Source organism: Gossypium raimondii, chromosome 11, assembly GCF_025698545.1.
Source record: "Gossypium raimondii isolate GPD5lz chromosome 11, ASM2569854v1, whole genome shotgun sequence".
Classification (NCBI taxonomy): Eukaryota; Viridiplantae; Streptophyta; class Magnoliopsida; order Malvales; family Malvaceae; genus Gossypium; species Gossypium raimondii.
In genome coordinates, this window is record NC_068575.1 from 55,139,605 (window position 1) to 55,204,334 (window position 64,730).

Below are 64,730 nucleotides of genomic sequence, written 5' to 3' on the forward strand. Positions count from 1 at the left end.
TTAGATTGTATTTTATTTTATTTATTCGAAAAATGAGTAAGCTAGTCCTAGTACATTAGATTAAAGGGCAAATTGATCTTTTTGTTAAAAATTCCATCCATTTATATCGTTAAAAAGTGGTGTGGTTGATGAAATAACCGGAAAATGATATGTGATGAACCACTTGTTAACAACAAAAATCAATAAAATTTTTAATAGGACCAGTTAGTTCTTTGATTAACGTACAAGGACTAACTTGTCTATTTTTTAGTAGAGGGATACAATGCAATCTAAGACCTCCATGTAGAGTTGTCTATGGGTCAGGTTGGGCCCTAACCAAATTCTAGGCCTGATTGATAGGCTCGGGTTGGGCCTAAAATGAGCATAAATTTTTGCCTGAGCCCGACTTGGATAAAATGCTAAAATTCGGGCCCAGCCCGCTCGTATTAAAATTTTTTATTTTAATTTTTTACATAAAATTTTTTTAAAAATATAATACATCAAAAATACTAAAAATATTAAAATAAATGTTTCTCAACCAATTGAAAATAAATTAGAAAATATTTATACTTAAATAACATTAAGATAGATACAATTTAATAAGCAAATGCCTCAAAAATAGTAACAAAATTAACAATAAAACAAGAGTTATACAATATCCAAACAATAATAATAAAATAGTAGTAACATAATAGTGAAATGATAACAAAATAGTAAGAAAACAAAAGTTTTTTTTTTAACAATTCGGGCTAGGCTCAGGCCAAAAAACCTTATTTGAGGTTTGACCCGTTTTCTAAAAATAATTCTTTTTTACCTAGGCGCATTTTTCAAACCTATATTTTTACTCAAATCCTCAAATCTTTTACCCTTTTATAAGATAAAATGATGCATTAAATATGAGAAAATGGACAAAGTATCATGTGGATTGTGGATCCATAAACGCCAGTTAAGATCTGTTATAAACATATAATAATATAATAATAGAGTTGAAAGTGAAACCTGAGAATTCTGGGGCAGGTGCTGTAATGGGGTGGCCATATGAACTACAAATTGACAACCTTCAATTGCTGCTCGAAACTCACTGGGATTGTATATATCAGCTTCATACAATCTTAACCTGGTTTCTGCATTTGGGAGGCTTTTAAGAAGCCCTACCTTATAAGCATCTCCTGCAATTCGCACCATACAACTTAGATACCAAGAACAGACAGATGAACAAAAGACAGCAGAGAGAGAAGAAAAAGTAACCCAAATTCCTCGTAGTTGCGTGAACGATGTGTCCCTTTTCCAGGAGCCTCTTGACAAGTGAAGAACCTAGGTAGCCGGTAGCACCAGTCACGCACACCTTACTCTCCATCCCATGCAGAGCTCTCCGTGGCCTTCTGGGATCTTAAATGGATAAGAACAAATATGGGGAAAATGTAATATGTTAATAAGAGGGGAAGATGCCTTGTAGGCTACGGCTGAAGCGATTTAGTCCCCGTTCTATAGAATAAATTGCACCTTACACCCCTAAATTATGACCCTTATTCTAAATTAGTTCCCAAACCACAAAACGTTCTATTACATCTCCAAACTATCAATGTTATATCAATCAGGTCTTTCAATTATTGAAACAGTTAATTTAACCATTGAATGACACCTAAAATCTTATATGATATATTTTAAAATGAAAATTTTAAAGAAATGTAAAATGTTGCCGCATAAGTTTTAAAACTAAAATGAAGTAAAACAAAAAGACACATAAGATTTGACATATCTTTTAACAGTTAAATCAATAATTTTAATAAGGAAAAGACATTATTAATATAACATCGATAATTTGAGGATGTAATTAGAATATTTTAAAATTTAAAAATTAATTTAAAATAAGGATTATAATTTAGAAATAGTTGATACAATTCTCTCTTAAATAGCAAATCACTACCCCACACGCAGACGCATGCACCACTAACACAAAATTCCTGCAACATTGTCTCGTAGCGCACCAAAGTTAAGAGTTTTTATTAATATTTAATTAATTTTTCCTGCATGTAACTTTTTTAAATCTTCAAATAGAGACATTTTCTTTGAACAAATAAAGAAAAACATTAAATTTAACATCTAAATTTATATTCTTACAAATTTTATTTTACAATTAATATCTAATAGGTTTCGTATCGAAATATTATTGTTGTATTAAAGATATCATAACTCATTTTTTTGTAACTGAAGCAGTTTTAAACAAATTGTTGGAACCTTTAATTGTTCCATGGTGTGTTCAAACAAGCTTTGAAACTTAATTATCTTCAATTATCTCATGAACGGATAAAATTTATGTTAAAATGATTAAACTTCTTTTAGATTGACAAAAAAGTCATAAAACCAACAACGTCCTAAATGTGGGGAAAGCTTGTTTTCTTGTTGCTATGAATGGTTGGTTCATGTTTTCTTTAGATTATTCTTCAAAGTTTGTTTTTTGATAATTTTATCTTGGTGGACAGTTTTTTAGTGCCTTTAGCATTTATATTTTTCTTTTTCTTTTTTTGGGTATTAGTGATACGTTTTTAGACTTTTTTTTTTTTTAGAGTTTAATTGATTATAAGTGAGGGTTATTTTGGGAGATTAATTTGGAACAATTTGGCTTCAATATTGGATTGCAAATATTAGTTGGTGTCAGGGTAATTTTTGCTTCAACCAATAGTTATTCAGATGAATTATTGAATAAAATCAATCTCTAAATAAAGCTTCGAGAGTGGGATCGAATTAATAAATATTACGTTGTACCTTGCTTTATTACCATTAAAACATTTATAATTCCTATTCAAATATGATATATTTTTAATATTTATAATTTTTATTTATGATTAATATGTACTTGAGGATCAAATAGATAGGACTAAATGTGCGATTATACCAGTTAGAAAAATACCATGTGATTATTTCTGTTATTAACAGCGGGTGACTTATGGTTAAGTGTTGAAAATAAGGGGGTAATACTGAGTACCGAGAAACGACTGGGCCTTTTATCCATAAAAGGAAAACCCAACACTTCACCAAATAGGCCAACAGCCTGGGCCTTTTACGATCATCTATAACAGTGAAGTTTAGCTTTATCTGGACTAATTGAAGAAAAACCCCAAATTTAGGCCATATAGGATTTTTTGTTGGACTTAGAGTTGGCTCCACTGAAGTATTTAAATCAATTTCATTGGTTAACATTATTTTCCAACAGTTTCAATCTTGTTTTCGCTTAGGGCCTTTTATTTTTAGTTTGGTGCGTTTTAAATTTTTTTTTGTCTCATGTTATATTGCTATTATAAAATTTAATCTTATCGTTATCATTATTTTTTTACTAAACACGAATAAACACATCACTTGAATTAGTACTTGATGCAAGTACAATTAAAAACAATTATATCTTTAATGTAATACAAATACTGTATTTATAAACAACTAAATTTCACCTTCGAGAGTGTTAGATTACCTAACAAGTAAGGAAATGATTGTGAACAAATGTGAGATATCTTCTTAAAGGAAATGATGGGTTTTAGCTCTCCAATCATTATCAAAGGATAATGATTGCAGTAACTTTGATTTTGTGACTTCTTAATGGTGGCCTATCTTTTCTCTGCTAATTCTCTGAAATACCAATCAATTACACCATTCTATCCAAGGGTTTAGTTTAGAGTTACATTAATTCATTTTTAAATTATACATAATATATTTTAATTTATTCATTTTTAGTAGGCTTAATCTTTACAATTTTGCCTCAATTTTTAATGTGTTTTCATTTTAATCACTTAACCGTTAAATCTCTAATGCCGGTTAACTATATACGCCATATCATATTCTCATTTTCATTTTGGTCACTCAACTTTTAGATTACTTTCATTTTTGTCATCCAAAAAAATATATTTTTTAAAGTAATGGTTGGAGTAAAAAAATTAAGAATTAAAGTGAAAAAGCAAGAACAACTAACAGTAAAAAAATCCTACCATCTTAATCGGCTTCCTAAAGAAAGTTTAGAAACTAAATTTTGTTTGCTAAACGGGTCCCAACTATATACATCTTTATACTGTTTTGCCCAACTGATTGATACCTTAATAATTTCCATCCAACTCCAAGATGATCCTTGGAAAATAAAAAAGTTTCTATTCTTCCTAAAGCGCCATGCAATCAATCCAAAAATAGTTGACCAAGGCACTTCTATCTGCAATCACCACTCGTTATTCTCTAGATTTGCCATAACCCAATTTAACAGATTTCCAGAAAAGAATTGATGTCGGCTATTTCTTGGAAAAAAAAAAACTCTAGATTTCTTTAGCGTTTGGACAATCCCCTAGGACATGTAGAATACCTTCTGTTTCGTGATGGCAGACTGGGCTTGCCATATTTTGACCAAGACTTCTTCGTACACGTTCAAGGTTAGTGAATAAACGTTGTTTATAAACGAGCCAAAGAAAAAATCGAACACGACGCGGTCCTTGATACTTCCAAACGCCTTTCTACCCAATGTCTCGTGTGTTCCACGTAGTTTCTTTGATCATTTGATGTGCACTTTTAACCGAAAATCTCCCATTTTGAGTATATGACATTCTATTATAAAGGTCTTATGAGGTAGAATATAAAACTGTTAGAGTTATGTGACCCAAATTCCAAGAGATTACTTGTAAGTCAAGTTAAACAAAATATATCTTCTTTCTAGAAGATTTAGTATTTATGAGTATAATATATTTAGCATTTATTAGCATAATATATTTGACTTTAATTAGAATTAGGTTTTTTCAACCTATAAATAGATGTAATCAAAACTCCTCTTGTAATCATTTGAATTTGACATAGTGAATTTTATTCTCCTCTGCCCGTGGTTTTTTTTCCGAAAGGGTTTCCACGTAAAAATCTGTGTGCTCTTTATTTCTCTTTTCTTAGCGATATATTATCATTATCAACGTTTTATTTCTACGAACACTTAACAGTGTTTAAAGAAATTCTCTCAAACTTGGAGGCTATGGAGGTTCAGTATGATAAGGAAGATTTAGGGTTGATTCTACTTTGTTCATTGCCCCCGTCTTATTCAACCTTTAGAGACACGATTTTATATAGCCGCGAGTCTCTCACAATTGATGAGGTTTATGATTATTTGACCTCGTATGATAAGATGAAACATCTTGTGATTAAACCCGACTCTAAGGGAGAGAGTCTCATTGTTCGTGGGAGATAAGAACACAATGCTAATGATGATCATAGAAGGACACAGGAACAGAATCCTCGCGGTAAATCTAATGGTAAATCGTAGTCTTCAAACAGAGGTAAAACTTGTAACTCCTGAAAGAAGAAAGGACACATTAAATCTGAGTGCTATAAGCTACAGAAGAAGATCAAAAGGGAGGCTGCGAATCAAAAGGGAAAACAACTATAAAATTTTAGTGAAGCTAATGTTGGTGAAGACTACAACGATGGTGAACTTTTATTCGCTTTTGTCAATAATTTTAAAGTGAGCGATGAGTGGATCCTTAATTCGGGTTGCACCTTCCACAAGAGTCCCAATCGGGATTGGTTTACAACTTACGAAATAGTGTCTGAAGGTGTTGTTTTGATGGGAAATAATGCTTCATTTAAAATTGCAGGTGTTGGAACGATTAAAGTTAAGATGTTTGACGGAGTTGTCATAACACTTAGTGACGTGCGACATGTTCCAGAATTGAAGATAAATTTAATTTCGTTGAGTACTCTTGATTCAAAAGGGTAAAAAGATACAGCTGAAAGTGAGGTTTTGAAGATTTCCAAAGGTTCCCTCGTTGTGATGAAAGGGCAGAGAAACACTACCAAGTTATATGTTTTGCAGGGTTCTACTGTTACTAGTGATGCAGCTGTCGCTTCTTCTTCCTTGTCAAATGATAATATTACTAAGCTTTGGCATATACTCCTAGGGCATATAAGTAAGAATGGCATGACAGAATTGAGCAAAAGAGGACTTCTTGATGTGCAAGGAATTTGCAAACTAAAGTTTTGTGAGCACTGCGTTTTTGGGAAGCAAAAGAGAGTTCGATTCACTAGAGGAATTCATAACATGAAAGGAACATTGGAGTATATTCATTCTGATCTGTGGGGGCCATCCAGAGTGCATTCGAGAGGTGGAACTAATTATATGCTAACTTTTATTGATGATTTTTCCAGAAAAGTTTGGGTGTTCTTTCTAAAGCAGAAAAGCGATGTGTTTTTCGCATTTAAGTTTTGGAAAACTATGATTGAAAAACAAAAAACAAAACAAATAAAATACCTCCGCACAGACAATGGCTTAGAGTTCTGTTCTGATGAGTTTAATAAACTGTGCAAGTCAGAAGGGATCGTGAGACACTTAACAGTTCGTCATACTCCATAGCAAAACGGCATTGCAAAACGAATGAACAGAACGATCATGGAGAAGGTTCGATGTATGTTGTCAAATGCCAACTTACCAAAGTCGTTTTGGGCCGAAGCAGCCTCTGTTGTATATTTTTTGATCAATCAATCTCCATCCATTGCCATTGAGAAAAAGACTCCACAAGAAGTATAGTCTGGTAATCTGTCTGACTATTCTAATTTAAAGATCTTTGGATGTCTTGTGTATGCTCATGTTGATAATAGAAAATTAGAATCGAGATCCATTAAATGTGTTTTTCTTGGTTATAAAGCTGGTGTAAAAGGGTATAAGTTATGGTGTCCTGAAAATAAAAAAGTTGTGATTAACAAAGATGTTGTTTTTGATGAAACTGCTATGCTACCTAATTTATTTCTTAAAAACTCTTCCAACAAAGAAAATCAAAAGTAGGTGGAGCATCAGATTAATCTAGAATCTACAACAAAATCGACTCCTCAAGCTAGTACAAAAATTTAGAATAGAGTTATTTTTTTACCACAATACTCGATCGCCAAAAATAGAACTAGAAGAGAAATTAAACCTCCAAAGAAATATGCCGAGGCTGATCTACTTGCTTATACTTTAAATGTGACTGAAGATATAGATGCAAACCAAGAGTCATCTAATTATTTTGAGGCGATTAGCTGTGAAGACTCAGAAAAGTAGATGTTTGCTATGCAAGAGGATATGGAATCACTCCACAAAAACAGAACATAGAATCTTATGAAACTTCTTAAAGGTAAAAAGGTTGGTCGTTGTAAATGGGTGTTTAAAAAAAAAGAAGGGAATCTAGGAGTTAAAGAACTCAGATATAAAGCAAGGTTTGTTGCAAAGGGTTACAGTCAAATTCCAAAAGTGGAATTCACAGATGTGTTCTCCCTAATTGTGAAGCATAGTTCGATTCGAGCTTTGCTTAGTATTGTGGCCATGCATGATTTTGAGCTTGAGCAGTTAGATGTAAAAACTGTATTTTTGCATAGAGAACTTGAGGAGGATATTTACATGCAACAACTAGAGGGTTTTACAGTCTCAGGAAAAAAAGACTACTTTTACATGCTGAAAAGTTCGTTTACGTTTTGAAACAGTCACCAAGACAGTGTTACAAGAGGTTTGATTCCTTTATAACTTCTCATGATTTCAAAAGAACTAGTTTTGACAGTTGTGTTTACTTTAAGAAAAATAGTGGTGATTCTTTTGTGTATCTACTTTTTGTTGATGACATGTTGATAGTAATAAAAGATAAATGAGAGATACGAAAGGTTAAAGCCCAACTAAGTGAAGAATTTGAGATGAAAGATTTGGGACCAACAAAGAATATACTTGGTATGGAGATTCTTAGAGATAAAAAAACAAGTAAATTGTACCTAAGTCAAAAGGGGTGCATTGGGAAAGTTCTTTGCAGGTTTAATATGTAGAGTGATAAGCCTATTAGTACTCTTTTAGCAGCCTATTTTAGACTTTCATCGGTTTTGTCTCCATAATCAGATGATGAGGTTGAGTACATGTCACATGTTCCATACTCTAGTGCAGCGGGATCTCTCATGTATACTATAGTTTGTTCACATCCAGATTTATCATATGCTGTCAGTGCAGTTAGCAAATACATGATGAATCCCAGTAAAGAAAATTGGAAAGCAGTTTTGTAGATTTTAAGATACTTACGAGGTACTACTAATGTTTGCTTACAGTTTGGAAGAACTAGAGATAGAGTTATTGGGTATGTTGATGCTGATTTTGCTGGAGACCTTGATAGAAGAATATCTTTCACAGGTTATGTCTTTACAATCGGAGGTTGTGCAATAAGTTGGAAAGCCACTTTGCAAACTACAGTTGCTTTGTCTACTATTGAAGCTGAGTACATGGCGATTACTGAGGCTTGTAAAGAAGCTATTTGGTTGAAGGGACTCTTTAATGAACTCAATGAAGACCTTCAAATCAGTACAGTATTTTGTGACAGCCAGAGTGTCATCTTCTTTACAAAAGATCAAATGTTTTATGAGAGAACAAAACACATTAATGTTCGGTATCATTTTGTTCGTGATATTATTGCTCGTGGTGATATTGTTGTAAGCAAAATTAGTACTCATGAAAATCCTACAGATATGATGACTAAGTCACTTCCTATAACCAAGTTTGAGCATTACTTAGACTTGGTTAGTGTTCATTGTTGAAGTTAAACCCTTAAGGGGTTTTATGGAAGAGGTGAAAAACTTGTTTCGTTGAGAATTCGTGTCAAGGTGGAGATTATTAGAGTTGTGTGACCCAAATTCTAAGAGATTGCTTGCAAGTCAAGTTAAACAAAATGTATCTTCTTTCTAGAAGATTTAGTATGTATGAGTATAATATATTTAGCATTTATTAGCATAATATATTTGACTTTGATTAGAATTAGGTTTTTTCAACCTATAAATAGATGTAATCGAAACTCCTCTTGTAATAATTTGAATTTGACATGGTGAATTTTCTTCTCCTCTACCTATGATTTTTTCCCCGAAAGGGTTTCCACGTGAAAATCTGTGTGTTCTTTATTTCTCTTTTCTTTGCGATATATTGTCATAACCGACGTTCTATTTTTGCAAAAATCATAATTTTATGATTCAAATCTCCACATTTTCTAATAGAGAATATGTCTCAAAGTTTTCAAAAATCTATTTTTTCGAATAGATGGTAATTACTCATTGCTATGGTATATTTAAATTAATAAAAATAATATTAAAAAAATAAATAAAATTTGACTTATACGCACTCGTTAAGCTGAGTTTAGCATTGAATATAGAGAGAGAGAGAGAGTTAAATTTCGGAAAGAAGGAATACTGCCAAAATGCAAAACAAAAAAGGTCTTATGAGCTCGTCTTTTTCTGGACCATATATTGGAAAGAAAACCATTGGATTGCATATTATGGTTGGAGCTAGTAGAATGGGCAGGTTAGGTGATTGGTCACAATCTATTCTAACTTTAAACCCAAAAGGAAAGGAAAAGATAAACTCATTAGATGCTGAACCCCTCAACAACGTGTCACTAGTTGTCCACTGTTTTATTTAGGTAGGTTAATTATTATAACGGTAAAAGTAAATATAGTAAAATAGACTAAAATCAATAGTGAGATATGTGTTTATTAATTTATATGTATGTATTTTTAAATAATATGGATAATGCGAATGCCAAACAAGAAAGATGGATAATAGTAACTACCATCTAATTCTACTTAATTGCGTATGAATGACTCCTCGATTCCTGTTTGGGTCTCTTTGTTATATAAATTGACAGCCATAATATATGAGAAAACCATATTTTTTGCTAGAATACATTAACCCCTCTAAATATACAATATAGCAATATAGCTTATGAGGGTTAACCTTTAGTGTAGGGTCGGTTTTGTAGTCGTCCAGCGTTCAAGGTTAGAAGAGGCTCAAAAAAAATATTTTTCCTGTTTTTCATGTGGGAAAACTTTTTTTAACTAAAATTAATTAATTAAATGTTTAAAGTTTTCAAATTTTCACAGTAAGTACTTTATCTCCTAAGGTCTCAAAACTTTTTTAATTTTTATTGTATTATATTTTATAATTTTTTTAAATAAATTTAATTTATTATTTTGCCTAACCCGCAAAAACTGACCGGCCTGCTTTAGTGAAAATGAAAATCGTGGGTATTTTGAAGGGAATAAAATAGCTTTGAATTCAGACCACATAATGTTGGAGTCAGGACGAGGAAATTGAAACCTTTGTCTTTCCATTGTATATTTGTTTGGACTTTTGCCAACCCCTAAAAAATAATATCTCAACAAAATCTTAAATTATCAAAACTGATGGTATTTGTTAAATGGGTAAACTATTAAATTAGTCATTTTATTTGTCTTAGGTTATATTTTAGTTATTTATGTTTAAAATATTACGTTTTACTTACTTATGTTATTGTGTTATAACATTTTAGTCACCGAGTGTTAATTGCTGTTAAAGGTGTAATGGTAAGCTGACGTGGCACGTTAAATCATCATTTTAAACGAAAATTTTAGGTTAAATTATACAATTGATCCTTATATTTTTTTTTTGTTTTGAGTAATTTAATTTTTTCTTTTACGTAGATGGAGAAGGGAAGAAAATAAAGGGAGAAGCAAAAGAGAATAGAAAATAAAGGGAAAAAAAAAGAAAGTTAAAAAAACATAAAAGAAAAAAATTAAATTAATCAAAATAAAAAAAATATAGGGATCAATTGTATGATTTAACCTAAAATTTTTGTTTGATATGATGATTTGATGTGCCACTTTAGCTTACTGTTACACTGTTAACGACAATTAATGGCTTAGTGACTAAAATGTTACAACACGATAAGGTAAGTGACTAAATCGTAACATTTCAAACATAAATGACTAAAATGTAACCTGAGACAAACAAAAGTAGCTATTTCAGTAGTTTACCCCAGGTATAAATTTCAAAAATATTAATTTTTATAAATGGATATAAAGAAATTACTCGACTTTAAAAAAAACAAGAAAATGACTGCTTGGGTAAGCAAGCATTGCCCGGCATTGCATTTGCACATATGCCATTGTTTGTAGACTTCTCGTTGCTTACAAAGTGACTGGGCTTGTCTCCAATCCATTCGAGCAGCAGATACCACAAATGAAATCGATGTTGACACTTCAGTCGTCCAGAAGAGACAATTATTGATAATGTTTTGTGTACGAAATTTTTTAGGTTGCCAGTGGCAGACGGTAATGTTGGATTGGATGAAACGGAAGTAGAATCAAAGGAAAATATCCCGCTTTTGATTACATCGCAATAAAAAGACATGAAGCTACTTAATTGAGGTCATAAATGTTATACTCATCTATTCTAGAAGAAATTGATACTGAAATTTTACCCTGCAATGTCCTTTTCACCATGTCTCCTTTCTTTAGATTGGTATACGCCCAGTATGTTGCCAAAGATGATGTATTCACAAAAACTATAATCAGCATATTACAAACACTAATAATTAAAATATATTCGGAGTTAAATTAAAAATCTTTTAGAGAGAACCCAAACATAATGATTAAATTTTCGTGTCCGTTTTACTATCTATGTTTAGAATTTGTGGCTGTTTTACCATTTACACTCAACACTTATTGGTGATAAGCTTTATTTTTAAAATATTATTCATGTCCACCGTCCATGAAAACTAATTTTTTGAGGGTTACAGTTATCTTCCTAACAATATCGTCTCCAAGCTTTGATTCTTTTTATCCGAAGAGAGCAACGTGAAAGTACTTCAAGTTAAAAAGGGGAAGTGAATACTCATAGGTTTATATGGAAAGTGTAGTGAAGAATTTGACAATGGATGAATCCGATGAGAAGCCTGAGGTTGGGCTAATGGTTATGCCTGGCTTTTGGATTGGTGGCAGTGTCATCGAGAGCCGAGTTTATCTTTCCGGAATGAAGGTTAACGAGTAAATTACCAGCACTATGCAAATCTATCTAGAGTTTAATGAGTAATACACGTACGGACTAATATAGTGTGCTGTTTGTCTATGTGGTTTGTTGTTATTGCTGTAGTAATTGTATCACGACATGGGAGCTCACTGTTTGTTGACAAAGTTCCTTTGTCTTTGTGTGCTTCAGCTGTTCTTCTGGGTTTGATTGCCTGCTGCAAGAATGCAGCAGACAGTCTATGCTTTTGCATTGGGACCTTAGATTACTGAAGAGCAGATGTAAGAAAGAGTTTATGGCTATCAAAACGTTGTTGTTCATCTCAAAAACGGTGTTTGATCATCAATGTTTCCGGTTTTTTATCAGAAGTCTAGTGCAAATCATAGTTTTAGTTTATTATTTGATGTTAGGAAAATTTTAGGTTTAGAAAAAATGTGTTTGAACAGTGTGATGAAAAAAAAAGTTATTTTGGTGTTTTGGGCATGTAGATAAAAAGTTGGGTAAGAAATTAAAATCTCAAAAGTATATGTTTAAAATAATTAAAATCTAAAAATTCAAAAAACCAACGTAAGTGAAGGTATTTTTAAAAAAAAGTATTTATAATTTTTTAATCCTTTGATAAATGAGAAACTTTATACTTTTATGCCTTGTAAAATTTATTATTTAATTTAATTTCTTTTAAAAATAATTTAACTTTAATACCTCAAAAATTTATAATTTTATGTCCCTTCTACTAAAATTTCTGAGTTCGTTAATATAAAAAAAATGTTAATATATATTTTGTATTTAATTGGCACCCGAACTTATATTCCATCAACCAAGTTGGTATCTCCCCATTAACCCCATTAATTTGTGTTGGCATGGCACTACAAGTCAATCCGATGGTACCACGTGGCTGTCTTAGTATACCACATGTTGAACATAACTTTAAAAAGTTAAAAAAATATTTAAGAATATATAAAAAAAATTCACATCAAGAATAAACCTAGACAAATGGTTGTCCAGATTCATTTCATATGGAATTTTAGTAATGTTATATTTTATTTTATTTATAAAATATGAGTTTTAGGTTATTTTATTTTAAAATATATAAAATAATAAATTTATAAAAATATAGACAATTAAAATGTATAAAAAGCCTATAATATTTTGAAAATATATAAAATAATTTATAAATTTATAAAAAATAAAATATATAAATATATAAAAGACTAAAAGACTAAAATTTATAAAAAAGATATAAATACATAAAAGAACTAAAATCATAACTAAAATGAATCTGGACAAATAGTTTTTCAGATACATTTGAATTTGGACAACCATCTGTTTAGGTTCATTATTGGTATAAAATTATTCAATATTTTTATTTCACAATAATATATATAAAAAACCTAATATTTTGTAAAAAATGAAATATATAAAATTACTAAAAACATATTTAAAACAACCAGTTATTCGAGTTTATTCTTGACGTGAAACATTTTATTGTTTCAATGTGATATATTGAGAGACTGCCACGTGACACTACTGGATTGACTAACAGTACCACATCAGCGCAATTAACGATATTAATATAAAAGTACGAACTTAATTGATAAAATATAAATTGAAGTATGAACTAAATAAAAAAATAGATACAAAAAATTAAAACATATAGCAACCCTAAAAAATGTAAAATTTAAAGGTCTATTGCAGACATTCTTCCATTTAAAAAAAAGAATATCCCGTGAATGAAGTGTAGAATTGACGAGACAGGTAATATATGGTTTCTTTGGTATTTTTTGACGGATAAGATAGATTATACTTGAAGAGTATAAAATCTATTTTTTTTAAAACAATCTAAATATGAATTGTAAAAATGAATTAATTTCATGTCAATGCCACTCCACCTACTTTCAATCAATGCTAGGCCATCACTAAGATGTGTTGCAACAAGTTTTTTTTTCTTTGGTCGTTGGGCCCACCCCTTTGGCATGATTGGATGCCCATTCAAACTTCCAACTCTACAATGCAACACTTCACTGTGGCCATTGGCCACCCACTTCATAAAATAAGGGAAACAGTTAAAAAAGGAGATGAAAGAACTTAAAACCAGAAACTCCCAAGAAACTCCAACATTTAAACATATAGGCTAAGCTAAGCTGTAGTTACAAACAGATGGCCTGGACCATTTACAGGAGAAGTGAAAATAAATTTATATATAAAACATATATTAAACATAAAAATCTAGATGGCTGTACGGTTCCTCCACCTAGTAGCCACCTCGGAAAGTGCCTTGGTGGAAGACCCATTTTCAGAAAGTGCCTTTGCCGCAGCTTCCTTGAGGTCCTTCATTCTATTTCGAACACCTTTCCCTTCTTCACCTTCCATTAGACCCTTAACAGCCTTTGCAATCTCGTCTCTGCAAACTAAACCGTTTTCGTTGGGTTCTGTTCGCAGTGCCACTTTAATATCTTGGGTTAGCATCGCGGCATTCATTTTTTGCTCAGCGTAGAGCGGCCAGGCGATCAAAGGCACCCCGTTAACGATACTTTCCAGAGTAGAATTCCACCCGCAGTGGGTCAAAAACCCTCCGGTAGAGCTGTGGCTCAGCACTTGAGCCTGTGGTGCCCACGATGGCACCACTAGACCCCGCCCTTTTGTCCTCTCCAGAAACCCCTTTGGTAGAAAATCGAAAGGGTCCTTCTGGCTCTCCGCACTGAAAAAAGTGGCGTTAGCAACCTTATCGTTTGGGCTTCTTACAACCCACAAGAATCGGTGCTCACTCATCTCCAACCCCACCGCCAACTCGTTTAGCTGGTTGGAAGACAGGGTCCCACCGCTCCCAAAAGACACATACAAAACCGAGCCATGTGGCTGCTCATCTAGCCACTTCAGGCAATCCGTCCCATCAGCTTTGCCTTTGTTACTCGCATCAACGTTAACAAGTGGACCAACCGGGTAAACTGGGGGCTTATCGGGTTCTTTCTCTTGCAACGCCTTCGTTGCTCCTGCTTCCAACTCCACGAAACTGTTCACCATTATGCCTTCAGCCAATCTATACCTCTTTGCATGATGAAGCAGCCATTTGTAAGCGTCGTTTTTCCTGTCTTGAGCCGGGTCCAGCATTTCTTTGCCGCGAATAGGTATGCAGCCTGGAATCCTCACTTCAGGCAACTCCCTGTACTCGCACGAAACCATTTGGTCAAGCTTCGGCAGGTAATGAAACAGAGACAAGGCCATGGCCGTGGAGGGGAAAAATATGTACGGCGAGAGGTTGAATTCTCCGGTGACATCAAATGCGTCTGTCCCAAAAAGATCAACCACCAAACCGACGAGTTTTGTCTTTGCGGCCAGCGACTTCAAAGCATCCCGAAGGAACGACAGAGAGCGAGCCACCGTTAAAGAAATCACGGTTTCAATCTTTGCGTCTTGAGGGAGGTCACTCAAGTCAACAGGAGGAAGAAAAACATAATCTATAGAGCTGGGAAGGGAATCCAGGGTTGATATTTGAGCTTTAGAAGGAGAATCAGCGGTGGGGATAACAAAAGTAACAGTGAAATTGTGTTGCTGTACAAATCGCTTAGCGAACTCAACGAGTGGAATAAGGTGACCCATCCCAGGACTAGGCAGAATCGCTATATGGGGTGTTTGCGTTTTCGCCATGGCAGTGAAAACAGAACCAAAAGAAGAAGAAAAAGAAAGTACTCTTTCTCTGTTTTTCTCGTGAAGCGTTTGGTATGAAGGAAAAAGAAGATGAAAGATGAGGTTTAAATAGATGGGTGGAGTGATATTGTGGAATTAGTTGTTTGTTTTTGGTGGTAGAAATGAATTTGTAGAACAATACAAGGTTGGGTTGATTAATGGAGTATATCTACTTAAAAACCTATAATTTCTCCTTGATTGTTAAAAGAAAATGTGGGGGAATAGTGATGACAGATGAGAAGAGGAATAGAATTTCTAGACTCTTTTAATTACAAATGGAATATTATGGAGAGTGGACCTAGTGATGTCAGTTCGGACGTAAGGCTTATGTTATATAGAAACTTTTTCTTTGCATTTCTTTATTTTATGTTTTGAGTTTTTTTTCTTTTGGGTCCTTTCCCGAGCTGTTATGGTGAAAAAGTGAAGCTTTTAACTCAAATCATTGTTAGATGGATTGAACTCGGCCCGCAAACACAAATAATAATTGCTTGGTTTCAGCTTTCGAGCTAGGCATTAGATTTTTATTTTAATTTTAATTCCTAAAGGTAATTTTAATTATTATTCATAGTGATATTCTTATTTAAAAGTGTAAAAATAACGGAAAATGTTTAGCTATTGTGTTTAAAATTTTATAGAAAATTAGAATCTGAACATTAATATCAATAATTTTTTTAGTCAATTATTTCATACTCCTCGGACCCAACAATAAAAGCTGTAGACATTTTGGCAAAAAAAAAAGAAAAGGTAGTTGACTTTAAATTTATTGTAAATTTTGGATGACATGCTACGAATTAGACAAGAAGCCAGAATGTTGGGTAGGGGGTTAAGAAAAAAATTACAATTTTTTGTGAAATAAAAATTTAAACTAAATAATTAATTTTAGGACAGATAAATATACATAAAGGACTAAAAGAGTGAAATTGATTATTAATTTTTAAAAGGGACTAAAAGTGAAATTTACCCATTACCCTAACATGAAGCCGTACTTGAGATCTTATCTCAAATTGCGCAAAGATTGACGATTTTTAATTAATTAAGGATAGAAAAAAATAATAGGTCTTCAATCATTTTGTAAACAATTTCCAAGGTAATAAAATAATAAACGTTATGTCCATGCAGTCGCAAACAAACCTGTCATGACGGTACGGTGATGAAAAGATGATGCAAAAATAAGCAATTTATGTGCCCCCACTTCTTAATTATTGCTAATAAAAACGACCACATTCCCTGATGTCTGCTAATTTCGCTAAACCCTAGCTGTTAATTAACTAATAATTTATATGAGAGAAAGAACGTAGTACGTATCAATTATTTATTACTTCTAAATTTTATCCATTTTCCTATCATTTTGGACCCTTTTTTAAAAAAAAAAACAGTAGTTCAGGTTGCTAGACGCTTCGAAGTGGAGCAACTTGGTCTGAATTGAGAAGGAGCAGGTAGTATTGCACACGTGTGATCCGGACCCTTCTTTTTTAAGGTCAATAATGGAGATGGGAATCAAATTTGAACCAATATGTAATGGTCAATAGTCTTTATTCGTTTGAGAACATTTTTAATTTCCTTCATTATATTTAATTTATTATAAAATCTAAATTCCGAAAATTTTTAATTATTACATAAGTATTAAAAATATTTTGTCATGATATAAAACTAAATAATACAAAAAAAAATCTTTTCATGACAAGTATAAAAGTTTCTTTCATTTTGTTGCAAACAAAAATACTTGAGTGGCTAAAAATTACAATATGCTTGCATAGTACTCCCACGAAATACATGTGTATTTTAGAAAGAACAAATTTAATTTTAGTATAAAAAGCTAAATTAAATTTACTGTGTAGTTTAGGTATAATGACTTATTTGGTCTTCTTGCAAAAATAAAGTTATTTTACTCATCCATTTAATTTTTTATCTCTTTTAGCTATTGAACTTGCCCTATTTGCCAAATCTACCCAAAATAAATGAAAAAACTAATGCCTGTTAACATTGATAATATGACATGCACATTAATTAATTTTAAAATTTTAAAAATATTAAATACATTATTAACATTATTAAAATGGTGTAAATATATATATATATATTTAAAAAAATTAATTTTAAAAATTACTTAGTTGTTAATGTGGTATACACGACATATCAACAAAGTTGACAAATGTTAATTCTTTCATCTATTTTGGGTGATTTGACAAACAATACAAGTGTAAAGTGAGAAAGAGATGAAAAATTAAATGATGAACTAAAATAATTTTTTTAAATTGAAGGGCCAAATAAATTATTATATTTAAAAAAAGTAATTGAATAAACTATTATGAGTTGAATAGAGTAAATAAGATAATAATAATAATTTTACTAATTTTACTTTTGGTACTTACAATTTGGAGAAGGAAAATGCATTAACAGTATTTAACTTAGCTTAGATAATAATTTTTTATTCAAACCTGTTTGATTAGATTAAAGGAGTAAAAAGTTGTGACTGAATTTTTACATGTAAACTCAAAAGAAAATTGAAAAATTAATGATAGAGTAACAAACGGATTAAGATCCATTCCATTATTTTTTCATTCATTAATATTCAATAATCATCATCATTTAATTGTGTAGGACTGGATCCATCTATTCAATGTAAATATTAATTTATAAATGATGATTAAACGTGCATTCAATATTAATAGATGGGAAAAAATGAAGTGGATCCAAACCCATAGCGGACGATGTAAAAAAGTAAATTAATATAAATCCCAGCATGAAATACGTGAAGCTACTTTTCAGCTGTCCTGGTATTGCATGTAAAAAAGAAAAAGAAATCAGCGAATATGTATGATGAATTTATTAAATTTATCTTTTCTGTAATCATGAATTTCCCTATTTCTGGACAGGCTTTTAGTTAATAGATATCAAAATGGTGTCATGTAACGTTTGACTTATGCCTTACCACTTCATGATGACAAGCATAACTAAAAGATGGATTGGATAGATTATAGATATAAACCATTAAGTTATTGGAGCAATAATGTGAAGTAGAGATTGGATCGGCATGCAACGCAACAAACTTAAAATAAGGCAACCCTATTCTTAATAACCTTAAACATTCATCCAATCCAAGCACCATTAGAGTTATAGTGGCGCACAGCTTATATTATACGCGCACAATCACTTACCACCAATCTTTTCTTTAGAATAATTGAATAGATATACAGGCCTCACAATTTTCCATCTTTACCAAAAACAATCACTTTTGGAGACTAAAAAATGGCTATTTGGATTTTGCTTTGTATCAATAATTTGGGATTGAAAAGCTGAGATTCGAGAGGTTTAATTTGCCACTTAACTTTACACAATATTGCAATCATTGAAATGTTAAAGCACTTTCAAACTTGGTAAATATAAGATGATGGAAAGGAAAATTGGACTTCATATCATATGTTGTTATCTTCCTTCCATTTGACCACTAATTGGGACAGTGCTTTCGTTGATGACCCACTTTTACTCACAGCCTTGGCAGCAGCGTCCTTGTACTTGCTCATTTCTTCACGAATGATCAACCCTTGATCTCCCTTCATCAAACACTTTGTGACCCTTGCTATTTCTTCTCGTTCCACAACACCCTTTTGGTTAACTGTTGGCCTCAATGCAACGTTTATGCCCTGAGTCAAAAGAACCGCATTCATTCTTTGCTCTGCATATAGTGGCCAGGCAATCATAGGTACACCATTGGCTATGCTCTCAAGGACCGAATTCCACCCACAACGGGTCAGGAACCCACCAGTTGAACCATGACCCAGAATCTCCATTTGTGGAGCCCAAGATGGCACCACTAGACCCTTTTCTTCGGTTCTATCCAGAAACCCTTGTGGCAAAAAGCTCAAAGGTTCTTTGTTGTTTTGTGAATCATAATAGGAGCCCATAGCAGATATTTCATTCGGTGGTCTTACAACCCATAAAAATCTTTGCTCACTCATTTCTAAGCCCGAGGCTAATTGTTGAGTTGATCCAAGGAGAGAGTACCCCCGCTGCCAAACGAAACAAACAACACAGAGCCGCTCGGCTGATTATCTAACCATTTACCACACTCAGATTCATCAATCCCACCACTCGAACCGGTTTGTAAGCGTGGCCCAATAGCGTATACAGCAGGCTTATCGGGTTCCTCCAGTTGTAAAGCCTCGATGGTTCCTGGTTCCAAGTCCTTGAAGCTATTCAATATCATACCCTTAGCTATACGGTATCGCTTCGCCTCGTTAAGCAACCACTTGTATTCATCTTTCCTCTGCTGGAAAATCTCTACCATGAACCGGGACGGACCCTGGTAATTTCATCAGTTCCGGAAGGTCCTTGAACTCACAGGAGACAGTCTCGTCTAACGTTGGCAAGTCAAACATAAGAGCCAAAGACAAAGCCGAGGAAGGAAAGTATACATAGGATGGAATGTTAAATTCCATGGCAACGTCCAAGACATCAGTGGAAAGAAGATCAACGACCAATGCCCTGGGCCTGTTACTATCAACCAATGACTTGAACAAATGGCGGATGGAAGACATGGATCGAGTGATTGCGAAGAAGGCATTCATTTCAGGTTGGTAGCTAACTGGAGGAACAAGTATGGGTTTTATGGTTCCAGGGAGAGCATGAAGGAGGTCCTTTTGTGCGTTTGTTGGTGGCCCAATTGTGAGAACGATGAGTGTGATAGCTAAGTCGTGGGAGTGAACGAGGTCTTTGGCGAATCCGATTAGTGGAATGAGATGTCCCATGCCTGGAGTCGGTAACATGACTATGCGGGGTTTCTCTGCCATGGTCGATCTGCGAAAGCAATGGTGTAAACTTGAATATGCCATCGGATGGCACAAACGTACGACAGAGTGTTCCATAATATATTTCGTGCAAAATCGAATCTTTGGTAGTTTGGTAGTTAGGTTCAGCCCCTATTCCAACGGTTCTCTAATGCGACGCCTTTGGTGTCTCTTTATTTAATCATCTACTTTGATTTTTAAGGACTCTATTTTCTACTATTGTCCAAGGAAAAAGCCCTAATCAAATACCGGATGGGGTCTATGAGATATTTATAAAATGGGATCACTTAGAACACGAATATCCTTAGCAGCCTTTGTTTTGTTCTTTGCATACACGATGCACTTAACACCGACTAGATTACTAAAACGATATCTTTATGGGAGTTCAGATGCTATTAGATAGTTAAATTTTTTGTAATTTTGAAACATGTCACCCAACTATGCTTGATTTTCGGACCATCAAATATAGACAGTGTCAAATGGCTTTACTTACAAATTATTCCACGAAAAAAAATTAGCAATTCATTATTAAATGAATCAATTTAATCTCTGTACTATTAAAAAATTAAATAAATCTAATTTATAACAAAATTTACATCTATTGTCTAAAAAAATAATTATATATCATGTCAATTCTAAATGAAACAAAAGTTTTCGGAAGCATTAAAATATTTACTTTGCAGTAAATGATTTTTTAAACTTAATTTTATTCCATTTTAGTTTTATTTTAATAGTAAAGGGGTTAATTCGAGTTTATTAAGAATGTGATAATCAGGAGCTTTGAGAAACATGTAGAGGGCATGAGAATGCGAAATATGATTCATCTATTTCACTAGAGTAAGTGGGAGACTATTGGATCTAATGCTCTAAGTGTAATTTTCGTAATGGTATGTAATCAAAGAGAGCTCAATCATGATATTATAGTAAAATGACTTTGTGACTTAACAAGTATATAATTAATAGGCGAAAACCTGAAACTTAATTATAAAATTTCGAGCCCTAATTATATATTTCCATTCGATCCCTCCACTAGCTCATTGAAACCATAAATGAATTGCATGTAGAACCAAATAAACATAAATGAATGAAAATGATGAAGTTAGAGAAATGGGTTGCATTAATAAATGGATATGTTTTCTCACCGAGTATAGGAATGACTTAAAGATAAGGCTTAAGGGCCTAAAAAGCCCTCAAACTTAAAAAAAACTTTTTTTTTACACTCAATTAAGCACTTGAACTTTCAAAATGTATCAAAAAGGCTGTCAAACTTCTTCAAAAAAAAAAGTAATTAAGCCGCTGTTTTTTTTCACTCAATTGGTTTCTTAGACTTTCAAAATGCATCAAAAAGACCCTCAAAATTTTTCAAAAAAGCAATTAAGCCCCTGCTGTTATTAAAAATTAGAAAAAAATGATAACAATAATAAATTTTAGAAAATTATTAAATTTTAATAAAATATAAAATTTTAAAATTTATTAAAAATTAAATTTTTATAATAATCATAAAAAATAAAAAATTGTAAAATTTTATAAAAATCATAAAAAATTAATGACCCTAGTTTTTTCAATTAAAGTCATCATGTGTCACAACACAACGTGACATGTGGTGAAAAATGATAAAAATAGAAACCAATAAAAGTTATAGAAAAATTATAAAATATTTTTTTGGTACGATAATTTTTATAATTTTTTACTGAAGTTTATATGTCTTTACATTTTGTATAATTTTCTTACGACTTTATAAAATTTTATATTTCTATATATTTTATAATTTTTTCTATTTTATAAAATTTTACAATTTTTCATATTTTTTCGATTATTATATTTTTTCTAATTTTTAATAAATGTAGGGGTTAATTGCTTTTTTCAAAAAGTTTGAGGGTCTTTTTGATGCATTTTGAAAGTTCAAGTACCCAATTGAATGCAAAAAAAAAGGTAAAGGCTTAATTACTTTTTTTGAAAAGGTTTGAGGGCCTTTTTGATGCATTTTAAAAGTTCAAGTATCCAAATGAGTGAAAAAAAACAATGGTTTAATTACTTTTTGAAAAAGTTTGAATTTCTTTTGCACCTTTAAGCCTAAAAATAATGAAAACTTATAAATATTATAAACATATAAAAATATAAAATTTATAATTTATAAAAATTTATAAAATTAATAAAAAATATTTAAAATTCTATAAAAAATTATAAAAATTCTTGAAAGATCATAACAAATTATTGAAAATTATAAATTTTATTAAATTTGGTATAAACTTATAAAAATTATTAAAAAAATCATAAAACATGATTTGGACTGAATCAACCAGTCGAACCAGTTAAACCAAAATTGACCTAGTTACCATTCTGAGGAAAGCCATTAAATTGGTTAACTTGGGACAGAGTGGTTGAACCAATTTTTTTATTTTGATTTTTAATGTTTTATTTAAATAAACTGGACGGATTAGTCGAATTGACAAACCAGTGAATTGATCGTTTCAACCATCATTTTGGTTCTGAAAACCTTGGCCCAAATATTTCAAACTGACATATACTAATACTAGGATAATGAAAATTTATAAAATTAATAAAAACAAATTCAAAAAATTAAGTGTTTTTGGTATAGTTAGACTAGTGGTCGAGTCGGTCAAGCTATCAATTTGCTAAATCGACCGATTAATCTAGTTTAATTAAACAAAATGTTTAAAAAATAAAATAAAAAAAATCAGTTCAACCGCCCTGCTCTCAGGTCAACCAATCTAATTGTTTTTCTCCAGATTGGTACCCTTGTTGATTTCAGTCTAATTGATCCGAACGACTAATCTGACCTAGTTTAAGTTTTTATGATTCTTTGCAATTTTTATAATTTTATATAAATGTAATATTTTTAATGATATTTATGTTTTGTATAAGTTTATAATAATTTTTATACATTTTTATAAAATTTTAAATATTTTTTTAATTTATTAAATTTATTAGAGTTTTTATTATAATATATTTAACTTTATATTAGTTTTAATAATTTTTCTGATTTATATATTTTTTATGGGAAAAATATTAGATTAAATCAAAAGCTACCATGTGTAACCTTATGATTGGTGCATTAGTTTTTTAGCGATTAACATGGTCAATGAAAAAACCGTTAATGGAAAGGATTAATTTATTTTTTTATTAACACTAAGATTTTAATTGGGTGCGAATTTAATACATAAGTTTAATTAACTTTTTTCGTATTTTCTTAAGGACTTTTTTGACTATAAACCTTTAAACTTTTATGGAAAATATAAAATTGGGCCTATTATTGGAAACCACAATGGAAGGGCCTCTAAATTAAGGGCCAGAGTTGAGCTCAAGTCAACCAATTGGTTAAAGAAATAAAAAACTCAAGAAAAGAAAGCCATAGTTTGGGCCAAGCAGGCACTTCCCCAACTGGCCTGCTCTCTTTCTTTAAATGCTGCCGAGGTGCTTTTCTATTGCAAATTTGGAGATCTGACGAAAAAGGAAGGCGGAAACTTATCGAAGGAGCGGAAATAAAAGATGATTCACCGGAAATGGAGTTTGCTAACAGGCCCAGTTGTCATCCTCGGCGGCGTTGTGGGAGCCACCGTCGTCGCTCACTTTCTCTTTGTTGACGTAATTTCTATTGCCCTTTCCCTTTTAGTTTTAAACCTAGTTGCACTTATAAATCGTAGATTAGGAATAATGTTTTTTGTTTTGGGGAATTTTCATTGATTTCGCCAAACATAAAGTTTCAAATTTTAATGAACTGAAAGGAGGGCCAGTTTTCTTAATATTATGTTAGTTTACCTTTTTTTTTTTGTTTGAATCGAGATAGATGGAACATCTCTAATTTAAGGAACATAAAGATTTAAATGACTTTTTTTAGTTTTTTTTTTTATGTTAGTTTATTTTATATTTGGACTTTGAACTATAGTTGAATTGCACGAAACTTTAAAATGAAGAGAGTGCAATGTGATAAAGAGAATCAAAACATGGAATTCCATTGGAAATTGAAAAGGGTCATGATTAATGTGCATATGATGTGTTTTACTTTCTCCTCATTGTTTTTCTCAAGGTATTGTCGTGTGGATTATGTTGAAATTGTAACTCCGAATTCATTTATGGGGGTGTTGCTCTGCCTTAACATCTTTCCGTAACTTTGAATATTCACAGGATCCATATCTTAAACCAAAGAAGAATACTGATTCACCACCACAAACCAAGTAGAAAGAAGCCGACGGTCGCTGTTGGCATTTGGAGCAAAGAAATGCCTAGGTCGCTATTTAAAACATGAGTTGTTTGTTGAATAATGTCAAATCTGTTTGTTTTGTAATTTGGGTTAGCTTCTGTTTTCTCTTTCTTAAATAACAACTCAACTACAAAGTTCTTGAACACTTGCATTGAATCTCAGAACATTGCTTAAAGTTGCACCAGACAGACTACTTTGCAAATAGACTTTGATAAAGCAGGTTCCACCTATTGGTTCCGTACTTCCTTTTTTAGGTGTTCATTGTTTTGATTGTATATATATCTTGCATTTTCTTTTTAAATCATTTGGGAAGGGGTAGAAATGTTAGGGATTGAATTGAACCCGAGCTTTTATGTTGCACAATACAAAGTATTTTGGCATTAGGTCAAGAGCTTGTTGGCCATTGTGTTTTAGTTAGACGCCTTAATTTGTGCATTTTATCTTTGAATGATAATCAAACTGTTGCATGCTTGCAGCATTCAAGGCTGAATGCGACTGTGTTTTGGACTTGAAAACAGTTTGGAATTGGTAGATGATATTGATAAATCCTTAGATAAGATAAAACTGATTGGCATATTGATAATACCTTGTCGATTCTATTGTGTATGGGTGTAATAAGAATTGGTTTTATTTTCTTTTGAGATGCATGTGGGTTAGGTTAAATACTGCTATTAGTCCCTGTACTTTGTGAAAGTGGTAGATTTAGTCAAAGTATTTTTATTTGATCGATTTTAGTTTTTGTACTTTTTGAATTGGTAAATTTTAGTCCTTGTACTTTTTAAAATTTGAAATTTTAGTCTTGGCCCAATCAGTAGGAGCTAAATTTGTTTGGTAAAAATTAATTATTAGTTTTGTACTATGCATACAGTTGTAGGTTTAATCCATTTTCTTCAATTGGATCATTCTAGATCATTATACTTTTCAAATTCTAAAGTTCCAGTCATAATGCAAATGATAATCAGTAATTTATTAATTGGATTTTTAGTTAGTATTATGTAGAAATAATAAGCTGACATGACATTACACATGATAATATGTTTGGAACATTAGATTTTGAAAATAACAAAATTTAACAATTATAGTTTAGTGAGGATTGAAACTTTAAAATTTGAAAAGGATAAGTAAAGGTAAGAGGATTAAATCTACAATTTTTGCCAAGTACATGAACTAATAGCAGAATTAACCTATAGGTTATGGGAGAGATGATGCAGCTCACCTTTGGTGTACAAGTGACCCACCTTTGGGCTCCCAGATGTCCTGGATGCCATTTTTCAGATTTTCCGCTTCATTCCCATCTCACGAGGGAAGAAAAATCTCGTTCGTTCGAACTGAATGATACATTGTCGAAGAATTATACAGCCCCCTCCATAGAAAATGGCTAAATTTATTGATCTCTTCCTGTATTTACCATCTCCGTTGATAAAACATGCCGTCCGGTGAATGTTAACATGTTCGAATGCCCATAAAAAAATGTAAGAGAAGCACCAACACACCCGGAAGAACATGCGCGTGAATGTTCCGGCATTAGATTGAATGTCCGAAGGAACAGCGAACGGCACTTCTTTCGCCCATCCTTGATTCAAATTACAGGAAAGATGCGACTTTTTGGACCGCATAGGAGTGGATTGTGAAAGTGGGAATGAAGATGGGCCCCATCCTTGGGGCCCATCCTTGGGGCCCATCCTTCGTCAGTGACTTCACTTGCCAACCTAGTCATAAGTTGGACACCATCATTTTGCTGCATTCAGATCGTCTAAGAACAATTTGGCAATGTTCCACAACTCCATCCCAAGTTATTGATGTTCATATCTTGAATCGCCAGAGTCTAGTAGCAATTTCATTTCATTTTCTGGTTTTTGAACTTCCTTTGTTGATAGCTAGGAAAGACGAGAAATCCATATCTCATTCCGTAAAACAAAAATGGAGGGATCAAACCAAATTTACATAAATCCCATTTACAAATTGCAGCATAGAGAAAGCAGTAACTTTAAACTGTGAACTATTATCACCACCAGTGAAAATATCTAATAAAATCAGAAACTTTATCACTATTTTATCGATGGCTTAAGAAACAATCCAACACCAACCCATCTAGCTACAGAAACATCATTCAGATTTCAGACCTTCCAAGTTCCAACCAATACAGCCAAGATGCTTATTTCGGCACTTGGTTTAGAAAAAATCAAAAATTCTGCGATCATTACAAATGCATTATGCAGCTGCTCTTGGAACTTTCATGCCAAAACCACGCTTCGCTTTCTCAACTCTGTTCATTAACAAACAAAAATGCTTCAGGATGATACCTTACAAAGAAACCCCATTTTGAGATGCAGAAAATTTAATAGCAATACATGAGTTCAAAAGTTATAATGGATACACAATGAAGCAACGGGGAAAAAAAATCAATCTTTACCAAAAAAGAGAGCTTTCAAACATCCTACACAATGGCACAATGTCTAACACTTGGTACTCATAACAACTCATAACATGCAGGAATGTACTATTCTAACAATAATTAAAGGAAGGAAATTAGAAAAGAAAGTTATAACCATCGACCACCATCAAAGAACAGAAACTACATTTACAAACCATCTACGCAAGCCCTTTTGTACGTGTCTCATGTAATAAACCCCATTATCCCTATTTCTTTCCATTGTACAATCTTAGTGCCATGCCTTTGCCATTATTCTAAGATCTAGTTCACCTCGAGGCTTTCCGAGATCCAACATTTATAAAGAACAAGAGACGTGTTAGCATTACGGCTACAAAGGATTAATGCATAAAACAGTCATGAGAATATCAATACTTATTAGCTGCAACGGATGAATTGAATGAAAGCAGTCTACTTTTTAACTAGTTATGGCAACATTTAGCTATCTACATGTATAAGCATGTAGGAGGGGAAAAGAATAAAGACAGACTCACGTTGGCGCAAGTTTCCCAAGGCTATCTAGCTCTTCACCAGTGTCCTCATCCAGAACTCTGCCCGATATCTCAATGATATAAGATCTATCTCTGTCAGGTGGAAGCCCTCTATTAGCAAGCAAATCTAAATCTTTCTGATGGAGCTCTCTCCCGTTTACAAAAACACCAGTGGTTCCACCAGCACAGTTCTCTGGCATTGGATGGTTAAATTCTTCGATAAAAGGCTGCATTGAAAATCAGTTTTTTAATATATTTATACATAAATTACTAAAACCAAGAAACAACAAAATGCTTAACAGTCAGTATCTAGGTTAAAAATTATATAATCTTACAGGAATTATGCCAAGACAAGGTCCGCCGAGAACACCCCAGAATCCAGCTCGGAAATCATACCTGATTTAGTCATATGCAACACAAGAATGTCAATTATTGAAATACACTAGAAATTACATGCCAGTCTATCATGATAGACATACAAAGAAACTGGTAAAACTCATAGCACAGATCAGAGAGAAAACCAATGGATGCTTACCAATACTGTCCAGGAAGAACCGGTCCAGCTATCTTTTCAGCTTTTTTAACCACACGTTCAGGAATAGGATGTCCATTAACTGAAATGTTACTTTTCCCACGTTCCTCTGTTTGATTAAATCTTGAGAAATCCTTAAAACTCTTCTTGATAATATTTGCAAAAAATGATTCACCTCCTTTTGCCATTTTCGGTTGATCATCTTCCCTAGTTACATCCCCTGAATCTTGAGAAATCCCAGTATTAGCATACTCATTGAATGACACCTCCATCTCAGTAGGTAATGCCTCTTTTAAAGAATTTTGTCGTGTGGCACCCTTGATTGACACAACTTTCTCTTGATCGGAGCGACTACTACGATTTCCCTTCCTGAATCGATTGGCTGCATGATTGCTAGAAGAATAATCAAAGTGCTCTTGAAGAGGTGAGCCTGCAGGTGGGGAAGACAAAGTGGATTTGGCTGGCTGCTGAACAGAACTCACTTCCTGTCTTGAAGCAGTTAAAACATCCGGACTGTTTTCATCCTCGGAGGTGCTAGGAGATGAAGAATGAAAGCTTTGCATTTCCTGAGGTCTGACTGAATTCAAAGCCTGGCCAGTTGACGATGCAACAGGTTCTCTATCCATTGACTGAAAATCATAACCTGAATGATCATAATCATCAGAGGAGAAGTTAGTAGCAATTCGGTTGACACGGCCTTCATTACAGTTATCATCAACATCTACAGAAATTCCCTTTGATTCTGCATGATTAAGAAGAACAAGCTTCTTGTCCATGACAATAAAGTTTATCACAGTTGAACAGGCTCCACACCGCAATTTATGTTCATTTTTCACCATGAGCTGCACTTTCCGGGGCACTCGTAGCAATTCAAAGCAATTATAACACGTTACAAATGGAGCACCACCAGCTATAGGACGAATATGGCGCCCACCACCAGCTAGCACTACTCTCTGGGGACGGTAATGAACAAAACCACCCATGTCTGAGTTAATATCATTCTGCCATCTAGCATGAGCATTCAATGGGGGCATTGTGGTCCTAGAACTATGGTAATGCGAACCAAAAGACCTAGGGTTGTCAATATGGTAAAATGGGTTGCTAGGCACATCAGGGAACCTTTTATTGCCAAATGAACTGGGTGGAATAGGTGCTGGAACTCGCCGATGTTTCTCATAACAATGAAAGCAAGAACAAGAAGCCTGGTGCAACACTGAACTTCGTGGATATGGCATAAATGGATCATGATTACTTTCAATGTACTGTCCAGAAAAGTATGGATGACGTGGCTGTTGGTATTCTCCAGGGAACTGGTGCGGAGCTCTTCCAAGCATTTTGGATCCAAAAGGATCTCCATATGCAGGGATATGATTTGGATTACGCATTGGAGGATACAACCCATGCTGAGTCACATCATGTTCAACGGGATAAGCAAATGGTTCTGGAAAAAAACCAAAGTAAGAAGGTCCTGCTTCCGCAGCATGCTTATCAGGTCCATAGAAAGGCATTGAGGGCTTCTGCAATCCAGAAGAACTATTTGCAAACCAGCTATCAGTACCACCATAAGACTCTGGAGGAACTACCCTCCTATCAACCGGAGCCTTTTCTTTTGGTTTATCAGCCACATCACAAGACTGACTAAGTTGCTCCTTTAGCTCATCTAGCTTCCTCAGAAGCACAGCTCGATCTTGGTCAAGGTGAATTCTACTAGAACCATCCAGGTCAGTTTGATTCTGCAACGATTCGCGATAACCATAAGAAGAATCCAAATTAAGGTTTGATGGGCCTTCATCTGGGTGTTTTGAGGTAGAAAATCGCACACCTTCAACGACAACTCTTGGAATTCTCTGAAATTGCTCCATCTCTTCTCGTTTCCCAGCCTGCCAATCGGACATCTGTCCCAGTCTTTGTGATCCACCAGTATATACAAAATTGGAATCCAAATCCTCCTGTTCTCTTCCAATAGAATTCACTATATCATCCTTGTTCCTGCTAATATCATTTGGGTTCTCAAGAGACCATTTATCACCAGCAACCTTTGATTCACTCCTACTTCTATCACTGCCCTCAACATCATTATTCTCTGGATCCCTTTGATCACACATCAAAAACCCAGCACTTGATTTAACATCTGCATCAGAGGCATCACTTGAGTCTACTATTCCCTTCTCGGAGGAAGTTTGGGATTTGGTAGAGACTCTGCCAAGACTGTCTTCTTTCGACTTGTCCAAGAAAGTAACTGCTTCATGATTCCTAATTTTAGCTGTTAATCAAATAACATTACTCTATTAAAACAAGAAAAAACTACAAATTTCATGGAAGATCAACACTAAAAAGTTCAGAAAACAACAAGAAACCGAAATCAAAGCCTTAAATGGTTTTATTATTTTGATCTCAACAAAAATACTCCATAGAATATACTTTTATGACCATATCGGATTCTGACTATTGAAAAGAGGAGGCTGAAGCGCACTCGATTCTTTCATTGCCTTAGAAAAATGGCAAGCTTGCTCATCAATCGGATTGAGGGCATTATAGAACCAATAAAATGAAAAGAAAAAAAAAAGCAAAACCCCAATAAAATGAAAACCAAGCAATACCCAACTTCGAGTTTTCACAGAATGCACCATGGCCATTGTTGGTAAATACAAAACAACTATCATTAGCATTCTAATAAGATTCCAGAGTCATAAACAGCACACATGATCCACACCTTAACTATACCTTACCTTTCAATTTAACCAATGGGTTCAAGTTTGAACATTTACAGGAAGCTTATTAACATGGGTCCAGGATCCAGGATCCAGGATCCAAAATCGATTTTCTGTCTCGTCTTCACTAACCAAACAAACAACTAGGAAAAAAGAAAGAGAGGAGAAAGCAACGGTACCTCGAAGAACAGCACCGCAGCCACCACACTGGTAAACCGAATAATCAGCAAGCTCTGGGAGAAGGTTTTCACACTTTGGACACCGAACCAACCTCACTTTGGTTGACTCGGCCATTTTTTGAATCGTTCAAAGCCTTATGTCAAGCCAAAACAATGTAATACTTCTCTAAACTTATTTTAAAGAGCTTGAGAATCTCTTGCAACAACTATCATCATCAAACACATTCCATTTAAGGAAAAAAACAACAACTCTTTTTAGCTAAGTTTGGTAATAGGAAATAAGAGAATACCAAGAGCGGAAGGGAATTGATAAGCTGAATTAAGGTTCTATTTGTTTTGTTTTTAAGCAAGTTTCTCTTGGGTTTCTTAGCGACCAAACAGGGAAAGGAAAGTTTGGGGAAGAGAGGTTAAGACAATGCAATGAAGGATCCCAGAATTTGTGAGAAACACTCTGAAATTTGCTGTTGAAAGAGAATAGTTAAGTGTGTTCTGAAGCAACCCGAGTTTGTACTCTGCTCAATTTTTGTTCCACTTTGGGTACCGAGAAAGAGAAGAAAAAATACAAGAACTAGAAAAAGACAGAGAGACCACGAAACCGAGTGTACCCTGGATCGTTTCCCAATGGGTGCAGGTAAAGTAAAAAAAAGACCACCGAAACGCCATCGTTTTTTACTTACATACTATTGGCTATTGCAACAAGTACAACCCCTTCAAACGTCAACAGCTTCTGGGTCTGGCCTCCACTATGGAATCTCCTACTTTTTTTCACTTTAGTCTTTTTTTCTTAATTATTTTTATTATTTTACTGTGTTTAGAACTTTATTCGATCCAATATATTGCTTTTTTTGGGGACCTTAGTGTTGTGACGGGTGAGAGAGAGACAGAGAGAGAGCAAAGCAGAGATTTGGAGGTTGTGAAAAGAAGTGAAAGGCCCCCCCCCCCTGTTTATATTTGCAAACTTCTCTTCCATTTCTGAGTTCTGACCACCCACATCTTTAAACTTTAATCACTCACTCTGTTTTTTTCTTTCTTTTTATAAATTTATATTTTTTACATTTTGGAAAGTGAATGTATATATGTTTATGTGCCCCACAGCTCACCTAATATGGGATTGGGTCCCACTCTCTGCTTGTTATTTTACCAATTTTTGTCACATACACGTTGCATGGGTTTTCTCATTACAACACAATCATGGACCAATTTTCAGACCAGTTTTCTAGACCTCCCTGGGATTACATCTAATTTTGTTACTAAAGAATGACTGGTGATGGGTTTCAGGATTCAGATTGGGAATGGGAGAAATATGGGTGTTCGATGATGAAGGGAGATGAAACGTGCATCGAGGAATGAGATAGTGATGGTGAGGTTATTAACTTCTAAATTAGGTTACATTTAAGTCAAGCAATAATGAATTGCAAGTGTGGTGTTTTAAAATAGTCACCATCCATGCCCACCCCAGCAAGCAAAATAAAATTTAATGAAGAAAACGCCTTCAGACTCTGTTCCCCTTTCCTTGTATTCCCTGTATTCTTAAGATTAAAATAATAAGGGTGAAATGTGAAGTTATTTTTAAGATAAGCCTGGGGATTTAATTTCAGTAGCTCTCTTCTCGGAATTCTATTGGAACTTGATGATGAAAGCAACCCATCGAAGAGCTGCTGGTGTGGCATTGATCTCACCATTAATGACGCCTTTCTCACTCGCTTTGACTTCGCCCTCCGGCCAATGCAGACAATGAGCAAACGAACAACCACTGTCCCTTTATTAATTGTAGTAATAGTAGATAGAAACAAGAACCCCTCCCCAAAGAAAAATCAAACATTTGCATATATCCGAGGATGTTGATTTTTATCCAATATACTAAGTCAGTTGCTACGCCTACTTGCTTCTAGGTTAAACTTTTGGTAAACTTCAACGCTTTGCTTGATTTGATTACTTTCCCACAGGAAAATGATGCAAGTCCAGTCCTCATATTGCATCTAAAATTATTTGGATATTCAAATGGTATGTGGGAGACTTGAAATTTACTATATGAAGTTTGAAGAAAAGTTGATGGTCAAAAGGGGTTGCTTAATGGTAATAGAATTAGTATTATACAAATTAGTTTGTGGATGAAGTCTTCTATTAAGTGTGGGTCATGAAACATAAATAAAACAAAGGGTGAGATTCCCTATATATATAAGTTGGCTTAAATAAAGAGTGTCCCCATAGCTGGCTGTAGATTCTTTCAAGGACTAATTGACTAAATGGGCATGTTCTATTTGGAAGGGAATAAGGGACTGCCAAGAAATGGTCCCAAAAGCTATTCAACTCTTCAAATAGTTGAGTCCCCTATAACTGAATTTCCTGGTCGTTGTTCACCCCTTTTAGCTAAAAACTTGTAAACTAGTGCTACATCGAATGGCCCAGACCAGGCAATGGGAGGCCCATGCTCAGGAGCTTTATGGCAACGAAAGGCCTAATTTGGAAGCAACTGAAACTGATTAGTGCTATGCAAATTCTCTGACCCAAATCAGGTCTTTTGGGGAAGAATTGTGCTACATCAGAACCAACTTTGCTTGGTTAATTAACAGCAAGAATTAAGAAAAGCGGCATCGATGAACAATAAACATAATTACCTTTGAATCAATTACATTGTTTTGTATGTTACTTGTTGCAAAAGCAACTGAATCCTGATCTTAACTTTATAGCCGTATCCCTCCTTTGTCCAAACCTTCTTTTCTTCCAACACTTGCTCTCATGAAGTTCACGCGAGCTGCTCCTCAGAGAAGATGATTCCTTGGCTATGGATTTGCTTGTGGGATCTGCAATGCTAACTGGGGTGAAATCAGTGGGATGAGAAATTCCGGTCATTGGCCTCTTCGAACCATCTCAATAAGGCAGTTCCATTAGATGCCGGTCGATCACATGACTGAGTGATACCAATTCATACGAATCATATAAACGGCAGCCACAATCCCATGTAGCAAATGTTGCTGCATCTTCATTTTTCCCTTTGGTTTTTATCTTCTTCATTTGAGTTTAAATAAAATTTCTGGGGGATTGTCATATTGGTTTATACATAAATGATTATACGCACTCATTATAATATTCAACAAATTTGAGATTCGAATCCCAAGCCATCACCTTATTCCTAATCAACTACCCATGAAAAGGAAAAGATAAAAAATAAGGGAAATACTCATAAAAAACCGGGTTTAAACGTAAGCAATTAGAATTACAGCATACCATGTAAAGCAGAATTTGCAATTAAATTAGCAATAACATGGGATTTCTTCAACCAGGCTATTCCACAATTATTGTCGGGATTTTATCATATTCTTATTTGGTTTTGGAGTAACAGTTCAAATCCCTTTTTATGGTAGCTACATCATTATATGGAAAAAAAATGCAGAATAAAAACAACAAAGTTTTTATATTTCTTATTTTTGTGGTATACTTATTAACCACCAGCAATGTTCTATTTTCTCCAATTAATAGCTATGTAGTTTTCCATGTCCAGTTTACACTTGGATGAATGTAAGTAGCAGCAGCAGAAACAGAGAAACATATATGAACCAGAACAGTGAAGAACAACATGATAGAAAAATATATTAATACATGAACATGTTAACATATCATATATAATGTCATAAAAGTTTATCAATATTTTTGGTTTAAGACCCTCGATATTAGATTCTAATTAAATTTGAAATTGAATCAGATGAAACTTCGGAAGAGGAGTGATAATGACTAAATAATTTAGAAAACTACCCGATAAAATTTTCAGTTCATAAAAAAATAACCCACCACCACCGATTATACACTCCAAAAATATATATAAAAAAAAAATTAACAAAGTGACCAGACACCCGAATAAAGAAAAGAGACCATTGAAAAATGAGCTAAAAGTCACTCGTTAACCACCCCACTTAAAGACGAACAAAATCATAAATGATAGGAAAGAAGCTTTGCCGAAGTACGAAAGTTAGAAAAGTGATAACAAGATCCAACTAATTTTAGACTATTATTCAAGTCAAGGTTTGGATATAAAGAACCACTGATATTAAACATTTTGCTTTAAAAAAAAAAAGCTAAGATTGTTGTTGGTCCACTAAATTTAAATAAAAGCTTAAATTTCCTGGTTGGCCCTACTTCATCATGTCCATTAAAAACAAGGGGTTTCAAGCAAATATCTTGAGCTAAAATAAGATTTGTCTAAAAAGGAAGAAAGCTAGTTATGGTGATGGATAAAAGGGGCATATCAACCACCAAACCTTAGAATTCAACTATGGGGGGCTTGTCTGAGTCCCACAGAAATTAAATGATCTTGCATTCAACGTAGTAAGAAGATGAGCTAGATGATTAAGCGAATAAACACCCTTCAACAGAAACGGCGAAGAAATTTTACATTCTAGAAAGCAGTGCTGAAATAGTTTTTGGCAACATTGTCACATAAGATTTGTAACACTTTATTGTTTGTCAGCCCTACACATCGCGGTGTTTTGAATTGACTAAGAGCAGCTCCTAATCCTAAGTAATGATCAAGAACCTTCTGGAAAGTTCCCCTCCGAACAACACGAAGCTCGAGGGGACCAATGGCATCAACCTTTCGTGAACTAACATAGCCTCCATCCACGAAAGATCTATCCAAACAATTGCAGCATTCTGTTAGGACCTCATCGCTTACTTCCCCACTAATTTCCCAAAATATCACATAATGACCTGGGTCAGTAGATACATCCACATTACTAGAGAAATCAATCACTTCCAGCTTTTTCTTGGAAATTAACTTGGCGGCTTCTTCCACGGCAAATTGTAAATCTTGCTCGGTGCTCTTGTCGATGTTTATGGCGAGCATGACATTTCTCCTGCAAACAAATTTCAGTTCCGGGGTTGAGTTATGGAAGCCCATAACCTTGACCACATCCCCTAGCTTATATCTGTATAAACCTGGGGTTTACAGATAAAATGAAATTAAGGAATTGGACTCCTTCTAAAAACTAGGAACTAGGACGTAAATAAATGTGAATGCAGACTACAATATTTCAAAGGAAAAGGACAACCAAAAAATTACACTAAACTTTTATATGACTACACAAAAACCTATGCAAAGTCACTAAAAGCTTCCATCTTCTCCTTGTTGGCCATAATGCTTTTAATTATTAAAACAATGAATGAAAAATACACAGAAAATTGACCAAAATATCCATCCAATCCTTTTCACACTACATCATTATTTTGTTAACTAATGTCATCCTTGATATCATAAAAACTTTAACATAGTTAAAACCATTAACCTCCTCTATGTAGTTTGAGATGACAACTAATTAGACAGCCATCAATGACTTATATACTGGAATGATTTTAAAAAGGGGAAAACCAAGAGATAAAAGGTGTATTAAGAAAAACTTCACTAGCAAAACCACTAAGGCCCAGGCAAGAAGGCATGTAAATATGATAAAGAATGAATGATGACAAAGTAAAACTAAAGAGGATACCAGATACCATCCTACTTTAAAAATTTGATAGAAATAATTATATAAATAAAGAAACATATGAAGACATGATGGATCAGACATGTCTCCCTTATTTATGAGTTTTGTCTCCGCACCTAAGAAGCAGAAGTTGCAAAATTCTTAATACTAAAGTTACTAGTTTGAAGCAAAGAGAAATATCGCATAGCACACATAGGTCTTCTTTAAAAATAGAACTATTTCCAAGTTGAGAAAAGTAACAACAAAAAACATTTGTATGTACAGAAAGATATACCAAAAAGCCAAATAAATTAAGCCTTTAACCGTTTGATACAACTACTTCAGAATATATGAACAAGGTATGAATTTGTCTTAACCGACAAGATTTAAAATGTCTGAATCAAAGAAATTTATTTAGAACAATGCAAGCAGTTAAGAAAACAAAAACTGTAGGAAAGAGAAGAATTGCATCAGAAATAACCTGTCCTCTATAGCTCCAAAATGACTATACACACATAAACTAATGGTAGGAAATGCAAATAATAATAATAATAATTTGAATCATAAGGTGAAAATTTTAAGGTACCTCCAAAGTTCGTGATGATAACTTCATATTCTTCACCAACCCTAACTTCAGTAAGATCCACTGGCTTTGGCTCCATGGAAAGGAAAGAAACATTGCCATTCTCTTGCATATGCTCCTCAACATTCTCTTTCAGAGGAATGAACTCAAAATACCCAATATTAGGAAGCACAGCATAAGTAGCTGACTCAGGAGGTAGACTTGGATTGATATTTGCCCCAATCCACCCCTCAGAAGAACCGTAATCAGCACTTATAAGAGGTACATCCGCAGCATAATGCCTTAACTTTTTCAGATAAGGCTCCATGCACCCAGTCATTATCCCATAAATGTATTTAACATTAGGGAACAGCTCTGGTATTAATCCATACCAATTATTTAATCCTGAACATTTCTTCTCAATCATATCAGCCAATTCAGGATTTGGCTTCAGCAATTTGGCCATAGCAGACCGGACAGGAGGAAATGTGATCCGACTTGTGAGGACCCCTTCTCTTATATCATCACAAAGCTCTTCCCAAACTTGTTCGAAAGTTCGAAATGCAAGAACAATGCTATATGCAAAAGTAGAGGAAACCAACTGAATTTCCTCATGAAAAATCAGCCCGCATAAAAGATGGCAGTACAAAGATTGGTGAAAATCAGGACCAAATATCACCTCATCAGGGCTACAGCACTCAGATTGCATTGCTTTCATCGCTTTTCTGAACTGCGAATTGCGAAAGACATTGCTGGTTGCAGTTCCAGCAAACAAACCCCCTTTGGTTTTAATCTGCTTGCTACTGTAAATGAACTGCAAAGCCCTCCCATTTTCAATAGGAAATTCTCTGTATACCAAAAAATACAAACAGATTAATAACAGCTCAAATAAAATTAGTGGTGGACATAACACATGTATTTCAAAACTGGTTAATATCCACTGTATCATAAAAATTGAGAGTAAAGGTGTGGATAGAAAGGAAATTGTTAATGGTCATTAAAGACTTGAAAGGGGAGAAGGGTAAAAAAATTAGAGCTAATATATTCAATTAATTACTTGTTTCTAAAAGCAAAAGAAGTACGGAATATCTGCAAAGTAGTTTCCATCATTTCGTCATTAAAAGGCACAAATTTGGGCTTTCCTTGAGTAGTGCCAGAGCTGCGAATTTCAATAAAAGGCGGTCAGTCTTGGAAATCAAATGATAGCCAACAAACTAAAAGGTTGAAAATACGTGATAGAAATGGTTGTTATTGGTTTTCCGGTGAGAATCGGGGAAAAAGCACCATCAGCAACTCTTTGAATACAAGGCTCCAAGTCCTTGTGAGTGACGAGAGGAACACAAGCTTTGAAGCTTTCAGGGTCAGTTCTGCCATTGAGGCCCAGATTTTGCAAATACTCAGCGCATCCATTTTCTTCCAAAATCATCTTTAAAGTCTCTCTTTGAACATTCTCAGCATCTTTGGTCAATACTTCAAAATCTCTTATTACCTTTTCAACATCCAGAATTTCCTTCTTTTCCAACATCGTTGAAACTATGACCAAAAATAAGATAAGGCAATGAAATGATCACTATCTAACTTCCTGTTGAAGAAAGCATTAAAAAGAAAAGCAAATTACAATCAAGTTGTAAAAAAAAAGGTTTTAAACTAGTTTTTTTTCCCTCTTTATGCAACCAATTACAAGCAAGATGGAGCTTTTATTTGGTATTGGTAAGGAATTAATTCAGGTAAAAGAAAAAAAGGCGGCTACTGAAAGAACAAGGAAAAGAGAAAGGGAGGAAAAGGAAAATCTTAAAAGCAAATACGTTGTCGAGAGCAAACTTGTATAATCACGAAAAACTAAGACTTTAGTTAATTGAAACTTTTCGAAATGGTCATCATAAAACACGCGAGAAACTTTTCAAATCTAAAGACCAAGAAAAATGATAAAATTAATCAAATTTAATTCTAATAAGAAAAACAAATTTACAAAATTGAACTTCACATCCCGATCCAAAACTTCAAAGAAATGTACACAAAATTTACAAAAAAAATAAAAGAAGAGATGAATAGAATCAACCTTAAAAGGCGTACGTGAACTGAGGAAAGTCAACAACACTAAACGAGGAAAATGGAGATTTTTCAATACAACCTAATTAGGATGGGGTATCTGGATTAATTGCAGCTTAAAGTTCTTTGAAAAAAGAACCCTTTTGTTTTAGTTCCAAGGTAGGGAGAAGAAGAAGAAGCAGTTACCTAAAGAAGCTTAGTCTTTTAAGTGAGATAGAAAATGAGAAGCTGTTTTGAGTCAGAAGTTTCAAAGCTAATATCTGCAAATTTAAAGCAAAAAGAATTGGAATATGCAAGTTTTCCTTTCATTGTTGTTGCTTCCCGCTGTATTTTACCGATTCGGGCCATGGTCTAAGGTTTGAATTCCGGAAATGCCGCTTGGTAGTTGGTGTTAAACTGTTGTACTTGTAAATTACGGTTATGAGTTTATATGTGAAACCGTAGCAGATATATTGCCTTTTTTGGAATTTCTTTTCCTTTGCTCTTTTCCATTCATCTTTTTTGGCTAATATATTTTCCATTATTTTCTTTGATTTTTTTTTTGTAATGTTAGTAACAGTGAAACAACGTTAATAATATATATTTAAAATAAGCAAAAATAATTTATTATTTTCTAAATTTTATATTTTCTCAATTTAATTTTAGAAATTAGCTAATTTTTTTTAATTTGATTCCTAAACTCAAATTCTATTAATATGTTAAATGTCATGTCATCACTGAATATTTTTAACAATTTTGTATAATATCTAAAAATTAAAGAAAGATATAAAATTTTTAAGGGGTGATGTGGCCTAATCTCTAAGTACTAAATTAGTTTACTTTATCAGAATCTAAGTTTAAAGATTAAGGCTCCGTTTGTTTCACTGAAAATGGCTTCCGGAAAATGATTTCTGGAAAAGCTAATATTTTCTGGTGTTTGGATGAATCTGTGTAAAATATTTTCTTTTGTTTGACAGGTTCTTTAAAAATATTTCATAAAACTCGTTTTCAATTAAACAAACATACATTTGAGATTTTATTTTATTTTTCATTGTTTAATTGAGTTTATTTTATATCTATAATTTTATATTTTACATTGTTTTTACATATATTAAAAATATTTTGTTAAATTTAGGTTCATTACAACGATTATTTTTAGTTACATGACTACCAACTGAGTATTTTTTATTTAAAATGTGACATTAACAAAATTGACAAAAAAAATCAACAATGTCGTGATTGGACTTGATTTTCAAATCGAAAAGTAGAGGACTAAATTCTTGAAAATAAAACTACGAAACTAAATTGCAAATTTGTGAAGAGTATATAGACTTATGACATATTTTAACCTTTATAATACAAAAATTTATTATTAATATATTTATAATTGTAATAAATATTTAGTATTAAAATATTAATATTGATATTTTCAATAATATGTGAATAATATTATTTAAAATTATTATTTTTAAAATTTACTATTAAAATAAAATTTAAATATTAAACAATTTATTAAAAACAATAAATTATATTACTAATATATTATATGACTAAATATAAATAATTAATAATAATATTAAAAATATAATATTTTATATTAATATTTTTAATATTTTTAAAAATAAAAATAAAATTTATTATCAATATAATAATATTAAACTTGATTTAAGTTAATTTTTATATAAAAGTAAAATTATCTATTGAGGAGCTCTTTTCCTAAAACTGACTTACGCTTTCCAAAAAGGTAAGTCATTTTACAAGAAAAAAAGGCTTATTTTCCGTTGACCTGTAAGTCATTTTCCGTTGACCAAACTGTTTTCTGTGAAACAAACATAGGAAAATGCAGAAAATCTTTTTCGTAAAACCTTTTAAAGAAATTTCCAAAATCTATGGACAAAAAGTTTCAAGGAATAAAATAAAAATAATACTAAATTCATGTTGTTTGATCCCTTAAATATAATTCATTTTTAACATTTTCCTTTGTTTTAGGGTTTTGTAAATTTTGATGAGTTGTACTTCATACATGCATGTGAATATATAATAAATAACTATGTAGGGTGACTTTCTATACTCTCCCAAAATTAATTTCATCATAAATTCCAAACTTCTAAGTTCTGGAAATTGAAATGCTAGCTCTCAATATAGTTGTTAATATTCTTTGCTTCAAATTTAGGGATGTGTGCTTTAATTTGTTGCAAGAAAATAAAACAAATTACTTTTTAGAAATATTTATAAATTCCATTATTTTCATGGTTACATATGGGTAGTGTATCATGTTTTAAATACATCTAAATTTATCGTTTAGGCAACTTGATATTGGCATGTTAAGAACATAAATAATCCTTCTAAAATTTAATGATTTTAACTTAATTAACACGTCAAATCTAAGTTGTCATTGTTATAGGTATACATGTGATTAAAAATAAATTCACATGCGTTAAATATGCTCAACGTTAGCTCCGAGCTATGAATGTTTTTGTCAATGTTTTTGAATTCTATTTATATCCTTGAAGAGATTTTCTTGGGTATTAAATACAGTTGCATATGCTTATGTTCTAATATGCTGAACTTTCAATGGAAAACAACAAAAAGCTTAGGTTGGTTTTAGGAAGCTCCCACTGCGGGAGGACCAAAGGAGAGGTTGCTTATGGCTTCTCCAGTCCTTTACTTTCTTTTCTGTGCAAATTGAAACACTAGATCAAGATGGATTCTCTTTATCTTGTTTGGATCTTAGGAAAATTCACAAAGAAAAATTAAAGGAGCGAGGTGGGCAACAACAAGAGTCTTGGGTTTAGAGTAAGACCAGTCAACATCTGAGGTTTGGTTTAGTTTTTAACTCCAGTCTGTTGAGCTGTGGTTATATCATATAGAATTGTTTAAAAACTAAGATTGAATGTTGAGTTGAATTAAACATATATTCAAATAAATATATTCGATTCAATTCGAAATCCATCTCATTTGATTCGATTCAAGAAAATGTAACACTTCCTAACCCTAAACCGTCGCCAGAACAGGGTTACGAGGCATTACTGGACATCTAGGACAATTTACAAATAATTCTTAGATAAATAAAAATTCAACAGTATTTCTACTTATTTTTACATAAAACCCCCTACAAACTTAAAACCAAAACCAAACCAATACAAATATTTCAATCAATGATTTTATACTTTAAAACGCTACTAAATCATGCTTAATAAATTGATTTACTACTTTAATTATAAAAGGTTAAAGTTAACATGGAAAAAAAAAACTACTTCATATCTTTCATTTCATTTCAAGATTTAATACTAAGTTTACTAATTTATAACTTTAAACTTTATTTATCATCCAAAAGATTATAACCATTTACTTACAACCAAGATCATTTAGCATATATATTTACATATATATACGACTCGTGTACAATCACCTAGTACATGCCACTTAAACAAAAGGAAGAAATACATCACCAAAATTTTCTTGATGGAGTCGGGTCCTTTCTGGATGCTGAACTGGACCTTGAACTTTAATGACTGCATGCGGAAACAATCAGACATTGAGTATTTCATACTCAGTGGTATTACCATAATTCAAATTATAATATTAATAAACATGTAATGCATAAAATCATACATACAAATTTGGACTCAAATTTCATATTTCAACAATAAAAATTCATCAATTAATATCTTATATCCACAATTTAGAACTTGGACACATCATGAACCTTAGATTCATTTCTCAATCTCATATCACATTTCAATTAACAATTCAACTTTTCATTTCATTTCAATAGCTCGATTGATCAACTCATTCAGTTTATCATTTCATTATTTACCCTATTAACAAAACTCGGACTTTGACGGATACACGGATCCAACCAAACACTTCAGTATGGCACCCAGTGCCTCATCGGATAGTTCGAAGCAATAGTTGACACCCAGTGTCTCATCGGCAAAGCCGAAGAAAGTTGGTACCCAATATCTCATCGAACCTATCCAAAGAAATATAGTGACACCCAATGTCTCATCGACTCGAGGTCGAAGTATCCCTGAACTCTTCCAATCCTATGGCATGCCCACTATATCCGACTCAGCCTGATTAGTTAATAGGGTCTCCAATTTCACATTTCAATTCAATTTCACTTTTTCACTTTCAATCACAATTCAATTCAAAATTCACTTTTCCATTTTCAAGTCAATATTCATTTCAATTCCACACAAATATTCTTCATTCAATTGAATTTCTTTCAACTTAATAAAATACTTACCTTATATTTCACTTACCATACATATAAATTTAAATATAGCATTTAATAATAAATAATTTGAATTATAGTAATACAAACCGTGCTTCTCGTGTCTACTCCTCGTCCACTTTTTCTTTTCCTTTCTTCGTGGATGCCTCAGGTGCGATATTAGCTACGAAAAATTAAGATAATTTCCATAATCATTAATACAATATAAATTTTTCATCTAATACTTGAATTTCTATTTTACTTTCATCCCAATTTCAATTTAACCCCTAAATAGATTCATTTATTTTTCTATCTCAATTCATACCTCATTTCTACTCAATTTCAACTAAACTTAAACTTAACTATCTAATTTTTATCATTAATTCCTAGTTTCAAAATTCTTGCAATTTTGGTCCTTATTATTTAAACTTTATAACTTATTTTACCATTTAATACATCTCCCAATTCTAATTAGAAATTTTCACTACACCAAAACAAGCTTTAGCTACGACTTTAGCGGCGTTTGAATAAAAAACGCTGCTAAAGATCGACTATTAGCGGCGCTCCATGGCAAACGTCGCTAAAAATAAGCATTGGCGGCGTTTTTTAAAAAGCGCCGCAATAAACCTAAGCCCAACGACGCCGTATTCTGAGCTTTCGTAGATTTAGTGGCGTTTTTTAGTAAGCGCCGCTAATGGTCAGGGCTTTTAGCGGCGTTTTTTAGAAAGCGCCGTAAAAAGACATAAGCCTAACGGCGTCGTTTTCTGAGCTTTCGGGGATTTAGCGGCGCTTTTGATGAAGCGCCGCAAAATAATCTAAGCCCAACGACGCTGTTTTCTGAGCTTTCGCGGATTTAGTGGCATTTTTTAGGAAGCGCCGCTAATGCCCAGGGCTTTTGCGGCATTTTTGATAAAGCGCCGCAAAATAAACTAAGCCCAACGACGCCCTTTTTTTATCTTTCACGGATTTAGTGACGTTTCTTAATAAAGCGCCGCTAATGCTGAGGGCTTTAGCGGCGTTTTTAAGGAAGTGCCGTAAAATAAACTAAGCCCAACGACGCCGTTTTCTGAGCTTTTGTGGATTTAGTGTCACTTTTTGGGATACGCCGCTAATGCTCAGGGCTTTAGCGGCGTTTGTGAGAAAGCGCCGCAAAAAGACATAAGCTCAACGACGCTGTTTTCTGAGCTTTCGGGGGATTTAGCGGCGGTTTTTAGGAAAGCGCCGCAAAAAAACATAGGGTTTTTGGTTTAGGGTCTATGATTTATTTAAGATTTAAGGCCAGTTTAAGAGTTAGGTTTTTAAGGTATATGGAGTATGGGTTTAGGGATTATGGATTAGGGATTATGGTTTAAGGGTTGAGATTTAAGGTTTAGGGGTTAGAGGGTTAGGGGTTTAGGGGTTAGACATTTGGGGTTAAGAGTTAGGGATTTAGGGTTTAGGGATTCAGGGGTCGAGTTAGGATTTTGGGCGTTTAGATTAATTTTTTTAATTTATATTTTAAATATGTTCTTATATAATTGTAAAAGAGATAATAATAAATTTGTTTAGGGTTTTTGGTTTAGGCTATATGAATTATTTAAGATTTAAGGCCGGTTTAGGAGTTCATATTTTAAGGTTTAGGGAGTATGGGTTTAGGGATTATGGATTAGGGACTATGGTTTAAGGCTTGGGATTTAAGGTTTAGGGGTTAGGGGTTAGATGTTAGGGGTTAAGAGTTAGGGATTTAAGGTTTAGGGGTTCGAGGGTTGAGTTAAGGTTTTGAGTTTAGATTAATTATTTTTAATTTATATTTTAAATATGTTCTTATATAATTGTAAAAGAGATAATAAATCAAATATATTGAAATTATGAGTATAGTTTAAATTATTTAAGAGATATATAATAGATAGACTTTATATGTATTGAATGGTTAATTTACGGTTTAAGGTTAAGGTTTACTTGAGATTTGTTAAATGATAAAAGTTTATAAAATATTATACAATTATTTTATAAAAAATCAATTTATAAAAAACAAAAAAAAATTTAGCATAACAAAACGACATCATTTTGTTCAAAATGAAATAATATTTTGTGGCGTTTATACGCAAAACGCCGCAAAAGATAACAAATAGCGGCATTTCCTATAAAAAGCCGCAAAAAATAAATCAATTTATAGAAAACAAAATAGCAAAACAGCGTCATTTTGTTCAAAATGAAATAATATTGTGCGGCGTTTTTGTGAAAAACGCCGCAAAAGATAGGCAATAGCGGCGTTTGATATAAAAACGCCGCAAAAGAAATAAATAAATTATAAAAAATTATTTACGTAGCAAAATGGCGCCGTTTTCGATCAAAATGAAATAGCGGCGTTTTTAATAAAAACGCCGCAAAAAAGTAAATCAATTTATAAATAACAAAATAAAAAATTTTGTGCATAGCAAAACGGCGTCATTTTGTTCAAATTGAAATTGCGGCGTTTTTCCTACAAACGCCGCAAAAAATAAATCAATTTAAAAGATCAAAATTAAAAATTTTGTCCATAGCAAAACGGTGTCATTTTGTTCAAAATGAAATAATATTTTGCGGCGTTTATCGCAAAAATGCCGTAAAAGATAGGCAATAGCGGCGCTTTTATATAAAAAAACGCCGCAAAAGGAATAAATAAATTATAAAAAAAAATTTACATAGAAAAACGGCGCTGTTTTTGATCAAAATGAAATAGCGGCGTTTTTAACAAAAAACGTCGCAAAAAGTAAATCAATTTATAAAAAACAAAATAAAAAATTTTGTGCATAGCAAAACGATGGCATTTTGTTCAAATTGATGTTGCGGCGTTTTCCCTAAAAACGCCGTAAAAAATAAATCAATTTTAAAAAAACAAAATAAAAAATTTTGTGCATAGCAAAACGACGTCATTTTGTTCAAAATGAAATAATATTTTGCGGCGTTTTTGACAAAAACGCCGCAAAAAAAAAAGATTATAAAAAGTTTTTTGCATAGCAAAACGGTGCCGTTTTTGTTCAAAATGAAACAGCGGCGTTTTAATAAAAACGCCGCAAAGAATTTTTAGCATAGCAAAAATAATTTGACTTTCCTCTTTTTTTTTATGGTTTAGTGGCGTTTTGGCTATAAACGCCACAAATGGGTTAAGTTGTACACGAAAACGTCGTCGTTTTCTCTCCAGCCATATCCTTCCCACACTTAAACCCGAAATCCCAAATTTTCCCCATTTCCCCCAATTCCCGATTAATTCAGTAAATCCCTAACCCCAAACCCATTCAATTTGCGCCATCTGAAAAATCGTCGTTGTCTTTGTCCGGGCCGACCACCTGCTGCGCAAACATCAGAAGCTCGAGCATCTCCGTCACCGTCGGACTACTACGACCGTCGTCATCGGTTAGTTTCTAGTCGGGCATTTGTTTATCTGCCCTGTTCTGTTTATCTGCCTCTATATATGAATGTGACCAATGAATTTCATTTTCAAATTTCATTTCTTTTTCTTTAATTCAAGTAATAGAAATAGTTGATTAAATGAAAACCAAAAGAAAAAAGAATCAAATTCTAAAGGAATTAATTTCAAAACTTGAAACTACAGAAAGGACTGTAGAATATTTTAAAGAGATAACTCCAAATTGAAGCTTTGAAATGCATGGCCATTATTGTTCTTCATACTTGAATTGAGATGAACACAACAGATTGGAATGGGGAGTTGGAGCCCGTGCCCCATTTGCCTCTTGATTTGATCTGTCTATATATAAAGGCTTCTTGCAATTTACACCGACGGTGAACCCTCTCTGCGGCCACCAGGGATGAAAGCAGAAAATTATTTTAAGGGGACCAAAGATGGATCATAAATTACTGTAAGGGTCAAGGTGAAAATTTATCATTATACTGACATATAATTTTATAAAAATTTAAGCACTAAGTGGAAAATCTACCATTTGGGGGAAAAGATGAATCATAAATTATTGGGAGGGCCAGAGTGAAATCTTATCATTATACTAACATGTAATTTCATAAAAGTTTAAAGGATTAAATAGAAAACTTACCATTTTAGGAAGTTTAAGGCAGCTGCCCCCAAACCCTGTTTCTAGCACAAGGTGTCTTGGTTTCATTAATGGGAATAATAATTTTGGCATAGGGTTACACCCTTCAAGGTGGTGAAGACTTGAGTTGAAGTCAATTAATTATTTTTATGTTTGATTTGATATTTACGAGAATTTGTAAATTTTCGATAGGATAAGATCATTTATATTAGATTTAATTTGTTGGTTCCGGTGATTTGTTTTAATAATTAACCATCTAACAATATAACTTTATATTCGTGACTTTTAATTTTCAGGATGATATATGTTTTTCTACTACCACTTAACTTACATTCTAATGTTCATACCATTGCTTTGAGTCTAACATTACTTAGTGGGTTCAACCTTAATAATACCTCAATTTCATTTTATATTATAGTGGTTGCCAAGTGTCATAGTTCTAGGTCGCTAAACAAGTTGGGCATACTGCATGAAATATCGTAATGACACCTAAAAAAGATAAGTCTGATTGCATGAAATATCTTCGGCCTACTGCTTTGTGCAATGTTCTCTACATGTTGTCGAAAGTAGTTGTTAACTAGCTTTAAGGCAACAATTTGTGCCTCACTCTTTTAATTCAGGCTTTTTTTTATTGAACTATTTTATTTCACCAATTGAGAAATTAAATCTTTTTAATTCGAATTAAGATTTACAAGTAAATATTGATTCTATATTAAAACCTTAAAATTTTGTATTTAGAAAAAGTGAATTTTACTTGAACAATATTAATGATAACTTACATAATACATAACTTAAATACAATTTTTATTTATTCTTACATAATACATAACTTAAATAATAACCTACATAACTTACATAGAAACTTATATAGAAACTTACATAACTTATATAACTTAAAAACTTAGATAATACACCACCGACATAAATAACTTGCATAATACATAGCCTACATAACTTACTTAACTTACATAATACACCACTTACATAACTTAAATAAATTACATAATACTTAACTTTAATAATACACAACTTACATAACTTAATTACATTATACACAACATACATATATCATAATATAAATACTGGTCTTATTATATATTTAAACTATTTTATATGTGCTATTATTGTTGTAATTGTATACTAAGTTTTCAACTATTTTATTTGTTTTGCAGATAAAATGTCTAGAAGAAAAGTGCGAGAGCTAAGCATTCTTCAAGGGACTCCAAACTCGGCGGAAACAAACAACACTGAACAACAAACTGCTATTGGATCTTCGAATGTTCCGATTACACCAGAGGAACCTACAGAAGTTGAAAGTAATTTAACATTTAATTTACATGCGTGTTGACTTATTATTTATTTATTTTTAAAATTCTTACATTACAATATAACATTTTTAGCTGAAAATGGTGGGACGTGGAGAGTTCGATGACTTACGCTGCTGAGGGATTCAAAGTATCCAGTAATAGCTTTGGTCAGCCTGTTGGATCAGAAGCTCGCCTTTTAGCAGGATACTTGGGCATTCTAGCACGAAATGCAAATATGTTGCCAATTAACTTCGAGTCATGGCATAAAATGCCCGAGAGTAACAAGAACCAAGCTCTCGATAACATTAAGGTAAGAAAACGTTAATGTCATTTATAATACTTGGGTTTAAGTTTCATTTATATTTATTTTCTTAACTTGTGTTTTTTGTAGGCGAGATTTGCTCTAGAGGTCTCTGATGCTTATGTAAAGAAGGCATTGGGAAAAAGATGGAGAGACCATAAGAGCACTTTAAAGAAAGACTATTTTAAGACAAAAACAACACTCGACGAGAAATTACAAAATGTCCCGCCGGGAATGCTGAGGTACCAGTGGGAAGAGGTCGTTAGATTTTGGACTTCGAAGAAATGAGAGGTATGTGTTACTACAAAAATCTTGTAATTATTTTGGTTTATTGTATTTACTATTGACGTACTAATAATTTCATAACGTAGGATCGTGAACGAGTTGGAAAAAGTAGTAGGCAGAAACAAAAATTCACTCACACAGCTGGGTCGAAAAGTTTTGCTTCTGTAGCTCAGGCCGAGGTATTTTAAATTTTTTAATACTGACAGATATTTATTACTTTCTATCAAATAATATTTTTACTACTGTATTGTAGGAACTATCATCTGGTCAAAAAGTTGGACGCCTTCAACTTTTTGACATTACACATAGGAAGAAAGATGGATCTCCTATGACTCCTGAAGCTGCAGAAATTACGGTACATTTACTTAATACAATTTGACTTGTTTTAATTATTTATATTGTTTATTTTCTAATGGTTTATTTCATTTCTTGTAATGCAAATATTGTTAAGTTATGTTGCATTTGTTTTTTTTAATATATATTACGTTCCTAACTATATGATTTATTTTTTAGGAACAATTAAAGGATAAAAAGGCGGAGTATGAAGCGATTGCTTCCAGTGATAGTTCTGTTCATATTGACGACATTGATAACCGGATTATCACTGAAGTTTTGGGTCCTGAAAGGTATGGTCGGGTTCGATTTCAAGGATCTTTTGTTAGTCCATCCCAATATTTTGGATCCAGCTCGCAACAATACATGCCTTCGGGGAGTCAAGCTCAACCTGAAGTTCAGATGTTAAGAGACCAGATGGCTCAGATGCAAGCGACAACTGTTGAGCAAATTACACAATTTAAAGCGGAGGCAGCATCGAGAGAAGCTGAGGTTCAACGAAAGTATGAAGAACTCCAGCTGCAGCTTAAAGCAGATGCGGCAGCGAGAGAAGCAGAGGCTGCAGCGAGGGAAGCAGAGCAGCGTAAAAAGTACGATGAACTCCAAAGAGAGACTTGAAAATGATGAAGATGTTTCAAAGAATCATAGCAATCGCCGTCTTAGACTATCGTGTAAATATACTTCAATTTTGACTTTTAATTATCATTTTAACTTTTAACATTTTTGTAAGAATAATTCGAATTTTATTTTATTTATTGATATTTATTATATATTATTTGTTTAATCTTAAACATTATATAGATTTATTGCTTTCGGTTGGTTTAGATTTGGTTTCTTCTGATTTGTTTTTACAGGAGGGCTGAAAAAATATATATATTTTTTTTACAAATCTGCCAAAATTAGTGGCGTTTTTAAAAAAAGCGCCGCTAACGGTCATGGTCTTTAGTGGCGTTTGTGGAGAAAGCGCCGCCAAAGAACATGATCTTTAGTGGCGTTTCCAAAAGAAGCGCCGCTAAAGAACATGATCTTTAGCGGCGTTTGCGAAAAAAGCGCCGCTAAAGTACATGACCTTTAGCGGCGTTTGTAGGGAATGCGCCGCTAAAGACCCTGACCTTTAGCGGCTTTTATAAAAATAAGCGCCGCAAATGTTAGCGGCGTTGTCAGTAGTGGCATTTTTTGCGGCGCTTTAGTGGCGCTAAAAAGGGCCGCTAAAGGCCTAAAAAAACGCCGCTAAAAACCTGTTCTGGTGTAGTGTTTATTAATTCAATTTCTAATTCACACTTTTACCTGACAAAATTAATGTCTAAAAATCTAATAACTTCCAAAATTTTCAGCATATACTTAATAATATTTTGTTCTAGGTTCATAAAACTCAAAAATTACAAGAAAAGAACTTAATTTGACTTACCAATTTAGAATTAAACCTTGAAAATCCTAAACTTCTTCTTTTCTTTTCTCTTTTTCTTTGCTTTCTGTTTCGTCCTCTATTCTGTTTCTATTTTTCCTCTGTTTTCTTTCTTTACTTTACTTTATATATAATATAATAATATAATAATATAATATATAGTAATAAAACATAATAAATATCTTTATTATTTAATAATATATGAGATTTTAAGGATTAACCGTCTCAACTTATGTTTTTGGTTTAGTTGTCCTTTTAGTCCTTTTTACTTTCTTTGTATCATATTTATTTATTAATTTAATAATAATATAATATATAATTATAACAAATATCCATTACTTAAATAATAAGTAAATTTAATACAAATGTACATATTTTAATTACACACTTGTATTTTATCATCACCTTACACTTGCCTTTATTTGTTTTATAATATAATAATAACTAATAAATATCTTTTGCTTATTATTTAAAAAATATACAAATATATTACAAGTGTATTTTATGTATTTTACACATATTTATTATCACTACCACACATTTGTCACAATAATAATAATAATAATAATAATAATAATAATAATAAACTCTTCCCATTGCCACCTCACCTAATGAAATAGGCATAATTTCCTATTTAATCCCCTTTATTTTATATTAATCTATAATTAAACTTTTACCCCTAATTCAATTTAGTCATCTAAGTTGAGCTAATTTCACTTAATTAAAGCCTATTTAAACATACTACCAAACTCACAATTACTCCTAATATTTATTTACGGGCTCGATTTGCTAAGACGGAGGCCCGATAATGTACTTTTCCAATGCCCGTGAATTTTGGATCATTACAGAAAATTTCAAATCGAATTAGGATAATAAAATAGATTCGTCAACTCGATTAATTCAAAAAAATTTTATTTGATTCATTTGAACGCTCACCCTAAATTGAACATTAAATTTTACAAAATTTAATTTAAAAAATTTGAAAATCAAAGTTAACAACTTTACTTTGTTGATTAAGAACACAGGCTCAACCATAGCCCACACTTCCACTGAAAGATAGTTTTAATTTCATCGGACGTACCCTAAAAGTGTTATATTTTTTCAAATAAAGAAGTTTAAACTTCCTAGTTGGTCCTACTTCATCATGTCCATTAAAAACAAATATAGGGATTCAAGCAATTATCTTGAGATTAAAGTCTAACCTACTACGGACAGCAACCACCAAACCTTAAAAATCAACTATGGGGCCTATATGACAAGCCCCACAAAAAATCAAATGATATGTTGCATTAGTAAGATGATGATTAAGCGAATAAACACCCTTCATTTATTTATATATAAATAGAAATAACGAGGGAATTTTACATTCTAGAAAGCAGTACTGAAATAGTTCTTAGCAACATTGTCACACAAGATTTGCAACACTTTATTGTTTGTCGGCCCTACATATCGCGGGGTTTTGAATTGACTAACAACAGCTCCTAATCCTAAATAGTGATCAAGAATCTTGTGGAAAGTTCCCTTCCAAACAACTCGGAGCTCAAGGGGACCAATGGCATTAACCTTGCGTGAACTAACATAGCCTGCATCCACGAAAGATCGATCCAAACAATTGCAACATTCTTTTAGGACCTCGTCGCTTACTTCCCCACTAATTTCCCAAAAGATCACATAATGACCTGGGTCAGCCGATACGTCCACATTACTAGAGAAATCAATCACTTCCCGTTTTTCCTCGGCAATTAACTTGGCGGCTTCTTCCACGGCAAGTTGTAAATCTTTCTCGGTGTTCTTGTCGATGTTTATGGTGAGCATGAGATTCCTCCTGCAAACAAATTTCAGTTCCGGGGTTGAGTTATGGAAGCCCATAACCTTGACCACGTCCCCTAGCCTATACCTGTATAAACCTGAGATTTACAGATGAAACGATATTAGGGAATTGGACTTATTTTAAAAATTAGGACGTAAATAGCTACGAATGTTTCCAAGCAAAAGGACAACCAACAAATTACACTAATGAGATGACAAACATTTCAAATAGCTCAATACTTAATGTTGACTATATACATATACATCTACAAGTAAATAATGCAACTACTTGCCAACCAGGATTCGATTGCCGGTGACTAAAATACAAGAAGTTTCCACCAATCATCTTTAAAAGTATTATGTGATTAACTTCATGATTTCTAAACTTTTATATGACTCTACACAAATACCTATGCAAAAACCCTAAAAGCATCCATTTGGCCATAATGCTTTTAATTATTAAAACAGTGAATACACAATAATTTTGACCTAAATATCCATCCAATCCTTTTCACAGTACATGGTTAAAACCATTAACCTCCTCTATGTAGTTTGAGATGACAACTAATTAGACAGCCATCAATGACTTACTTATATACTTGAATGATTTTAGAAAGGGGAAAACCAAGAGCTAAAAGGTGTCTTAAGAAAAACTTCATGAAAATATGATAAAGAATACCATCTTACTTTAAAAATTGGATAGAAATAAATTATATAAATAAAGAAACATATGAAGACATGATGGATCAGATATGTCTCCTTTATTTATGAGTTTTATCTCTGCATCTAAGAAACAGAAGTTACCAAATTCTTAATACAAAAGTTACTAGTATGAAGCAACGAGAAATATCGCATAGCACACACGGGTGTTCTTGAAAATAGAACTTCTATTTCCTAGTTTTGAGGAAAGTACCAACAAAGAACCATGTGCATGTACAGAAAGATATATCGAAAAGCCAAATAAATTATAAGTACTGTTTGATATAGTTACTTCATAATTATATGAACAAGGTGCGATTTTATCTTAACCAACTACATCTGAAATGTCTGAATTGAAGAAATTTATTAATTCGGAACAATGCAAGCAGTTATGAAAACAAAAAGCATAGGAAGGAGAAGAATTATCTGAACCACAAGGTGAAAAAATTAAAGGTACCTGCAAAGCTTGTGATGATAACCTCATATTCTTCACCAACCTTAACTTCAGTGAGACCCACTGGCTTTGGCTCCGTGGAAAGGAAAGAAACATTGCCATTTTCTTGCATATGCTCCTCAACATTCTCTTTCAGAGGAATGAACTCAAAATACCCAATATTAGGAAGCACAGCATAAGTAGTTGACTCAGGAGGTAGACTTGGATTGATATTTGCCCCAATCCACCCCTCAGAAGAACCGTAATCAGCACTTATAAGAGGCACATCAGCAGCATAATGCCTTAACTTTTTCAGATAAGGCTCCATGGACCCAGTCATGATCCCATAAATGTATTTAACATTAGGGAACAGCTCTGGTATTAATCCATACCAATTACTTAATCTTGAACATTTCTTCTCAATCAAATCAGCCAATTCAGGATTTGGCTTCAGCAATTTGGCCATAGCAGATCGAACAGAAGGAAAAGTGATCCGGCTTGTGAGGACCCCTTCTCTTATATCATCACAAAGCTCTTCCCAAACTTGTTCGAAAGTTCGAAATGCAAGAACAATGCTATGTGCAAAAGTAGAGGAAACCAACTGAATTTCCTCATGAAAAATCAGCCCGCATAAAAGATGGCAGTACAAAGATTGGTGAAAATCAGGACCAACTATCACCTCATCAGGGCTGCAACACTCAGATTGCATTGCTGTCATCGCTTTTTTGAACTGCGAATTGCGAAAAACATTGGTGGTTGCAGTTCCAGCAAACAAACCCCCTTTAGTCTTGCTATGCTTGCTACTGTAAATGAACTGCAAAGCCTTCCCATTCTCAATAGGAAATTCTCTGTATTCCAAAAATAGAAACAAATTAATAACAACTCAAAAAAATTGTTTAGTGGTGGGCTGTGGGCATAACACATATATTTCAAAGCTAGTTAATGTCCACTATATCATAAAGGTTGAAAATAAAGGTGTGGATAAAAGGGAAACTGCTAGTATATTCAATTAATTACCTGTTTCTGAAAGCAAAGGAAGTATGGTATATCTGCAAAGTACTTTCCATCAATTCATCATTGAAAGGCACAAATTTGGGCTTTCCTTGAGTAGTGCCAGAGCTGCGAATTTCAATAAAAGGCTGTTAGTCTTGGAAATCAAATGATAGCAAACAAACTAAGAGGTAGAAAGTACCTGAGAGAAATGGTTGTTATCGGTTTTCCGGTGAGAATCGGAGAAAAAGCACCATCAGCAACTCTTTGAATATAAGGCTCCAAGTCCTTGTGAGTGACGAGAGGAACACAAGCCTTGAAGCTTTCAGGGTCAGTTCTACCATTGAGGCCCATATTCTGCAAATACTCGGCGCATCCATTTTCTTCCAAAATCATCTTTAAAGTCTCTCTTTGAACATTCTCAGCATCTTTGGTCATTACTTCGAAATCTCCTATTAGCTTTTCAACGTCCAGAATCTCCATCTTTTCCAACATCGTTGAAACTATGACCAAAAATAAGAGAAGGCGATGAAATGATCACTATCTAACTTCCCCTTGAAGAAACTGATTGGAAAGCATGAAAAAAAAGCAAATTACTATCAAGTTCTCAAAAAAAAAAAAGTTCTACACTAGTTTTTTCCTTTTTTATGCAGCCAAGTACTAGCAAGATGGAGCCTGTATTTCATAACGGTAAGTGCAAATAAAAAGAAATTAATTCAGGTAAAAGAAAAAAGGCAAATCGCAAAAGCAAATGGGTGAAACTTTTCAAAAAAAAAAAAACAACTTTCATTTTCTTTGGCAAATGGTCAAAATAGTCAACCATGAAGAAGTTTGTAGCAAACTTATTGCCGTCTAGAACTTTTCCTAAACTTAGAACTCATAATTTTCGAAACTGAACCAAACCAATCAGTTGAACTGAGAACCAACAAATCCGACGGTCCGATCACCCTTATAAAACGGAAATTAGATAAACTGTTGAGAACCGGGTAAAAACGGGTTAAACCGATATTGGTTTACGTCTTGTGATTTTCAGTTTGCTTTTCTTCATCTTTGAGCTTTGGATAGTCTCTTTTTCAAACTTGCTTCTTTTTTATTAGAACAGACAAATTTGAATGAATGAATAGAAGCGCCTGCCTGAAGTAAGGCAAGTGAACAACACTAAACTCCCCCCCAAAAAAATTTCAATAAACATAATTAGAATGGGGAATCTGTAGCTTGAAAATCTGTGAAAAAATTCCTTTTGTTTTAGTTCAAAGGCAGAGAGAAGAAGAAAAAGAAGGAAGCCAATTACCTAAAGAAGCTCAATCTTTTAAGTGAAGGAGAGAATGAGAGAAGCTGATTTTGAGTACGAAATTTCGTAAGGTATCCAATTTTTATAGGAAGAGAAAAGAGATAAAGTTTGGCCAAAGGCGTTACCATTTTTTGTCTTTTGTTTTTCCTTTTTCCATCGATTCCGACCTTTTCTGTTTTTGTTTTATTTGTTTAACCGCTTCAAGTAGAAGAAGCAGTGTTGTAGTACAGTTCGATGACCAATGAGTGGGTGGCTAGCTAGCTTTGAACCTTGATAAGGATAGTTAGGTTTTGGGACCCAAACCCCCTTTTCCAACATGTTCATCATCTCCATAATGATTTATTATCTAATTTTCCTACAACGAATTGAATTAATTTATTACCATAAATAAACAATGCGCTATGTAATTAAAATAATATTTAATTTAATTTAATTTAATACTCAAAAGATTTTTAAAAATTAATGACACGTAGTAAAATTGAAAATAAGAACATAAAAAATTATGTTAAAATGAAGAAATTAAAATACTATTATTTAAAATAATTCTATACAATAGTTGTGGACATTTATATAGATTTTTCATATTTTTATAAATTCCTTTTGTTTCACTACTTCGGAAAATATTTCATAAAAGTTGTTTTAATGAAACAAACATACATTTGAGGTTTTCTTATTTTTTCATTGTTTAATTGAATTTATTTTTATCTATAATTTTATATTTTACATTGTTTTTGCATATATTAAAATGTTATGTTAAATTGATTCATTACAACGTCATTTTTAATTACATGACTACCAAGTGAGTTTTTTTTAATGTGACATCAACAAAATTGACAAAATATTTAACGATGTCAACAATTGAACTTGATTTTCAAATTTGAAAAGTAAAGACTAAATTGCAAATCTATGAAGTGTACATATACTTATGACATATTTTAACTTTTATACTACAAAACATTTATTATTAATATATTTATAATTGTAATAAATATTATTATTAAAATATTGAATATTGAATATTTTCAATAATATGTGAATAATATTATTTAAAGTTATTGTTTTTAAAATTTATTATTAAAATAAAATTGAAATATTAAATAATTTATTAAAATAATAATTTATTTTATTATACTAATAATTTATTATATGACTAAATATAAATAATTAATATGTATGTTTAATAATATTAAATTTTTTTATATTTTAATAATTTTAAATTTTTTTAAATATAAAAATAAAATTTATTATCAATATAATAATATTAAGCTTGATTTAAGTTAATTTTTATATAAAAATAAAATTATCCATAAAGGGGCTCTTTTCCGGAAAATGACTTACGCTTTTCAAAAGGGTAAGTCATTTTACAGGAAAAATGGCTTATTTTACGTTGATATGTAAGTCATTTTCCGTTGACCAATCTGTTTTTTGTGAAACAAACACATAAAAATGCAGAAAATATTTTCGGTAAAACCTTTTCCATGTAAACAAACAAACCCTAAGAAATTAATATATTTATTTATATTAAAATTTAATTTAAATAAGACATGTTTTATGATAATATTATTTATCTTTATGATCATTTTCATATTTTATTTCTAAATTTTGAACATTAAACTATATTTTTGTTAAGGATAAATAAAAAGAATTTAAATAAAATTTCTATGGAAAAACACATTGTAGTGAAGCTTGTTTCCTTGTACTTGACGATATAAAATAATTTTAATGGGAACACAATAATTAATAATTATCATTTTAGTAATCTAAATTCAAAAAATATAAATGTGATAAATTATCACTATATTATAATATTAATTATATAAATTACATTTTAAAAATTAAAGTTTTAGGACGTTTTTTAATAAAACAAACAACATAATTATCATTATCTAAATATTTATTCAAAATTAAATTTAAAACATTATTAGAAATATAGATGATAATTTTGTTTATCTAAAATAGTTCAAATTTATAATTTTCTTTTTAATTATCATTCCTGAGTAACATGGAGTACATATTTATAAAAATTTGCTCTTTTGTTAACTTGAGCATGAATTAGGACCAATTTGTAAAATTTTGAAATTCTCAGATCGACATCACAACTTCACCATCTCCACGCCGTGACGTTGCTAATTCAATGAGTCGCGTCGCGACATCATGCACATCAACATTATGACGTCACTCTCTATCAGCTCACGTTGCAACGTTGGGAGTTGGTAGTCATGACGAGGCCCCTTTTTTTTTTTTTTGCTTAAATCTCCTTTGATACCTAATTCAACCATTTGCAAATCAAACTAAACATAGCATATATCTTTTAACAATTAAAAACATTCCATTCCGTACCATACCATGCTAATACAATCACCTAAACATGTCACTCAAACATTTAACATGTTATATACAACATGATGATCATCTAAACTTAAATGTATCTTTACTTATGTCATATGAAAAATCAAAGGCTTATATAATTTCATTTAGATACAACAAAAAATATAAGTGAATCGCGTTTCTTCCTTTGCATCTAAACATGCCAATTCTAATTTACTTATCAACTCATTACACCTAAACAATCTCACCTTTCAGTCTGTAACAGCTCGTTTTTAGTAAAATCGGAACAGTGATTTTGGGACCACAAATCCAAGTTCGAAAAGAAGATTATTTATAATATTATTTTATGAAAATCGTTAAGAAAATTTTACTGGTTTGATGCTTAATTAGATGAAAAGGATCAAATTGCATGAAATGAAAAAGTTGAGTTCTAGTAGCTTTATGTATCAAATAGCTATGGAATTCAAAGTTTGGGGTCCTTATATGACAAATAGACCATTAAGAGAAGGTAGTAGATAAGGATGATGATTCATCCATGGAAATTTAATTAAAGAAAATGATGAAATTGGAAAGAAAAAGGTGAAAAGATGAAAAATAATTAAACAAACCAAAAATATCATCATTTATCATCATCTTTCCCAATTTTTTTTATGGAAACCCTAGCTAAGAAAAAAGAGAAAAGGGCTCAAGCAAGCTTTCTTGGCTTAATTAGATTGTCCTGTTATTAGTAATTTTTATGTTTCCGAGATCGTAATAGCTTAATTAAGCTATTTTGAGGATTAATTTGCAAAGTTATCAAAGTTCTAAGATTTTTCCATGGATGAATATAGTTGAATTATGAAGTTTTATAGTAGAAAATGAAAAGTTGTTGATAGATAAACATCTTTTGTTAGGGGAATTTTAACGAAAACATGATTTAGGGACTAAATTGATAAGTTGTAAAATTCATGGAAAATTTCTAATTTTTGAGAAATTTAGTTACTGTTATTGTTATATGTAAAAATTGGTTAGGCTTGGAATAAGGACTAAATTGAATGAATTTCATTTTTTCGAGCCTAGGGATGAAATCGTCATTAATTAAAAGTATAGGGGCAAAATAGTAAATTTTCCTAAGATATGAAATGGATTGAATTGATTATGAATTGTATTAAATTAAGTTAAATTTACTCATATTGATCCGGAAAGACAAAATGCGGAATTTTATCGAGGAAAGGAAAAAGTGTTGAATTAGTAGATTACGAATCATGAACATTTGTCAAGGTAAGTTGATGTAACTTAATTGTGTAATTATATGTTTGAATTGATTTGAATGATTTGTATGTGAAATTGTATATTGGCCATGTATATGAAATCTGATCACATATCCGAAAAATACCCGATAAATATTAAATCCCGTTTGAATGAATGAAATTTGATTGGATACAGGGTTCTATTTCCTGAAATGGTAGTGGTCCTGCATATGTTCGTACATACCGTAGCTCGAAAGAGCGTCCCGTTACAAGCCCTCTCAAGCTTCTAGTTAAATAGTTCTTACGAGTTTCCCGTTAATAGCTCTTCGGAGCATCCCGGTCGGTCGTGACCCTACATGTATTGTGGGCCCACCGCAGCTCTTATGAGCGTCCCGTATATGGCTCTTTATGAGATTCTCGTTATTGCTCGCTTGAACTTCTTGTTATATGGCTATCTGATGCTTCTTGATTATGTGCTATTCGGAGCTACCCGTTAAGTGCTCTTCGGAGCTACCTATTATATGCTCGCATGAGCATTCTAAATATGGCTCTTATGAGCTTCCCGTTATTAAGCCCGGATAAGCTTCCTGTTACATGCGCACATGAGCATCTCGTTATATAGGCTTGAGAGAGAGCTTTCTGTTTATATGCTTGTAAAAGCACTCCCGAATATAAATTGACGGATTTATAGTATTGTACACTTCATGTGTACTACCCAAGTATCCATCGAGATTTCAAATGATTCAACGGGTGAAATTCTGACATGAGAACATATGCAATCAAAATGAAACCATTATCTGTATATACATGAAATACTTGGAAACCCGATATTTGATGAGCTCATCCTTGTTATTGATATTTACATGAAATACATACTAACATGTTTGTTGAGGTTATGTGTGCTAGACTAATGGCCAAATTGCTTTGGATGTATTCTTGTATGTTTACTATAAATGTAAATGAATGATAAGTAAATTTTTAGCATGAAATACTTACCTTATTCTTGTTTAAACATAAAGGCAACCCTAAGTTGGCATAATTTTTAGCTAGCTTAAAGCAGTCAAACATCAATAAGGTGAGTTTATAACAATGTCCAAAATCATCCAATGCTACATATAACTTAATCATACCAAGTTATTCAACTCTCTTTTACTTATCAATATGGCAAATTCACCTAACAAATTATAAATCACATACATAAATTAAGACAAACACATTTCATTTAATAACAATTCAATTTGATTACCAACAATCAATTTCACTTTCTTTTCAAGTTTCCAAGTTTATTTATATCGATTTACCCAACGAACCCTAGTCAAATGAACTTGGATACACGGATAAACTACACCACACCAAGTTACTTGTTTGAGCTGAATATATATATCAAGTTACCCGTCCAGGCTAAACCTATATCACAACACACCAGGTTACTCGTCCGAGCTAAAATTGTGTCACATAATACTTGAGAATCCGCAACGAATGCAGGATCCCGATAAGGCTTTTGATAATCCCTGTACAAGTGCGCACTAACATTTTATTAAGTTCACACGAGGGGGCTTAATTTCTCATATTACAATATCAACACTGTAATTATTCATGTATTCTTATTATACCTTGTATTTGAATAAATAACTTTAGAAAGTTATTTTTTATAAATAAGTTATGATAAAAACACTATAATATTTTTTTATGAATAAGTATATTATTTTTATAATATATAATATGGACACATAAATAAATTATTTTCAAACTTATTAACTAAAACTTTTTATAAATAAATATCTTATAACACTTTTATAACATATAATTTTTTTATAATAAACTTTTTGGCCTTGACTTTGGAAATTTTTAGAATTTAAATAATAATTTTTAATATAACTTTATAAAATACACAAAGCTATTTTTATAATAGAATTTTTCAGAATTAGAATATAAGAATTTTTTACCATAACCATCCCAAATCTTGATACATGTTCATTTTATAATATAATTTTTATAAAATATTTTTTTTAAATTGGATTTTGATGTAATTACTGTATAATTACTCCAATTATCACTCTCTTCCTAAGAATTGAAAAGTGTAATTGGAGTCCTCCAATTATACCAAATTCAAGAAGACCCACCAATTAAAATAATTATTCAAACATATTAATCTTATATAATTACAAGCAATCATACCCAAATTTAATAACTAAGTGATTTTCCGAACACACCTATATCTATGTTGAATTATGTTCTTGTTTATGTTCAAATTATTGAATAATGACATGTAAAACACATATCACAAGAGATAAAAGCCTGGCAATAATATCCAACATTTGCCCTCAAAAGATTTCATTTATAAAAATAAACAAAGAGGTTTTTTTTTTATTTGAAAGACGTATGTTTTATTTATTTTTATTTAAAAATGTTTTAATCTATATACTTTTATAATATATTTGGTTGATTTAGTTTTACGATTCTCAGTTTGCAAAATTTCTAAAAGTTCATTCTTTTTATAAAATAGGAGTGTAAATGAGACACTGGTGCTCGCAAGCTATTCGAATTTGACTCGGAAAATTTCAAACTCAATTTGGTAATTATTAAGCCGAGCTCAAGCTTAACCAGCTCGAACTATCGATCAAGCCGAATTTGAGCTTAGTAATACTTTACTCAAATAGCTCACGAGCTTTATCGATCTTTTCATATTTTTTTGCTAATTACATTATTACCCTTAATAAATTGTTAAACCCCAGTTTAATTATCGAGCCGAGTTTGAGACTAAAAACAAAAATTGCTAAACAAGCTTAGTCGAGCTCGAGTAGCATGATTATACCTTGAGCTGAGCTATAGCGTAAAAATAAATGTTTGATTGAGCTCCAAATTTCGAGTAGAACTTGATAGTATTCGAGCTTGACTCAACTCACTTACACTCTTATTACAAATTAACAAAAGAGAATAATTGTGTTTTTTATATTTTAATAAATCTAAAAGAAATACATTTACACGATAAAAATCATATAATTTAAAATGAAAACATCATAGTCATCATTATCTCAATCTTACCCTTTTATTCAAAATCATATTTAATTTTTATATTAATTTTTTCATAAATTTATTATATATATTCCATTCATGAGTTGTGGTAATCTAAATGTTACGATTTTCAATAAAGGTGACAAAAGCAAATATATATATATATATAATATTTAAACACGTGTTACGTCTTGTTCTGCATGGATTATGGAGCAAAGTCCACAGCCGACTGTGAGTAAGATAATCAAGACAAATCTTACTGATATGAGGCAATATTTTAGAGTTTGATATGAAGAAGATGGTTAGACCTTTATCTTGATAGGGAAATGACACGTTTTCAAACATGTGTTCAATTCTATTGTTGTTTGTGTCTTCGAATTGCATCTATATGAAAATTATTTTTACATCTCATAGCATGCAATCAATTAAACTTTTTCTCTCTATGTTTAATTATGAACGGAAATAGGTTATATATAAATAAAAATGTCGGAACATGTAGATTTCTTAGCTTTATCATGCAGTTAGGCAGCCAGTAATAAAGTCCACGTTTTCTTCATTGTCTAGTGGATGGTATATCAATCATCGGCTTACCAACGTCTGACCCCCATCGCTCACCACGTTCTGTTTTCCGCTCATTTCCTAAACTGAAATAATTTTTGGGCGAGTAATAGCGGTTTTAAGGTTGGAAATTAAATTATAATTTGTACAAAAAAATGTAATTTCACCATTTAATGGATTATATTTTTATAATTTTAAAGGATTAAATCAATTTTTTATATTTTTAAGGGAGCTAAAAAAATGCAATTTCACTATTTTAATGGATTATATTTTTATAATTTTTAAAGAATTAAATCAAATTTTTATATTTTTAAAGGGAGCCAAAGTATAATTTTTACTTTATTAATTTAAAATTATTTTAGGGGAGTCGGGGCCTGCCAGCATTCTAGTTTTGCCACTCGCCAGCAATTCATGTTGCTCCACAGAAGTGAATGTTATGGGGCTAAAAATAATATGGAGTAGGATAATTGGTGCTTTTTTTTTTTTTCTTTGTCTTGATTTCAAACCAAAGGGATAAAAGGTTGTCTCTATCAGAGGCGAAGAGAGGAAAAAATTTCAGGGAATAAAAGATTTCTTGGATTTATATCACATTTAGGCAGCCAGCAATATTTTCCGCAAATTTGAGTCCACATTTTCTTCATTGCCTATTGGCTGATGCATACGGTTTTGATTAAAGGATGTAAAAACAAAGTAGTAACCCCATGCCCTTTATTATTTTCCCCTTTCAATTCAATTATCTGTCTTTAAGAATTTTGATGCCCTCCTGTACTGGTATCAGTCATTGGCTTACCAATGCCCGACCCACCTACTGTTTTCTGCTCAATTCCTTAACTGCAATAATTTTTGGGCCAACAATTCATGTTGCTCCACAAAAGTGAATGTTATGGGGCTATAAAGAGTATGGAGTCAAATAATCCGTGCTTATTTTTCTTTTTTCTATATCTTGATTTCAAACCGAATGAATAAAAGGTTATCTCTATTATTTTTTTGTCGGCTATATTGTAAACTCCCTATCAAGGAGAGAGAAAAAAACAAAATAAAATAAAGGTTTATATGTAAAAAAAATTTAAAAAAGCAAAGAAAAAATTCTTGTATTAAATTTGTACCCTTAAATCTTTGTTGTTAACTAAAATAATCAATTAAGCCCTTCAATTGATGGTTTTCGTTATTGATCACATTGAACGTTAAATAAATTGACGAGCCAATCAGATGGTGACACATGACAGGTTTTGGTTTAATCTAATATTTTTCCATAGAAATGATTAAAAAAATCTTTAAAAACTATAAAATTTCAAATAAAAATCACAAAAGATAAGAAAAATTATCAAAAAATATTAAAAATTATGAAAATTAATATAAACTAATAAAATTATAAAATTATAATGATTCTAATAAATTCTAATAAATTTTATAAAATTTATAAAACATATTTAAAATTTTATAAATACTTATGAAATTTCTTTAAAAATCATAAACATTATAAAAAAGTATTAAAAGTGTTAAAATTGATATAAACTTATAAACATCATAAAAAATTGAATTTGACTAATTAGACTGAAATCAACCAAGATATCAATCTGAAGAAAGCCATTAGACCAGTTGATTTGAGAACCAAACGGTTGAATCAATTTTTTTATTTTTAATGTTTCATTT

The 64,730-nt window shown here is 32.3% G+C and overlaps 5 protein-coding genes, 2 long non-coding RNA genes and 1 pseudogene across 12 annotated transcripts in view; 2 read left to right on the top strand and 6 right to left on the bottom strand.

Annotated features, from left to right (window-relative positions):
* LOC105802787 (putative anthocyanidin reductase) overlaps window positions 1–1,420 on the bottom strand; it is a 3,968-nt gene extending 2,548 nt beyond the window's left edge. The window contains 2 exon segments of the mRNA XM_052623909.1: window positions 979–1,148; window positions 1,228–1,420. Coding sequence (XP_052479869.1) covers window positions 979–1,148; window positions 1,228–1,336 — 279 coding nt within the window. The 5' untranslated portion in view covers window positions 1,337–1,420.
* Window positions 1,421–13,852: 12,432 nt separating this feature from the next.
* Window positions 13,853–15,658, bottom strand: LOC105802786 (hydroquinone glucosyltransferase). The gene has a single exon (XM_012634638.2). The coding sequence runs from the start codon at window positions 15,410–15,412 to the stop codon at window positions 13,994–13,996; it is 1,419 nt and encodes a 472-aa protein (XP_012490092.1). The 5' UTR covers window positions 15,413–15,658; the 3' UTR covers window positions 13,853–13,993.
* Window positions 15,659–18,867: 3,209 nt separating this feature from the next.
* LOC105801462 (hydroquinone glucosyltransferase-like) lies at window positions 18,868–20,333 on the bottom strand (annotated as a pseudogene).
* Window positions 20,334–23,593: 3,260 nt separating this feature from the next.
* On the top strand, window positions 23,594–24,701 carry LOC105802784 (uncharacterized). Its single transcript, XR_001136289.2, has 2 exons — window positions 23,594–23,844; window positions 24,385–24,701. It is a non-coding gene; the product is annotated as an uncharacterized LOC105802784 (long non-coding RNA).
* A 1,644-nt stretch (window positions 24,702–26,345) lies between these two features.
* On the bottom strand, window positions 26,346–31,682 carry LOC105802780 (hypothetical protein). The gene is made up of 5 exons (XM_012634630.2): window positions 30,805–31,682; window positions 27,918–30,177; window positions 27,718–27,778; window positions 27,386–27,609; window positions 26,346–26,726 (listed from the first exon to the last, which is right to left on the bottom strand). Exons 1-5 carry the CDS (start codon window positions 30,917–30,919, stop codon window positions 26,672–26,674), a joined length of 2,715 nt encoding a protein of 904 aa, XP_012490084.1. The 5' UTR covers window positions 30,920–31,682; the 3' UTR covers window positions 26,346–26,671.
* Window positions 31,683–35,166: 3,484 nt separating this feature from the next.
* On the bottom strand, window positions 35,167–39,265 carry LOC105802782 (jasmonoyl--L-amino acid synthetase JAR4). 4 transcript variants are annotated; one of them, XM_052623135.1, is made up of 5 exons: window positions 39,058–39,265; window positions 38,055–38,355; window positions 37,880–37,981; window positions 36,847–37,670; window positions 35,167–35,736 (listed from the first exon to the last, which is right to left on the bottom strand). In XM_052623135.1, exons 2-5 carry the CDS (start codon window positions 38,345–38,347, stop codon window positions 35,198–35,200), a joined length of 1,758 nt encoding a protein of 585 aa, XP_052479095.1. In that variant the 5' UTR covers window positions 38,348–38,355; window positions 39,058–39,265; the 3' UTR covers window positions 35,167–35,197. The 4 variants fall into 4 exon arrangements, with proteins under 4 accessions (XP_052479095.1, XP_012490086.1, XP_012490088.1 ...); XM_012634632.2 differs by having other exon boundaries at window positions 38,055–38,404; XM_012634634.2 differs by having other exon boundaries at window positions 38,882–39,265.
* Window positions 39,266–48,527: 9,262 nt separating this feature from the next.
* On the top strand, window positions 48,528–49,343 carry LOC128034564 (uncharacterized). Of its 2 annotated transcripts, XR_008190627.1 has the most exons (4): window positions 48,529–48,711; window positions 48,793–48,993; window positions 49,074–49,166; window positions 49,241–49,343. It is a non-coding gene; the product is annotated as an uncharacterized LOC128034564 (long non-coding RNA). The 2 variants fall into 2 exon arrangements; XR_008190626.1 differs by having other exon boundaries at window positions 48,528–48,711; window positions 48,793–49,166.
* A 2,686-nt stretch (window positions 49,344–52,029) lies between these two features.
* LOC105802783 (jasmonoyl--L-amino acid synthetase JAR4) lies at window positions 52,030–56,088 on the bottom strand. Of its 2 annotated transcripts, none has more exons than XM_012634636.2 (5): window positions 55,948–56,088; window positions 54,859–55,220; window positions 54,684–54,785; window positions 53,691–54,514; window positions 52,030–52,632 (listed from the first exon to the last, which is right to left on the bottom strand). In XM_012634636.2, exons 2-5 carry the CDS (start codon window positions 55,149–55,151, stop codon window positions 52,094–52,096), a joined length of 1,758 nt encoding a protein of 585 aa, XP_012490090.1. In that variant the 5' UTR covers window positions 55,152–55,220; window positions 55,948–56,088; the 3' UTR covers window positions 52,030–52,093. The 2 variants fall into 2 exon arrangements, with proteins under 2 accessions (XP_012490090.1, XP_012490091.1); XM_012634637.2 differs by having other exon boundaries at window positions 54,859–55,159; window positions 55,948–56,035.
* Between the last annotated feature and the right edge of the window lie 8,642 nt (window positions 56,089–64,730).

Coding starts and splice junctions, on each gene's coding strand:
- LOC105802786 (XM_012634638.2), bottom strand. CDS start 15,412: ATGGCGAAAACGCAAACACCCCATATAGCGATTCTGCCTAGTCCTGGG.
- LOC105802780 (XM_012634630.2), bottom strand. CDS start 30,919: ATGGCCGAGTCAACCAAAGTGAGGTTGGTTCGGTGTCCAAAGTGTGAA. Junction 30,178..30,804: donor CTGCGGTGCTGTTCTTCGAG/GTACCGTTGCTT, acceptor TTTGATTAACAG/CTAAAATTAGGAATCATGAA. Junction 26,727..27,385: donor CTTGGGAAACTTGCGCCAAC/GTGAGTCTGTCT, acceptor GTTAATGAACAG/AGTTGAGAAAGCGAAGCGTG.
- LOC105802782 (XM_052623135.1), bottom strand. CDS start 38,347: ATGTTGGAAAAGAAGGAAATTCTGGATGTTGAAAAGGTAATAAGAGAT. Junction 37,671..37,879: donor TCTTTTGCTTTTAGAAACAA/GTAATTAATTGA, acceptor TTTGGTATACAG/AGAATTTCCTATTGAAAATG. Junction 35,737..36,846: donor TATCATCACGAACTTTGGAG/GTACCTTAAAAT, acceptor TGTAAACCCCAG/GTTTATACAGATATAAGCTA.
- LOC105802783 (XM_012634636.2), bottom strand. CDS start 55,151: ATGTTGGAAAAGATGGAGATTCTGGACGTTGAAAAGCTAATAGGAGAT. Junction 54,786..54,858: donor ATAACAACCATTTCTCTCAG/GTACTTTCTACC, acceptor TGAAATTCGCAG/CTCTGGCACTACTCAAGGAA. Junction 52,633..53,690: donor TATCATCACAAGCTTTGCAG/GTACCTTTAATT, acceptor TGTAAATCTCAG/GTTTATACAGGTATAGGCTA.